The 68,890-nt window shown below is 44.7% G+C and overlaps 1 protein-coding gene and 1 long non-coding RNA gene across 3 annotated transcripts; both read right to left on the bottom strand.

The window, feature by feature from the left end:
- Positions 1–20,433: 20,433 nt before the first annotated feature.
- On the bottom strand, positions 20,434–54,842 carry LOC135973600 (uncharacterized). 2 transcript variants are annotated; one of them, XR_010590509.1, is made up of 3 exons: positions 54,589–54,842; positions 24,593–24,831; positions 20,434–22,076 (listed from the first exon to the last, which is right to left on the bottom strand). It is a non-coding gene; the product is annotated as an uncharacterized LOC135973600 (long non-coding RNA). The 2 variants fall into 2 exon arrangements; XR_010590508.1 differs by having other exon boundaries at positions 20,435–22,076; positions 24,707–24,831.
- Positions 54,843–63,575: 8,733 nt separating this feature from the next.
- LOC135973454 (uncharacterized) lies at positions 63,576–65,760 on the bottom strand. The gene is made up of 2 exons (XM_065556649.1): positions 64,820–65,760; positions 63,576–64,218 (listed from the first exon to the last, which is right to left on the bottom strand). The coding sequence occupies exons 1-2, from the start codon at positions 65,358–65,360 to the stop codon at positions 63,716–63,718; spliced, it is 1,044 nt and encodes a 347-aa protein (XP_065412721.1). The 5' UTR covers positions 65,361–65,760; the 3' UTR covers positions 63,576–63,715.
- Between the last annotated feature and the right edge of the window lie 3,130 nt (positions 65,761–68,890).

The following is a 68,890-nucleotide window of genomic DNA, read 5'->3' on the forward strand; positions in this document are numbered from 1 at the left end:
GTCACCTCTTTACCATCTTTTTGTTCAGCTAAATAGATACAGCTCTGTCCTCCCACTGTAAGGCATTTTCCCTATTTGAAGAATTTGGGTGGCTAATTTCTGCACCCTTTCTGATTTTCAATGTTTTTTAAAATGTGAACACTGGACCTGTACACAGTATTCATCTTGACAATGTCATATACAGAGTATGAATCATCTCCCTACTCTTACTCAGTACTCCCCTGTTTCTACATCCGAGGGTTGCATCAGCCACTGCATCACGCTTGGGAGCTTATGTGTAGTTGCTTTCCACAATAGAGTCCCTATTCTGTAGGTAGGCCTGCATTCCTTTTCTCCCCTAGATGCATAACTTTTGCAGAGGGCTGTACTAAACACATACTTTGTTTGAATGGGCCCAGGTTACCAAGCAATGCAAATCGCTCTATAGGACTGCTCTGCCCTTATCATTATTTATCACTCTGCCAATCGCTTGGTCATCTGCAAATTAATCAGCAGTGCTTTTATAATTACTTCGAATCACTGATGAAAACATTGAATAGCATCGGGCCTAGGACCGACCACAGTGGAATTGCACTAGAAACAACCCATTCAACCATGATTCCCCTTGGACAACTACTTTTTGAGATCTGTCAGTTAGCCAATTCTTTAATCCGTTTAATGGGTACTTTATTGATATTGGATAGTGCACAACATCATGCAGTACTAAGACTTGGTCCACCCTGAAATGTTCTCGGCATAGTACGTGAGTCAAGGGAGTGAAAAAACCACCACCTCTGGCTGACGTAGTTTTGCCAACTTAACCCACAGTGTAGACAGTTATGTCAACTGAAGAGGGCTTCCATCAAAATAGCTAACCTCATTTGGAGAGGCAGTGTTCCTACACCAACAAAAGAACTCCTTATGTCAGCGTAGGCTACACTTAGGGGCTATGCCAGCAGGGACATGCCAGCACCATTTCGCTCGTATAGACTACGTAGCATGGCTATATCCTAAGTCAAACACCTCACAAAAAGCCATAACCACATTGGTCAGGGGTGTGGTTTTTTTCACACTCCTTACCAATGTTCCTATGAGAATATCACTTTCAAGTGTAGACCAAGCCTGAGTATATTGAATCTTGGCAGTTACCTTACAGGGAATTGAGTCACAGAGAGGCTAGGTGACTTGCTCAAAACCATACAGGAAGTCTGTGGCAGAGCAGGGAATTAAACCAGTGTCTCCCCAGTCCTAGGCTCATGCCCTAGCCCTGGGTTAGGCACTTCATGCCCGGGCCAGGAGGTGCCAGTAATATTGAAGCAGCAGCATGTTCAGACCCTCGGAAGGATGCTCACACTGTAGCAGCTCCCTGTGGCTAGTTTGGGAATTATCTGAAAAGTCTCTAAAGGGAGATGGGAGCCTTCAACCTTTTCTCCTCATCTGCAAGGAGGCGAGGTCTTGAGAATGAGGAAGATAAGGACTTGTCTTCACACACAATTAGACCACAGGAATCTGGAATGTGAATCTGCCCCACCATAGCTTGCCACAGTCTAACTGTCCCATGTGCAACCTGCTGATGCGCGAAAGTGTTGCGCGAAAGTGTTAGAGTGCTTTGAGCTAGTCCTCTTTGAAACGGGGCTAACTCAAAGCACCTTAATGAACTGCTAACGCACATTGGTAGGGATGCACACAGACAGACTCTGGCACTTAGATCACTGGATAGATTCACATCCCAGTTTGCCTTGGCCTAATTCAGGGGTCTCAAAGTCCTGGCCCGTGGGTCACTGGGCTCCAGCAATTTTGGGGCCGGATCTCTCCCTTGGCCCCACCTAGTGCCCCCCCCCCCCCCGGGTGATTTAAAATGGCCTGGGGCCACACCCACCACCGGCAGTGCAGCAGAGCTGAGCAGCTTTGTGCGTGGCTGCTGGCCCCTCCCTGCGGCCCCGGGGCGGGGCTGTGCCTCCACGTGCTGCCCCCGCCCCGAGCGCCCCTACGGCCAATGGGAAACTGCATGGGTGGTGCCTGGGAGCGGTGCCTGGGGGCAGCAGCGTGCGGAGGCCACTGGCCAAGCCTTGGAGCCCCAGGTAAGTGCAGGTTTCAGAGTAGCAGCCGTGTTAGTCTGTATCCGCAAAAAGAAGAACAGAAGTACTTGTGGCACCTTAGAGACTAACAAATTTATTAGAGCATAAGCTCTAATGCATCCGAAGAAGTGGGCTGTAGTCCACAAAAGCTTATGCTCTAATAAATTTGTTAGTCTCTAAGGTGCCACAAGTACTCCTGTTCTTCTTTTTCCAGGTAAGTGCCGCATCCCTCCATCCCCTCCAAGAGCCTGCACCCCCAACCCTCCCCACATACCCCCTCCTGCCCCCAAATGCCCTCCCAGAGCCTGCATCGCCTCGCCACACCCCCAGCCCCCAAACTTCCTCCCAGATCCTGCACCTCCTCCCCTTCCCACACACACCCTCCCACCCCCCAATTCCCTCCCAGAGCCTGCAACCCCACCCCTTCCTCCTGCACCTGCACCCCCTGCCCCAGCCCAGAGCCTGCACCCAGCACCCAAACTCCATCCCAGAGCCTACACCCCAGACCCCTCCCCCACCCAACCTCCTTCTAAGAGCCTGCACCCCAAACTCCCTCCCAGAGCCCAACCTCTCACCCCTTCTGCACCCAGACTCCCTCCCAGAGACTGCACCCTGCACCCCAATCCCCTACCCCAGACCTCCTCCCCCACCCAAACTCCCTCCCAGAGCCTTAGGCAGGTCGGGGGTGGAGTTTGGGGGGGGGCAGGTTCTAGGCAGCATGAGTGACATTTTTGGCCCACTGGAGGATTTGAGGACTGGCACTGGCCCTTAGGTAAATTGAGTTTGAGACCCCTGGCCTAACTGTTTGTGCAGACAAGCCCTATGTGGGAAAAGTGAAGGTGAACTCCTTGAAGTGCTGAGTGGTGAGAAAACCTCTCCACCCTGCAACCCACCGCCCAGGCCACACACATTTTTTTTGTTGTTTTTTGTTTGTTTGTTTTTTGTAAAATTAGTCACCCACAGCAACTTGAACAGAAAACATGTCCCAGCATGGGCTCTTTTGACCTTGGCATGCTCTTATATTCTTCTTTCATAGACCTCTGCCTACCATTTTCATAGGCCTCTTTCTCTGCTTGCCTGTAGCATTTCTTCCCTTGATAGGCCTCTTTCTCTTTGCCTACGTAGGCCCCTCTCTCTCTCACTCTGATAAAATATCCCACAGAGCTACTTTTTTTCCTCTTTATCCTTTTTCACAATACGTGTTGTCAGCAAGCGTGACAATGTATTTACTAGTTCTACATGCTGTATATCAAAAGTCACTGCAAATCCATGTCATCAATCATTTCTCCATTATTGCAAAAATAATCCAGTTGTGTGGTTCAGCAATTTCAAGACTTAGAAGGACACCATCAAGACATTTTTATTGCTTTTAATTTTAATTTTAGTTTGTTTTATACTCATCGTGTTTTAATACCCTCACGGTAGCTTGAAAAGAAAATGCCTTTCCCTATTGACTTTGTTCTTTCCCTTTGGCCAACATTGATTTTTCCCTGAGTTTTGAATGATTCCTGAAATTAACGTGACTGCTCTGTTCAACACCAACAATTTCTAGCTGTTTGCGTTAGCCCCCTCCTTGTGCCAAACAATCTCGTAATTTGTGATTCAGCATCGTAAGCAATTAACTAAGCACTCTTCACAGAGCTACTAACTGAGTCAGGGCCGGGAGCCCAAAGGACATTTTAATGAGCCCCATAAAAAAGGCTAGCAAGTGTTGGCTTTTGTTTAAAAATTGTTATTTCAGCTATGTTGATATTTGGAATCAGGAGGATTTCCTCTCATTAAACCATTAATAATGGAGAGTTCAAATAAGCTAATATTTTTTCTAAGGACTGGTCTTCAAGGGGCACTCAGAAAAGTTAAAGCAAATCAGCTAAAGGTGTGAAGTCAACATTTAAAAGTAAAGCACATTAAACCCCTATGTGGGTGCTCTTGTTTAGGAGTAAAGTGACCTTAGTTCAACCATAACAAGAAGTATTATGGGCTAGTCTACCGGTACACTATAAAAGCTTTGTTGATACAGCCGTAAGCAGTTTAGCTATACCCCAGAGCCCCCGTAGTGGAGATGCAGCTTATACTAAAAGGAGTTCTTTTGACAATATATTTAACGCACCTCCCGAATGACAGACTCTTTTCCTGGTATAGCTATATCAGTCAGGGATGTGGGTCTTTCACACCCTAGCCAGCACAGCTATGCCAATAAAACTTTTCAGCATAGACCTGGCCTAAATTAGGGCATGTTTAAACTACAGCCACTACATATGACGCTGCAGCTGTGCCACATAGCACCATGGTGTAGATGCCTCCTACATCAATGGAAAGAGTTTTTCTGTAGATGTAGCTAATCCAGCTTTCTGAGGCAGTAGCTAGGCTGACAGAAGAATTCTTCCCTTGACCTAGCCACACCTACACGGGGTTTAGGTTGGCAAAATTCTTCACAGTCCTGAGCAATGTAGGTAGGTACATCTAATTTTTAAGTATAGACCAGACCTTATCTGTTTACACTGCAATATAAGCCCAGGGTTAGTAGAACTTGAGTTAGCAGCCCTTGGGTTTGTTAACCTAGGGCTTAAGTATCTACACTCATTTGTAATGCACGTTAAGAATTGTTGAACCTGAGTCCCATCCTGGAGTTCGAGCATCTATACTGCATTATGCAGGCCCGAGTCCAACCTCCCATATCCCAGACTGCCTAGCGCCCTCCCCAAAATGTAGCTGCTCTAGCCCTTTGCTCATGGTGCAGTGGGGGGAAACTTGATTGTCCAGAGGACAAAGAAAGTCAATCCATGGGATTCTGAGGTACTTTTGGTGGACTCCTAGAGCAAGAGTCCAATGGGGCTGCATCTACACTACAAAGCAATAGAGCATGAACCCTGGGGTCCCGGCTTGACTCAGGTTTGGACCCTCCATCCCTATGAGGTCCCGGGTCTGAGTCTTAGGCTAGCATGATTTGTGTGTAGATGGAAGGAGACTCAAGCTTGAGCCTGAGTTCAAACCCTGGACTTGCATTGCAGTGTAGACATACTCACACGGAACTTTGGCCATTTTTACTCCTGAGTGAGAGCATCCACACAGGGTTTAACAAGCTTTAACTTATGTGCGTGGACATAGCACCTTAACTGATTCACATTAGCTTTCCTAAAGGTCCACAAAGGGTTTCCTATTATAGGATTTAGGGTTCTTCCTTTGGTCCCCCCAGCTCTGAGAGGTGCTGATTCGTGCTGACACATTGTGCCAAGTGCAATTCCTTAACTTCCCCCCTTGGATATGATGGATAGAGAAGTCCTACAGAAGGAACAGCCAAGTCTGGGGGAGAAGACTTGGGCAAGAATCCATGTTTGTTAGCATCTTTGTTAAAAAGCTGAACCTTAGAAACAAGGAGAGTTTTATCTTTTCCAGTGTGTGCAGACCATAGTCGTGATCTTGCAATGAGCTCCATGCAGAAAGACTCCTAGCTCCATCCAGGGAGGGATAGCTCAGGTGTTTGAGCATTGGCCTGCTAAACCCCAGCATTGTGAGTTCAATCCTTGAGGGGGCTATTTAAGGAACGGGGGTAAATATCTGTCAGGGGGGTTAGACTAGATTATCTCCTGAGATCCCTTCCAGCCCTGATATTCTATGATCTACAGTCCCATTGATTGGGGCCTTTATTTGAAGTAGGGAGCAGTTCACAGCCTGATTCTCCACTGCCTCATCACCTGTGTAGTCATTTACATTTACACCTGATCTGGCAAGATGCAAGGAAATGGAGAATAAGGCCAACAATATTTATTTGTCCATTTCATGGGACAAAAATGCTTCTCCTGGTAGAAGTAAAATATTTCTAGACTGCAAGCGTGTTCATCAGACAGCTCAAAATCCTTTCAGGAGATATTAGATAGCGCCGTCTGAGATGTTTATACAGCACTTAAGAAGTCTTGAGAAGGGAGATTCAGTCTAATGCTTTTTATAAGACAAATAGAAAAAAAGCTTACGGTTGCTGGAGGAAATAAAAATGTCAGCATTACTGGTCTTTTCTGCTGCTAACAGAAACATTCCTTGCATACACTGCACTTTACATCTCAGCGGGATTTTACAGTTTCCCATCCCCTGGGACAGGTGGGATTTTGGATCCTTTTGACATTTGTATTTGTGATTTTTATTTTTATTTCTCAGCTGATCTTTGACCTACACTGATGTAATTTCCCTGAACACATCAGCTAGGCTAATGAGCGCTTCACATGAACTGAAGCCGACTACTGTCTCACTGACATTTATCTTTATAGAACCATGGAAGGCAGCAGAGGTGCTAGGAAAATGGGGGAGGTGGGAGGGACACAACACAGAAAAAGAAGGAAGTTAAACCAATCCTGGACTCCCTGCCTGCAAACACTCACATGTGTACTTCACTTTATACATGCAAATAGTTCCAGTGACTTCAGTGGTTCTAATGCAGTGGTTTTCAACCTGTGGTCCACCAAATCACCACCCTACAGTTACACAGCTATATAATGCACCACAGGCTGCCCTTTTATATCGCTGAAGATAAACAGTGGGGAGGAGGGGAAGAAGTTATTTCATCAGGAGCTGGAATGACTTTCTTCTAGAGTGGAAGATCTCTAGACTCCCCTCCTCGGGCTCATTTTGAAAAGCTTGCTAACTCCTCCCATCTTGTATTTAACCTGGGACAAGATGCTACTCGGAAAGCTGCCGATATTGATGCTTGGAGATTCAGTTGTTTCTCTTGAAGTGTTAGTTGATGTGGCAAAGATGGCATTTGTTTTCACAACGTAGCCTGAATTTTGAACACTCGCATTTTGGCACTGGCTGGGATGAGGGAAGTGTTTGACTGAAACGGTCTAAATTCAGAAGGGACTGGTTTCTTCTGAAGCTTGGATCCAGTTCCAAAGCTCTACCCAACGATGCTACCTCTCGAACTACCAGAAAGCCCAATTTTCAGGCTCCCGCAGCCTTGCATGGTGGTAAAGCACGCAGTATATTAACATATATTTTAAAGTTAACTTATTGCTTGTGAAAGGTGCCAGGCTAATAACCAGTTCACACCCTCACCCCTGCCAGGGTAAGTTAAAAACAGTGTACCCAGAGGCCATCACCCCAAGGGACCATTCCAGCCATAAGGAACAGTCTGAGCACACCCACTAACTGCAGATTGTGAAGTTAGTATGGCACCATCTCTGTGCCACTCAGAAATTGCCCTGGCCTATGCAGGATGAAGTCCCAGGTCTCCAGGTCCACCAGGTTATGGCAAGGTAAAGGGGCCATAGAGGAATGCAGAAACCGGCTGAACAGGACTATAGGTCACTTTTGAACTATGGCCTTTGATTTCAAGCTAGATATTTAAATCAGGCTCTTCACCCCAGCATCTGATTTGTGTTATGCAGAACGCTATCGAGCCTATAAGTCTGTTAATTACAAATCATAGATGAAAATAGTGCCAAAGACTTAGCTGCTATTTTATGTGAAGCTATTAAAGGGATAAAAAAGATCCTGGCACATAGTCCTCGCTCAGAGAGACATCACAAATAACCTATCATTATACACAGAGTAACAGAAAGGACACCCTCCTCCCCTGTGAATTTCAGCTGTTATTGTATTACTTTTTATCACTACAGATTTCCAAGGCAGAAATTAAGATGCAATATATAAAGACCCACACATACCACTTAACTGACTCTCAAAATAGAGCAGAAGCCTTAAGAAACTCAAGACCCCTTCTTACGAAAATGCAGTCACAATTTAAAATAAGTAGTTTTTACTGTCTGCAACAGGCCTGGACATTGGAATCAGAATCACAAGAGAACAGCTTTCATGGGCTTGTTGGAAAGTGCAGCATAGCATTATGGCACCCAAACATGTTGATGGAAAATTCATCCTTCACCTTGGAACTCCCAGGTGAGACACAGGACTGCCAGTTAGACAAAGCAAGGGGTAGCCAAGTGTGCTGAAATATGGAACATGCAAAAAGACTCTTTCCAAGCCCCACATGCCCGAACCACCAAGAACTTCTGTTCAGCGTTCTAGAACTCTATTCCCAGGTCATGTCTTCTCTCCTCCTATTTCTGCCTTTATGGATGTGTATAAGGTATGGGAGTGGGGAATGTATCTGGTGTATGTAAAGTACTTGTACAGCCCTCGTTACCACATTATCGGAGGGCCTCGCAATCTTTAATGCATTTCTCCTCACAACAGCCCTGTGAGGTGAGGTAGTGCTATTATTCCCATTTTACAGATGGGGAACTGAGGCACTGAGAGACTAAATGACTTGCTTAAGGTCACACAGTAAATCTGTGGCAAAGCAGAGACTTGAACCAAGGCATCCCAAGTCCCAGATTAATGCCCTAACCTCTAGACCATCCTTCCTCTCTCAGGTTAGACAGCCTCTTTCATGTGAAGAATCCTACATTCACAGGCATTTAAACACATTCAACCCAGGGGAGGGAAGTGATGTTATAAAACAAAACTAGCCTATCAGAATGTCTTCTGCTGTCACTTTTTTGGCCCAGGATCTATCTTCCCCTCCCAGCTTCAGGAAAGGCCAAGGAGGTTGCAGTTAAGTTCTGTGCCTTTCAGACAAGAGGAAGCCTAATTGTAGCCTTCTGGAGGCTGAATTTCTATTGAATGACATAATGAAGCATAACCAATTGCTTTTGGGTGCCAGGACATGGAGGACAATTTGCTAAGAAGCAGAGGGTATGGCGCAATCTCTCTGGCATTTTGATTTCACTGAATACAGCAACCAGGACATGAAAACAAACCCTGGGCAGAAGGGTCTCAAAGAAGACAGTAAAATGAATTTGTAAAAGCACTCCAAGCTCAGGTAACTAGGGATACAGGTCTAACATTACCCAATGAATTAATCTATAACAAGATCATTGCTAGAGCTTTGATTGTTGTAGGTCCTTAATTATGAAAAACAAAATATCAAACCCTTTTAGAGTTAACGTACAACCCATAAAACAGTGATCCAGCCATAAAAGAAAAGTCTCTCTCTACTGTCAGCAATACCTGGGATTCAGCAAAATAAAATATTGCTCAGGAGAAACGTGTACAACTCTTCGCTTTGAATAAATGGATTCTTAAAACATTTACTAAATCATTGCACAATAACCTGTTCTATAGCACAGTAAACCTCATTCTCTTTTACTAGGAAACATTAGAAAAATAGCTTTATTTTGCAATGTATTTTTGGAATCTGTTATGAGCTGAAATTATGGAGCTCAGTCAGAAGCAGTTGCTTTGGGATTCATATGCTCTGCCCATGCTCAGCTAACTGGAATATGAAAGGTTAGAAAACAAGAAATACGATCCTTCAGTTCTTTATTGAACTAGCTTCTTCCATATCTCTTGAAGTATTTCTTTCTTCTAAAGCCACTTATATAATGTAAAATACCCAAGCTCTAAGCACCAAGCCTCAAGTTACACACCTCATTGCTCTTTGTACAGTACACTGGTTCTCCATCAGATGTCAGAAGTTTGGGTAGCAAACTAAACATTTTGTACAGACACCTGACCTCCCACAAAACCAGTTGTTTTCTCATCGGTGAAGGAAACTACAACTCCTTCCTCCCACATTGTACACTCTGAGATGTCAGTATTCAGTGGCTCTGTCACTCAGGATCACATGCCCAGTCAACTGCAGGATGAGCCAAATTCTTGGGAGCAAAAGGGTAAACAGCATCGCTTTTTTGCCTCCAGGAGCTTGTAATGAAATAATCCCCTACCCATTCCACTGAGCCACTTGTAATTGCAAGAATGCTTTTTACCTACAGCACTTGTGCCAAACAGCCTGAGATCACACGCCTTAGCAGAAAGCAAAGAGAGTAAAGAGAGAATTCATACGCTTCTGGACTGGATGCTAAGCAACATCTTGTTCAACATAGTGCAGTAAGGAGAGGTTCTGATGGTTCTTCCTCAGTGTTCATCAGCCTTCATTTTCAGTCCTGCTCCACTCTAACCTTCGCAGACATGCCCACACAGAGAACTATTTGATGGAGCACGATCTCAGGCAGAAGGCATGCACAGACTGGTGTAGTCTGGAGCAGACTTGATTCAACAGAGAGGGAAAGCAAACAGGGAGCTTTAGTCTCAGCTGTGAGGAGTCAAACAACATGGCCATCATCATTACAGACAGACTCATAAAATGGAATCCCACTTACAGAATGTCAGAAGGAAATACTGACAGGTTCTCACTGCAAATCCCAAATTAGCTCCTTATTTGGTCTTTGAGTGCCTGAGATACCAACCATAGGAATGTGTGTGACCACACTCTGCTGTAGGTGAAGCGCAAAAGATAAATACATCTATTTTCCCTAAACGAATGGTTCTTACTACAGGGGGGTCCCAAACTTAAAACCCCAAATCATGACAACCCTGGGCATTGGAGCGTGTTCAGATTTTAAATCCACAGCCAGTCCCTGATTTCACAGCTGAGGCCCAACTGTATAATGGCCTGAACTAAACCTCCCAAATTAGAACCCCATATCCCAACACCCGACTCTGGGGAATTTCTGATACGGATCCTTAACTCTGAGGTGCTTGGCCATCTCTTGCTATGATGTAGATGTCCACGGACTCAAAAGTGGATTAAGACCACAGAGCACTTTATACTATCAACTCCCCAAACTGCTCAAGGTCAGAGGTGAGACTGCACTAGGTCTAGACATACCTGAGCTAGCTTTGATCTAGCAAGCTCAAACAACAATAGCAGTGAAGTTGCAGCACCATGGGAGGCAGTTCAAGTACATACCCGGGGTCCCAGGTGGGGCTATACAGCCTGTTCAGACCGGCTTCCGCAAGTCTCACCTATAATGTAGAATATCGGTTATCCTAATAAATTGTATGAGGAAAATGCATAGGAACTGGAACTAGGGGTGCTGCCGCTGGCTTGAAGTGGTTATCATCATATACAGGGTTTACAGTTTGGTTCAATGGCTCTCAGCACCCCCACTATACAAATTGTTCTGGCACCTCTGGGAGAATGCTTATAAAATCAGTCATTCGTATAAAATATAAATGGGGGTTCATCACTTGACTTTCCATAGCACATGCAGCCCAGCACCATTATCGGCAGTGAGACAGCCATCAGATGGTAACACTCTTACTGTTAATCTGTGCTGGATTTCAACTGGCAGTTTAGAGGCTAAAAGCTTATAGCCCATTACCAATGCCCTGAGCCACCCAGGTCCTTGAAGCTTGCTTTTAAATCTTTGTTGCTTAGTTCCCATCATGTTTTTGAGTTACGCTTGACCTATTATCCCACTTTCCAAAACACTTGTTTACTCCCCACAAGTTTTCAAATTATCCTCTAAATCCTAATATCTCCTAATACTGATCCTCAGACACCAGCTTCCTAATTAAAGTGTGCCTGGATAGCCCTTTTTCCCCACGGTAAGAGCACACTGGTTAACCAAAGCAAAATTCAGTAGGTCAGGTTTCTCAAAATATCTGAAAGGATTTGATGCTGCCCAGAATGGGAAGATCTGCTTTGCCAATGGGTCAAAATATGTTCAATTAAAGGAAACTCTCACCCTATGCAAATATTTTGTTAGCTTCCATTAAGATCCAGTACATCCTGATTTATTTTACCTTTCAGAGCTTGTTTGGGTTCTATACTTTCAAGGCTTCAGTCATAGTAATTAAGGAAGATCTGCCATGTGTCAGTCTAATCCTAAATTAAACAATGTCAACATAAATAGGCAAGTATCTGAAATGGCATTAAAGCTACAAATATACCCAAACTGTGATTGTCTCTTGTTTTCCCCCCTTCCAATGAAACTAGTACTGTAGTTCTTCTAGCTTATTCAAAGAGGGGGGAAAAGGGAATTCCCTTTTCTAGTCTCAAATTTACCTAGTCTGAACACAGTGAAAAGCAAAGGAGTGCAGAATGTCAAACCTGTGCAGAGATCTCTAGGAAATCTCTTCTAAAGGAGACTCCACACAGTGCCTGTCAAGTCGCACAGTTTCCCAGCCCATAACTGCTTCCGCAAGAAATTCTCAGTCACGCAACATCATCATCATTTCACCCTGGCTGAGTTCCCTTCTTGTCCTTATCTATGACTGCTGAACCAACCTCACCTTTTCCGCATCTGTCTAGATCAAATGCCAGCAAGCCAGCAGGGACTGTCAGCTCCTACATGAAAGGGACACGACTCTCTAGAGACAGCAAAGAGGTGCTTTTAGAAATATAAAAAAAACCTACTTTTCCAGTGCAAAAAATATAGCACTATGAGGAAACCAGTAATATTAATTAACAAGCAGAACACAAGGAGTAACTGTCTGTACAGAAGAACAAAACATCTATTAAGTATTTTTGCCTCCACAGTTCAGGACTGAAAAGTAACTTTAAGCTGCTGGCAGTGCCGCACTGACATAGCATAGGCCCCAAAACCTTCTGTTTTGACATATTTCTCCCTATTAAAGAAAAGCAAGTAAAATGGCAAGTGATGCAGGCTCCCTGTGGGCTCAAAAAAATCAAGCACCAAATTTGCAGGAGAGCTGAGAGAACCAGGTAATGGGCTTGTTTCCCCATACATGGGCAGGCAGCCACTGTGCTAGCCCTGGCACTCAGCCCTGAGCCAAAGTCGGGCTGAGGCAAAGGGTTCTGCCAGGGAGCAACAGCTTTAAACTCCATCCAGGGTTCCTAGTAGCTGTAACAGTGCAGCCCTTCTTCAGTTTCCCTCCCTCTGGATGGGTTTAGCTCCTCAGCTAAACCATAGCTCCATACCTCATAGGGCAATGAAGGTCCCAAATGAATGGAAGCCCCTAATGAGCAATCGTCTTCCCAGTCTTTCACTCTATGCATTTCCCTCTCCTTCAAGGAGCAGCGCCTCCTCAGACAGTATCACTCCCTGGGGTCACAGCTATCCCTTGAGGACCTGTCAGTCTTCTCCCCTCTCCAGGGGATGAAAGCAACCCTGTCTGCCCCTCTTTGGAGTACCCCATGAACCAGCCTCCCCCGACCCCCCGACCCCTACAACCAGTCTCTTCCTCAGCTATCTGCCTGCATGCTCTGTACCCTGGGGTTCCTCATCCCCCCTCTTTTGCCTCTTCTCAGCCTCTTTCCCCAAGTTTCTCTCAAGGCAGCAGGGAGCTGGGGAGCCAGAGCTGGAGTCCAATTTACAGGCAGGGAATGGAGAGAAATGAAGTTGTAGGCTGGGCCACAGAGAAAAACACAGCAGACAGGAAGCCTGGGAGGTGACCCACTGAAGCAGGCCACACCCCACCCCTCCCTCTTCCCTCAGAAGGAGGCTCTGTGCCAGGCCATTTGGACAACATCCCAGAAGTCCAACCATTTGGACAGCACAGTCAAAAAGCCCATCTTCAAAAGTCATCACTTTCAAATATAATCACTGATGGATTTTACATCAATGGCTATTTTCAACTACAAGCCAGGGCTGCGGGGAGCAGACATATGGTAATGAGAAATGTTTCATGACGACAGACTCAATTAACATTGTAGCGGAGCGTAAGGGATGTTTGCTCTGGAATTTGGTCTGACCATGCTGCAGAGTTCACAGGGCTTTGGGTGCAAAGTGACTAGTGCCACAGGATACTTGCTGCAGACTTACCTGCTGCTACAGGGTGTCTTCAACAGCTTGGGCCACTTGCAGGCCTCCAGTGATTGTAATCCAGACTGCAAATCTGCCCCCACAGTATCTTTTAAAGGGACCTTTCCCTCCTTGAGTTTTTTTGTACCTTGCTCCTGAGAAAATCCACGTATCTAATTTTTCCCCCACCTGATCCCAGTAGCGATCATACTGGCATCTCCTACAAAAGTCTTTTCCTTTCACAAAACTGCCCAGTCTTGCGTGTTGTCCAAATACATAAACCAAGGAAAGGCTCTTTGTTTGTATTTACATATTCCAGGTATTAATGGTCAGTTAAGAGCATGCTAGTGAATCAGTAAAGTACACACACAAAAAATTATGTTTGACCAACACGTCAGTATCAGTCAGAAAGCAGTAGTGAAAATTATCTTTGTGATCCAACGATTATGGCCTTATTACTCCTGTATGACCAACATATATTCTTTCGCTTCACCTTCTTTGTCCTCCGCATATTAAAACAGTGTTTTATGCAGCCTGTTATGCTGCGTAGCTTTCCACAAGAACCATTATGACAGCAATGCTCTTTTCTTACCTGTGTTATTCTTTTACAAAGCTGTCATTTGATAGAGAGGTCAGACAACAAGAAGGGTTGAATACGATAATAACGCACATTTGGGGCTATTGCATGCAATGATTTGAGATACGATCCCTTGTTATGCTTAACAATCACGTCTATCATTTCATTCTTTAAAAAAAAAAAACACAATCCAAGTCAAGTGCAAGAATGTAAATATCAAGCTCTAGTTTTACTGTAGAGCTTTTACTGGATAAAACCAAATTTCACAATTAAGAAACTGACACGAGCAGTGGAGACTCTATTCCAGTGGTTTTCAAACTTTTTAGACTAGACTACATACCCCTTTCAAAAAAAAAAAATGTCTACTTCCTACCTCCATCTGAGACAAGGTCATAATATACCTATGATTCGATTGCCAAGTCTTACTAAATAAACGTGTTGTCTACCATTACAGGATGTTTCCGGCATACCCCCTGACAAGAGCTTGCGTACCCCAGTTTGAAAACCACTGCTCTATGCGATTCTGTGGAAACTTTTATTATACAAGGAGTCTCCTTAAAGGATTCTACTCTTATGGTACATGGATCCATAACTAGCTGTGAGGAGATGATCTCAAGAAAGGGAAAATTTAGGCTGAATATCAGGAAAAGTTTCTTCACAATGACAGATATTAGACCCTGGAACAGCTTCTGGAAGGAAGTAATAGAAGAACCTTCACTTGGGAGTTTTAAATGTAGACTGGACCAAAAAAAAAATCCCTAGAAGTGTCAAAAGAACAATGCTGCATTGGCAGGTGGATGTCCCGCATGATCCAGTAAATCTTAGCTAAGGCTGGATTCTCTGATCTGCTAAATTCACTTTCTGGCACTCACTCAAGTAGGGCAAAGTGGATTTAAAGTGGCCAGAAATGGCCAGGAGAGCATTACCTTTGTGCAGGGCATCTTTCTGTTGACAACAAAGCTTTGGAGGGGGAAAGCCAGCCCAGGCCCTGCATGGTGACAGGGGGAGGAAGAGGCATGTCAAGGCTTGCTGGGGAGAGCCATGTCAGAGCAGAGCTATACTATGCCCAATACACCACTAGTATGCACCCCTGAGTGATTTTACATCAGCAGAGGAAGTTAGAGCTGCTCTTAAATCTAGCCCTGTGATTCTACAACTCCACTGGTTTAGCTTTTAGAATGTAATCTCTTAGTGAAATACTTGACATTGGGTCCAACATGTGCCTGATCATCTTTTTAGGAGATGATATTTCAGAGATACTTAGGAATTAGTGATTACTGCTGTTTAAATTACAGATAATGGCAGCTTGATCTTGGTCTTACTATATAGGCAGCATTAGTTCCTTAGGCCTGGTCTACACTATGACTTTAATTCGGATTTAGCAGCGTTAAATCGAATTAACCCTGCACCCATCCACACAACGAAGCCATTTATTTCAAAATAAAGGGCTCTTTAAATCGATTTCTGTACTCCACCCCGATGAGCAGAGTAGTGCCAAAATCGATATTGTCATTTCGAATTAGGGTTAGTGTGGCTGCAATTTGAGGATATTGGCCTTCGGGAGCTGTCCCACAGTGCATCATTGTGACCGCTCTGGACAGCAATCTGAACTCAGATGCACTGGCCAGGTAGACAGGAAAAGCCCCATGAACATTTGAATTTCATTTCCTGTTTGCCCAGCGTGGAGAGCACAGGTGACCACAGATAGCTCAGCTGATCAGCACAGGTAACCATGCAGGCCGATAATCGAAAAAGAGCACCAGCATGGACCGTACGGGAGGTACTGGATCTGATCGCTATATGGGGAGAGGATTCAGTGCTAGCAGAACTTCGTTCTAAAAGACGAAATGCCAAAACTTTTGAAAAAAATCTCCAAGGACATGATGGAGAGAGGCCACAATAGGGACTCAGATCAGTGCCGCGTGAAAGTCAAGGAGCTCAGACAAGCCTATCAAAAAACAAAGGAGGCAAATGGTCGCTCCGGGTCAGAGCCATGGACATGCCGCTTCTACGCCGAGCTGCATGCAATTCTAGGGGGGGCCGCCACCACTACCCCACCTCTGACTGTGGATTCCGAGGTGGGGATAATCTCATCAGCTACACCTGAGGATTCTGCGGACGGGGAAGAGGAGAAGGAGGAGGACAACGAGCTTGCGGAGAGCACCCAGCACTCCGTTCTCCCCAACAGCCAGGATCTTTTTCTCAGCCTGACTGAAGTACCCTCCCAACCCTATATCCAAGACCATGACCCCATGGAAAGGACCTCAGGTGAGTTTACCTTTTAAAATATAAAACTTGCTTTTAAAACAAGCGTTTTTTAATGATTACTTTGCCCTGAGGACTTGGGATGCATTCGCGGCCAGTACAGCTACTGGAAAAGTCTGTTAATGTGTCTGGGGATGGAGCGGAAATCCTCCAGGGACATCTCCATGAAGCTCTCCTGGAGGTACTCCAAAAGCCTTGCCACAAGGTTTCTGGGCAGTGCAGCCTTATTCCGTCCTCCATGGTAGGACACTTGACCACGCCATGCTTGCAGCAAGTAATCTGGTATTATTGCATTACAAAGCCTGGCAGCGTATGGTCCCGGTGTTTGCTGGCATTCAAATATACCCAAATTGTGATTGTCTCTTGTTTTCGCCCCTTCCAATGAAACTAGTACTGTAGTTCTTCGGGGGGGGGGGGAATTGGTCCTGAGCTTTTCGCGTTTGGCTAGCAGGGATCTTCGCTGATACCAGCCACGTGGTGGGGGGAGGGATAAAGTGATCATCCCAGAGAATTGGATGGGGGGGGTTAGTTTGTTTGCTGCTGCTGAAGGTTAACAGGAAAACCGCAGCAGTCAACGGGCTTTGCTTGGTATGTGGGAAAGGAGGGCGCAGAAGCCAAAAGACAATGGCTTACCATGGCCGCATGCAAGCTGAATTCTGTTGCCCGGACCTGCGTCTGTGATCTCTAACACCAAAGCCACAGGCACTCAATATTAAGATGGAAAATGCGACCTTGTACTGAAATCACATGTGCTATGTAATGTGAATAGTGTTGTTCACTATGAAAGAGTATAAGCATTGTTCTGTAAAATGTATCATTTAAAAAACTTCTCTCCTTTTTTTCAACCCTCCCTCCAGCAGCTGCAAATTTTTCAAGCCTCCCTCCCGAAGGCTATCTCAGATAAGGCAGCGGAGGAAGAGGACGCAAGACGAGATGTTCACGGAAATAATGGAATGCACCCGCAATGAAAGAGCTCATTTGAATGAGTGGAAGGACACGGTATCTAAATTTAGGAAAGATGCCAGTGAACGTGAGTCATGAGGGATGCTCGAGATGAGAGGTGGCAGGCTGCAACGCTGGGGCTGCTGCGTGAGCAAACAGACATGCTCCGGCGTCTGGTGGAGCTTCAGGAACAGCAGCAGGATAACAGACTGCCGCTGCAGCCGCTGTATAACCTCCCTCCCCCCCCCTCACCATGTTCCATATCCTCCTCACCCAGACGGGGGAGGGGGGAGGCTCCGTGCACCCTCCCACTCCACCCCAGTGGACAGCCCAACCAAAAGGCTGTCATTATATTGAATTTTTTCCTGGCCTTTTACTTCCCTCCTATCCTCCTCCCAAACCTCACCCAGATTACCTTGTCGGTTCTCTCCCTATGTTTATAATCAATTAATAAAGAATACATGATTTTTAAACAATAGTGATTTTATTTCCTTTGAAAGCAAGCTGGGGGAAGGGGGAGGGTGGGTTCCTTACACAGAATGAGTCAATAAAGGGGGCGGGTTTTCATGAAGGAGAAACAAACAGAAATTTCACACTGTAGCCTGGCCAGTCATGAAACTGGTTTTCAAAGCTTCTCTGATGCACAGCGCTTCCTGGTGTGCTCTTCTAATCGCCCTGGTGTCTAGCTGCGCGTAATCAGCAGCCAGGCGATTTGCCTCAGCCTCCCACCCCGCCATAAAGGTCTCCCCCTTACTTTCACAGAGATTGTGGAGCACACAGCAAGCAGAAATAACAATGGGGATATTGGTTTGGCTGAGGTCTGAGCGAGTCAATAACAATCGCCAGCGACCTTTTAAACGGCCAAATGCACATTCTACCACCATTCTGCACTTGCTCAGCCTGTAGTTGAACAGCTCCTGACTCCTGTCCAGGCTGCCTGTGTATGGCTCCATGAGCCATGGCATTAAGGGGTAGGCTGGGTCCCCAAGAATAACTATTGGCATTTCAACATCCCCAACGGTCATTTTCTGGTCCGGGAAGTAAGTCCCTTGCTGCAGCCGTTTAAACAGATTAGTGTTCCTGAAGACGCGAGCGTCATGAACCCTTCCCGGCCAGCCCACGTTGATGTTGGTGAAACGTTCCTTGTGATCCACAAGTGCTTGCAGCACCATTGAAAAGTACCCCTTGCGGTTTATGTACTGGGTACCCTGGTGCTCCGGTGCCAAGATAGGGATATGGGTTCCATCTATCGCCCCACCACAGTTAGGGAATCCCATTGCGGCAAAGCCATCCACTATGACCTGCACATTTCCCAGAGTCACTACCTTTCGTGGCAGCACCTGAGTGACTGCTTTGGCTACTTGCATCACAGCAGCCCCCACAGTAGATTTGCCCCCTCCAAATTGATTCCCGACTGACCGGTAGCTGTCTGGCGTTGCAAGCTTCCACAGGGCTATCGCCACTCGCTTCTCAACTGTGAGGGCTGCGCTCATCTTGGTATTCTGGCGCTTCAGGGCAGGGGAAAGCAAGTCAAAGTTCCATGAAAGTGCCCTTACGCATGCGAAAGTTTCGCAGCCACTGGGAATCGTCCCACACCTGCAACACTATGCGGTCCCACCAGTCTGTGCTTGTTTCCCGGACCCAGAATTGGCGTTCCACAGCTATAACCTGCCCCATTAACAGCATGATCTCCAAAGCACCGGGTCCCACGGTTTGATGGAATTCCATGTCCATATCCTCATCACTCTCGCTGCCGCACTGCCGTAGCCTACTCCTCGCCGCCTGGTTTTGCAGGTTCTGGTTCAGCATAAACTGCATGATAACGAGCGAGGTGTTTACAATGTTCATGACTGCTGTCTTGAGCTGAGCGGGCTCCATGCTTGCCGTGGTATGTCTGCACTATTCACCCAGGAAAAAGGCGCGAAACGGTTGTCTGCCGTTGCTTCCCTGGAGAGGGGGGAGGATATACCCAGAACCACCCGCGACAATGTTTTTGGCCCCATCAAGCATTGGGATCTCAACCCAGAATTCCAATAGGTGGAGGAGACTGCGGGAACTATGGGATAGCTATGGGATAGCTACCCACAGTGCAGTGCTCCAGAAATCGACGCTAGCCCCGGTACATGGATGCACACCACCGAATTAATGTGCTTAGTGTGGCCACATACATTCGACTTTATACAATCTGTTTCCAAAATTCGAATTATATAAATTCGGATTAATCCCGTAGTGTAGACATACCCTTAGAGTAGGGGAGGGAGAGATTTCTTTCTAGGGAAACTGCATGCAATCCCTGAAGGGGAAATTTTAACCCATATGCGAATATTTTTCCTTTTCTCTTTTCTTTTCCCTCCCCCACCCCTTAAACTGTTTTGCTGGCTATTTTTAGTTCCCAATTTGCAGTTTGATTCATTGTTACATTAATTTTCCATTCCTTTGTGTTCATCTTCATCAGCTGCAGTGTTAATAATTGTACCAAAAATAAGCAGATGTTCTGTATGGTACACCTGTGTCCAATTAAAATCTGTCAGAAGTTATGCATTTGCAAGTGGTAATATGGGGAGAAAACTATGGGGAGAAAACAGAGTGGCATGCAGTGTTAATTTTTCTTGTCCTGAAATACAGCATTGCCTGAAAGCAAATAGTCCTAGGAAAAATCTGTCATGTACGTTGAGAGGAAAGATTTGCTGTCCCAAAGAACAATTTGTGTTCAAGTACACATTTCTGCCAGGAATACTCAACCATTCTTTAATAATTTTTTTAAAAGTCATGCAGCTACACCAGCTTTTATCCCCAATTATGAAAAATATGTTAGCTCTAATTTTGGATTGTAATAAAAGCGCTGCCTGGGGCGGCTCAAATTTTTCTATTTCTGTGAGGGACATGTCCTTGAACCAATTCAAGGTAGCCAATACATCTGCTTATGAAAGTCTGCACAGGTAAATACCTAGAGAACGTGCCTGCCAATGTCCTTGCTGTGTACTGCAAAGTGATATTCTAATGAGAAATCTATTTTTGCAACCTTTCATGAACAAGTAGCATAATGCATTTTTATTGCATATTTTGCCTTAGACAACGAGTTCAACAAATATTTAAGTAAGGTTTTACATATTCAAGTGTTTCTTTCATGCAGCTTATTACATGTTATTGATACATCAGAAGTTCACGGCCAGCATTATTACAGTCCATTCCTGGGGAAGCTGTTTTAATATCTATTTGCACTAAATGATTTCTAAAGCAGAGATATGTCCAAGACAAGACTGCAACTCAGAACAGGGCTGAGCTTTGGAGGTTACCTCTGGGCTGAACTTCCCAGCTCGCACTTATCTACAGGGGTGGCAGGTTTGTATAATTTTTTGGTGGTGCCCAGAACGGGTCCAAGGTCCCCCAAACACACACACACACTTGCCTTGTAAGCCGATACATATTTTTTAAAATAATGTAAAAATGGACTAGAAACAGTAAGCATTTAACAGTCCCTATATTGCATAATGTGGGGAGTGGGGTGGGGGATGAGGGCTCTGGGGTGTGGGCGGAGCTCAGGACTAAGGCAGAGGGTTAGGGTGTGGGGGTGAGGGCTGCGGGGTGGAGCCACAGAGGAGAGGTTCATGGTGCAGGAGGGGGCTCAGGGGAGGGGCAGAAGATTGGGGTCTGGGGGTGAGGAGTTCACGGTGCAGGAGGAGGCTCAGGGTGGGGATGAGGTGTTTGGGGTGAAGGCAGGCTGCCCTGGGGCTGGGGCCAGAGAAGATGATTCCACAGTCCCCCAAGCCCTCTCCCCACTGGCATCAGCAGCGAGCTCTGGAGTAGGGGGTCCCCTCCCCCCTGGCAACACACACACCTGGCACCGGCACTGCATGTGCTCTTAGGGGCCAGGCCCCTCTCAGGTCCAGGAAACCCCCTCACCTCCCCTGTGGTGGGTGCCAGGGGGCAGGAGGCTGCCATCACATGTGGCCTCCTCCCCTGCTGCCCCTCACCGTAGCCTCACGGGGGATGGGGCTGCCCCTTGCCCAGCGTGGGGCAGGAGTGGTGGCTGCGTACAGGGTTGGGAGGGTGCAGATCACACGGACACTCCAAGTCCCAGCAGCTGCTCAGGTGAGGTCCAGACTCCATCTCCCGGAAGCCCCTCGGCGTCACCTCCCAGTGGGTGCCAGGGGAGGGGAGGGCCTCCAATCATGTGTGCGCCTCCTCCCCCCGTCCCTCCGCAGGTGCAGCAGCCACCTCAGCCTGCTGCCGGCGCTGCTCTTGTGTTGTATGCAGCACCGGCGAGGATACACAGCATGGAGGATCCATCTCCCTTTCTCTGGGCTATATATTGGTAGTTGATGTCAACTATGACTAGGGTGACCAGACGTCCCGATAAAATCGGGACAGTCCTGATAAAATTGGACCATCCCGATATTTAGGTGTTTGTCCCGTGTCCTGACTGATCTTGTATATCCATGCGTCCCGATATTTTTTTCCTCTCATCTGGTCACCCTAACTGTAACAGATTTTTGGAGAGCTTGTGAACCTCCAGATCAAGGTCCAGTTCAGCCCTAATGTATCTGTGTGCACAGTTTCCCTGACTTTAACAGATTGTATGAGGGTTGAATAGGTATCCGAAGTCTGTGAGGTCTTCAAATCACCACCATTGACTGACCGCATTTTATTCTGCCTTCTACCATTTCTTTAATTCTCAATTCCATCCAAGTTCTATAACAAGCAGAAAGTAAGGAAAAGCCTTTGGTTTAAATACCTCTTATTTTAAGCTCCCAAATCATGTATCTTATCTTGGGCTTGGGAGATACTGTAAATAACCAGCACCTGGTCACGTTGCAATATGCTTCTGCAATTTGAGACAGTTACTATTTTAACCATCAATCTGCCATCCTCAGTGAACATTATCTTACGTACAAATAAGGAGAACTTCTTATCAAAGGCTAAAAGACAGGAAAGAAGGTTCCAGATGAACCAATCTGGTTATAGGCTGCCCTCAGAACAATTCACTGTTCACATATATGGAAAGAAGCTCCTATCTCTACAAGAAAAGGCTGTAGCTACTTTCCCCAGAAAGCCCAATTTTGACACCCATACTGAAACAACTTCTTCAAAATTAAGATAATCTGCCTGAAAATCCACAAGCAGGGTCCTGTCAGGGTAGATTTTTTTTTCTTAAGTATGAGGCAAACTGAACAAGGCATTCGTAAAATAGGAGCATTCAAAAAAAAGAAAAAAACAATTCCCTTCTTGGGAAGTTTTCTACTGTTTTCTGTTCTGTCATATTTGAAAAGGGTTGGGCCTGGAAACTCCAAACTGCTTTTATTCTGACAGGTTTAACCAAGACAGGTGTGGGATAGTTTGGTGGCAAAGTACTACACATAATCATTGCAGTTTATGTGAAAATTAAAATCACCAGTGCTGCCTGGTTAAGGACTTCAGTGTGAGTGTGTTGCATGGGAGCATGAAATGTCTGGAAACTGCTGCATCTCACCCCAGTGAAGACTCTCGAGAGCTGGTCAGAAAGCTGGTTCATTGATTTTTTTTTTTTGGGGGGGGGGGGGGGGAGGAGGAGGTCAGAAATCAGTTTTTTGTTTTTATGAAAAGTCAAATTTTCTGCAGGAAAACAGTTTTTTATGAAAAGTCAACATTTTCTGTGGAAAGCAGAGACTTTTCTCTCTCTCACACGTGCACACAAAACCATTTTGTCAGAAAGACAGTTTCAACAGAAATCTCTTGACTGGCCCTAACATTCTTCTCTCTTTTTGACAGAAACTGGCTACAGTCTCCTCATGCTATGCGTTCGTAAGACTTTGTAAACTCTCTCACTGTTTGGCAGCCTCTGAATATGGGGTGATTTTAAGTACCTTATCAGGTACAATATACAGGTGGCAGAACGGGGCTGACTAAGAACAGAGATTGCACCATAACTTTGAATTTTGTTTCTCCTGTGAAAGAGACAGAAGAACAAATTGCAGTACAGTTCACATGAATGAAACTTCATAATTGCAAAATGAAATCTCTCTCTGTGCAGGAGAGAAAAAGAGCTTTGCCTATTAATATGTATAAGCCTGGTGTTTCAGAATCTCATTAAAACATGTCTGATACCTCACAAGTTGTGTAGAAAATAAAAATAATGGCATATTTTCCATTGCTTTTGAAAAATGCCAACTTCCTCTTAAACAAACACCACTCCACATCCGTTACCCTGCGCACACCGAATGCTCCGCTCTGCGGTAGCCATTATCTGTCACCGTGTGTAGCAGCGCATGACATAGTAAAGTTTATGCTTGGAAAAAGTCAAAAGTCTGCCTAACATCTGGCTGTTTTCCAAGCGAATAGAAATGGCCCTAAGCTAAGGTTGTAGAGCAGACTCATTAATCTCTACGTGGTCTCGGTGCCACTAGAGGGGACAGAACACCACACTCAGGAGATGTGTAGGTTACACTACCACACACAGACTGGAATGAAGGGGCATTTTGCACACTCCTCAGTGAGATAATATGGCCCAATGTGTCAAGTATGTAAATCAACATACAACTGAAAATGGAGGAGCTCACGTCAGATTAAAATAGCCATATCGTGAGATCTTTCCTATTGTCTGACTGACAGTTCCAAGTATAAATCCAGAGGCAATCTTACATATCCAAGTACACACCAAGAATCTGATCCTGTGCTGCAGAAATTCCCACTGAAGCCTTTGGGAGTTCTGGGTGTACGAGGAATGTGGGGATAGAGCCTTCTCCCAGCTCCAAATGTGCCCCTGAAACAACGGTCTTGTGACTTACACCTGAGTGCTGTGTCTGTAAATATGTTACAAGCATCCTGGTGTCCCCGTTAAAAGCAAATGAGAAACAATGGCCCACACTCCTAGATGAGAGCCAGGTATTATTGAATTATCAAGTTCCCTCATAACAAGATGCTCCTCATAATGGAAACCAGCCACATTCTCACATGTGGACTATAGTAATGTTATGCTTCCCTAGGTTAAGAGCACTACAGGTATTCAAAACTACCAACCCCAAGCAGTCAAAATCACAAGTCAGCCTCCCAAAAAATCATGAAACTAGCTTAAAAATCATGAGGTTAAAACAAAATAATGCATTTGTGGTTCTTTTTATTTGCTTTCTGGTTTCTGAGATTTTAGGCTGCACTCAAGTCAAATTTTCAAGATTCTCTGCAACCACAAGTGCTAGAATGTCCTTTTATTTAATGGAAACTGAGATTCTCACCTAATCCAATGCCCCAGGAACGGAGGATTTAAATAAAATACCAAGTAGCACGAGACTCATGATGAAGTTGCAGAAGCTGGCAACCCTGGATACTCCCAGTATAAGAGGACTTACTTTACAGCAAGCAGTTCCCAAGCTGTATTGGTTCATGTACCATCTTCTTAAATTGTTGTGAAGTGAATTGATGGACCATCAAGCTTGCATACCGCCAGTTATACATGCTGCACAGATGGGAACCCCTGTATTAGAGTAAGGAAAACAACAATAAGAAAGAACAAAAATAAAGTATCCATGAGACAGCACAGTGTGGGCATCTAGTACAAACAGACCAGTAACACTGCTAACAAATTGGCTGTTGAATTCTGCTCACAGGGAAGAGTTCTCAGAAATATAAAAGATCTGGTACATAGAAAACACCCAATCATCATCACCACATCATATTTTCATAACCACATATGCCACAGAAAGGACACATGATAGGGTTCTTGAAAAATAAAAACTGAGTTGGTTGAAGGTTGATGAAATATGGTGGGGTACAACGGACCATGGCATTGTTGATTCATTCACACATTGGTCAGAGAAAATGTTCAGAAAAATCCATAGATGCACATATGTTAATTTTAAATAGAGATGGGCCCAAAGCAGAACCTCAAATCTGAACTTCACTGCTGAGGACCCCGCTGTAACTTTATGGCAGAATTATGTTTATTTTCTCTTTAGATTTTTTTTTTTGTGGGAGGGAGGGGAATAGGGTTATATCTGGCTGCACCTGTCAAGACAGCACTAGCAGAAGAGGGATATTATCTAGTTTACAATCCTGAAGTCATCCACACACAAATCCCCCTGTGATAAGACACATGTTTTTAACAGGAGATTAAATACAGTCCTGATGACGTTCCGGTGAGAATAAAATGGCAGTTTGGTTCTACGTAGATGGTTCTGTGCTTAAAAATTGTAATACCCAGCCAATGTTAGTCAGCTTGCATTATTTGCCAGGGCTATCACTATAATATGTAATAATACTTATCTCCCTTGCTGGGCTGTTGTGAGGATTAATTAGTTAATGTTTGTATAGCACTTCGAACACGAAAGCGCAATGCAAGTGGTAAGTATAATCATGGCTGTGCCAAATTTAGTGATTTGGAATCTCTATGGAGAGGTTTCCTTTCAAGTGTAGAGTAACTGTCCCACCAGTAGTCCTCAGAGTATGTTTTATGTCTTAATTGTTAGTGCTTTACACACTGTCATTTTAGTTGTATATGCGGATTGATTGTGGTTAATAAAAGATATTTATATGTTTAGTGTTTCACCTATTGCTAGTTTTATAAGAGAATCTATCTCCTTAGACATGTCACCCACACTTCCGCTGCTGGATGTACTGAAAACATATACAGGAATTCATCAAATCACTATTTCACTGCTAGGCTTGGATTGCAGCAGGAGAACCTGGGTCTGTAATTCACTGCTAGTGCAGTTCCAGGAGGGAAGCAACAGTACAAGCTACTGTGTAGCTGAAGATCAGTCCAAAATAATAAAAAAAACAGAAACCCACCACCCATTACAAAGGGTATGTCTACACTGCAATTAGACACCCGTGGCTGGACAATGCCAGCTGACTTGGGCTCATGGGGCAGGGCTGTTTATGTGCAGTGTAGACGTTCAGGTTGGGGCTGCAGCCCCTGTTCTGGGACCCCTCCCACCTCGCAGGGTCCTAGAGCCCAGGCTCCAGCCCAAATGTCTTGTAACACCGATAGACTCTGGTCGTCGGCAGGCGGGATCGAACCTGTGACCTCTGGAGCTAAATGCATGAGCCTCTACTGCATGAGCTAAAAACCATATGGCTATTAGCCAAGCTGTAGAGCAGACTCATTAATCTCTTTTTAAGTGGTCTCGGTGCCATTAGATGGGACAGAACACCACACCCGGGAGGAATGTGGGTTACGTCCACACCACAATTAAACAGCCCCGCAGCATGAGTCGAAGTCAGCTGGCATGGGCCAGCCCCAGGTGCCTAACTGCAGTGTAGACACATAAAACTTTGGGTAACCCTGCAAACTTCCTCAGATCCTCATCCAAACCTCCTTAATCAAGAGTCCTCCACATCAAGTGTCTTCATCTTATACACCAAGTATGATGTTTTTGCAGGATCAGGGCCATAATTTGTGCAGAGATGTAGTTTACTTATTACACTTATGAATGCAAATTAGACATGAACAGCACTGGCCCTTTTGCCAGCAGACCTGGGTTTACAAGGTTTTGAAAATCAGGCCGTCAATACTGCTGCCTCAGCACAGATTAACTATCACAATAATTGCTGAAGAGGAGTTTAGGACTTCATTCAATCAGGAATAATGTTGAAACGGGGTGAAGAGGAAAAACAAACACGTTCTTCCTCTCCTTTGGGCTCTTTGTGCTTACACACTTCCCTGGTGGCTTCACACATAGGTCCTATATCTACTGAGTACAGTAGAGCAAAGGGCAAGAAATTCCATTCTGCGTACCTCTTCATGCACAGGGCCTGGCTAATATTTCTGCCGAACAGATCCTCTGATAATCAACCAAACAGGTCAAAAGTTGCCAAAATACAACACTATAAAACACACAAAAGGGCCAAGGAATAATAGTGTATTTTCTGGAGCTTAGCATCCGGGTTCCTGAATTGCCAACTGGGGATCTTGGAACATAGCTGTGGGTTTGCTTCACGCAGTGAGAAGCTGCCAAAGGATTTTACCAGAGTGCTGGAAACCAGCAGAAAGCTTTCAACCCTCCACTATCCTGGAACGTTAACCTGATTAGATTTAACTGGATACTAGGGCATTTTTGCCCAAAATATGCTATATTATGTTGATTAAAAATAAAGAAAAACTGTATATTTTAAGAGCTACATATGTTGGAGATGATCCTTCCAAGGTAAGTGTTAAGCCCTGATCCTTCAGACACTTAAATATGTACTTTCTTTAAACAGGAGAGTAATGCTGTTGAGTTCAATGCTGGCACCAGATTGGTGGAGCATAATGCAGCTACTTTTAGGATGGCTGGTGGCAGTCAATCAGCACACTGTGGCAGGGGAGAAGAAATTGTAGCTAAAGCCCCCCTGGCTAAAAACCCTCCTACTACAAAAATGTAGAGGGGCCTGGAAGACCGTGGGGGTCTAAAAGACTCATCCAAAAGACCAGCTTGGCTTGCAGAGTATTGCCACAAGTTTCACTGCACCAACATAAAAACACTAGCATGTACGAGTGCTGCATTATTTCCATTTGGAATGAGCATATCAAATTTAAAACTGATATTGAGAAAAATCACAGGAAAATTAAAACAATTTAAGAATTAAAAAAAATTAAAATGGATAATTTAACTGAAAATAAACTTGTTTAGCAGGAACCTTCCAAACTGGGTTTAATTAAGATTGCTCAAGTCAATCCTATGTTAAAATGGAGAAATATTTCCCCTTTTGTTAATTTCACAGAAACTGAACTGCAACAATGATGTTTCAATGACATGCCAGCTCCTCTCTGCCCTTTTCAAGCTGCTGCAGGCAGTGATTAATGTCACTGGAAGAGTTCAGTCAGTTTCCTTAACAAGTGAAGTTCCAGGAATCTTAGCTAACTTGAGAGCAGCCATTTCAGACAATGCAGCAGACACACGATATCTAAACCAAAGGTCAAAGATATTCAGGGGTCAAGACATGCAGCTGGAAATATTCCAAGGACCACATTATATTTCTATATTTACATTCATTAAAGAGTAAATTGTTATTAATACTGTCACAAAACTGTCCTTGGTAGAATGCCCTCTTTAGGCTACAAAGGGAGTGCATGCATGTGCGTCCATCACTCCTCCCCCACACCAGTGGGTGCTGTGGGGTCTCTTACTATCAGGCCAGCATTCACACTCCAGCCAGGGCCTCTTGGCTTTCTCATCCCTTCTCCATGTTCCCGGTTATGCCACCACACAGCCCATAGTCAGCAAAAAGGGTTGAACAAAAGCAAGGTAAAGAAAAGGCTGTAAGCAGCTCCTCCCAGGATGTGGGCCTATTTTACTTCAGAGGGACTCTGGGAGTATCTCTGCCCACTTCGGAGTCCACGGGGGTTCAAGTCTCAGTTCTTTTCTCCTTTCGACTCAGGGGTTATGCGCCCTCCTTCTGCAAAGGCAGGGGCTGTCGGCTGTCAATGCTCTCATCATGACTGGAGAAGCTCAGTGGCCTGTTCCCTTATCAGGGTTGCCCCTATCTGAGTGGCATTCCCTCTTTTGAACTCCTCCTTCAGTCCTGGCATGATTTCCAGATGTGGCAGGTCAGGGCCACTACAGTCCAGAGCAGCTCCTTAACCCCTTCCACGCTAGTGCAAGGTTTCTATACCCCATCACATACTTTAATAACTAGTAACCACAAACATCTACATTAAATGATTTCAATGCACTTCAAATATTAACTCTCACAAGCAACCCCATTCAGTAAATATTTTAATCCCAGTGTTATACAGAGGAAAACTGAGACACAGAGAGCTTAAAGTAGGAAAATGGGCAGCATTTTAAAAGTGTTAGCTAAGACACAAGCACATTTTTAAGCACCACTCAGCACCTAGTGTAGAGAAAGATGTTGTTCAAAAATGTGTTAGCTAGAGCTGTACAAATAATTGATTTTTCGGTTCACTGGCAGTTCCAAAAAAGAAATTCATTTCAAGTCGACCCAAAAGCAATTTTTCAAAGTTTTCAGCAAACCAGTAAGCTCAAAATATAGAATTGGGGTCAAACATTTCATTTCATTTCATTGCGATGTTGAGCTTTTTTTAAAACAGCATATGAAGGTTGTACAATGCATGCCACCAAGACACCTGGCTTCCCCCAGAGCTAGCAGCCTCCTATGCTGACCAGCGATACTCTACCCCCCCCACCCCCCAAAAAAGTGTAATTGATATTTCCAAGCCAAAGACTTAATGGGCACCAGCATCTTGTTCTTCTTGAAAATTGCCTGAAAAGAGAAATCCCGGCTGAAGGTTTGCTTCAATAGCCCATGCCAGTCTGTCACTTGGGATGATCGTAGGCAAGACGACACAGGTGCTCTCACCCAGTTCAAGAGCCTCACCTCCTCAGGCGCTCTCTGTTCATGGCACATCTTCTAGTGAGTCAATGCTGCTCCCCAGAGAAATGCTGCAAAGCCTGGGCACGAGTGCAAATCCCCCTTTGCGCCATCCCATAACTAGCTAATTACAGTCTCTTGCAAAAGGGTCCTTTGTGTAAGCTGTAACTCTGCTCAACATCTTTTCCCCTCCTGTGGCAAAATGGTCTGCCTTCATGAGGGCTCTAACTGCAGATAAATATAAAGTGAATCGCATATAGATCTCACAGCATAGTAGTCTTTATGGCATATGAACTGTAACAAGAAAGGAAGGGTTGGATGAACTGTCTGTTCCAGTTAGTCACTTGGAATAGCTAGCACATTACAAAATCTATCCTTATCTCCATGGAGACAGTCAGGCCTAGTATCTTACTAAGCACTTAAACAGCAAGATGGCACAGAAGGAAAAAGTGGCTGGAAACAAAGGAGATAACTATAAAAAAGTGAAAGTTACTAGAGATGTTTTAGGTTGGTTACTTCATTTGACATTTAAGGGTCCAATCTCTAGTTTGCCACTAGTAGAGCCTGCTTGTTTGCACTTGCAATGATTTGTGGGTACATTTGGTGTCACTTATATACCTAGGATGCGGATATGTAGATACAAGGAGAAACAGAGCCATCTGGGAGTTCTCCAGGAGCAAGGTACTAGTTGGTGGGAGTGAGAATGGCATGTATGTATCCTTTTGTTTATTTGAGAATCACAATTTGGCTGATTCTTATGCCAGTGCACGGAAAAGAGAAAATATAAGGAACCTCCCTGTCCATATATAGAGGATGTAAGGGCCAGCCACAACTGGAGTCCTTCTTTGCCCCTGTGCCAGAACGGAAGATGGAGAAAGGTGAGCAGGAAACCCTAGAAGATCAGATCAGGTACATCATAGGCAGGAGGTTGCAGCATCCTTTTTTTGGGTCATTCCCACCCAATCAGTTCCACACTACTTCCTGCTCAGGAAAGTGGCTAAGTGCTAGCAACTGGCTCTTCAGTGCAAAGCTCATGAGGGCAGGACATTCTCCTCTTTGCTCTGGCCAGTGCTCACAGTGTACCTGAAACCTGCCCTGTCACCAACTGGAGGAGAAATATGGCAGATGAAATATCACTGATGCCTTTTCACAGCCAAGTCCATTAAGGGCCTAGCTTCTTAAAAATGTTCATCTTTATTACAGCTAAAATTATTAGGTCTAACTTGTAACAGAATCTGGATTCTATGGCTGGGAATAAATATGATCAGACCCATTTCTTATAGAGGGGAAAAAAGTCAAGTTCAGCTTAGGGTTACCATATTTCAGCAAGCAAAAAAGAGGATGAGAGGAGCCCCGCCCTAGCCCCGCCCCTGCCCCTCCCACTTCCCGCCCCCCCAGAACCCCCAACCCTCCCCCCGTTCCTTGTCCCCTGACTGCCCCCTCCTGGGACCCCTGCCCCTAACTGCCCCCCAGGACTCCACTCCCTATCTAAGCCTCCCTGCCTCTTGTCCCCTGACTGCCCCAACCCTTATCCACACCCCCACCCCCAGACAGACCCCTGGGACTCCCACACCCCATCCAACCACTCCCCACCCCCTGACAGCCCCCCCCCAGAACTCCCAACCCATCTAAACCCCTCTGCTCCCTGTCCCCTGACTGCTCCGATCCCTCTCCGCACTCCTGCCCCCTGACAGCCCCCCCCAGAACTCCCAACCCATCTAAACCCCTCTGCTCCCTGTCCCCTGACTGCTCCGATCCCTCTCCCCACTCCTGCCCCCTGACAGCTCCCCCCCAGAACTCCCAGCCCCCCACCCCCCCGCTCCTTGTCCCCTGACTGCCCCCTCCTGGGACCCCTGCTCCTAACTGCCCTCCAGAACCCCACCCCCTACCTAAGACTCCCTGTTCCTTGTCCCCTAACTGCCCCCTCCTAAGACCCCCCCCCCAACTGCCCCCCAGGACCCTACCCCCTACCTGTACCCTGACTGCCCAAAACTTTCTCCACTCCCCCCAAAAAGCCCCCCCCTGAACTCCCAACCCCCCCCCCCCGTTTCTTGACTGCCCCCTCCAGAACCTCCCTGCCCCTTCTCCTGCCCCTTGGCCCCCTTACCCTGCTGCTCAGAACAGGGTGTTGGGCTCTGTGCGAGCCGAGCCGGACACGTGGCTGCGCTCCCCAGCACAACAAAACCCGGTCCCTGGCCCTGCACAGTGCTGCTGGACCGGGCTGCAGGGGAGAGCTGCCGGCTCAGAATGCAGGGCGGATCCGGCTCCTCTACAGCTGCTCCAGAGTCCAGCCCGGGACTTTCCTGCAGCCCTCCCAGCTGCTCGCTCTGCTCTGCCGGGGGAGGGGGGAAATCCCGGACATTGTGAGTGCTTTACAAATTCCCCCCGGACGCTATTTTTAGAACAAAAAGGAGGACATGTCCGGGTAAATCCGGACGAATGGTAACCCTAGTTCAGCTATATAAAAAGGTGTAACAAAGAAAAACCACCATCTTAGAGAAAGGATAGCAAGATAGAGCACCCTCAAAGCTGCTCTAAGTGGCAGCTGGCTGCAAAGACCACCAAGGGATCATTCCAGCAGCTGGAGGTCACCAGGGCACAGCGGCACTCCAGTCATGCCCACTTTCCCTGATCATGCCCCTGACATTGCTGCAGTGGGAGGGTAGGCCTCGGCAGAGGTGGTATATATTCAGCTATGCTGCCCTTATAGCACTCACGGATAATCTTATGCTTGAGGAACCCCAGGCAGACAGCTCAACCAGCTTTGCAGCTGCTTCGCTCCATCAAGCCAATGTAAAGCATCCGCAGGAGGGGCCAGGCTCTGACCCAGTGAGTTCTGGGCGCAGCCCAAAAATCAGAATCTGGCCTCTGAGTACACACAAAAAATGTAAGCAGCTCTTTGGTTAAGGACAAATATTAACACAAGCTGTGCAGAAAATCAAAGCACCAAAAGCTTTTGTCTTCTAAAATGTGTGAAAATGTATGCAAATGCATTTAAATGAGAAGATGTATTCAAAGCAGAACTAACACTTGCTAATCCCTCTGAAGACTAGCTGAAGTTATTTAGTGTGAAAAAGAATAACCCGTCATCAGTTTTCTCACTGCATTATTTTTATCATCCGGGGGGGGGGGGGGGGGGCGAGAGGGGGGAAATGTCAGAATTATGTAATGACAATAGATGTTGCGATTCAAAAAGTTAAAGCTTTATAAACCATTAAAGTACAATTGTCAACATGACAAAAATACACAAAGTAAATATCCTTAAAAAAAAAAAACTTTAATCTTGTTTTTACTATTCATTTGCAACAAGCCTAATTCAGAAGTCTAAATCACTGGATTCTGATTCTAGTACATTCTCGAGCAGCATTTTTCTTACTTTGCCTACCTGTAAATTTCAATTATTATTGATGGAAATATACGGTGATGGTTTGTGCATGTATAGTGAAAGCAATGTTTACCTATATTTACTGATATTTTATATATATATATATATATATATATATTATATTATATATAAATAAAATCCTTCCAAGTTTACTTTTACTTGCTATATATCTTAGGCAAGAATAGACACATTTGTGCTACTTCAATAACACATTTTATGGTTATCTTATGGGAACCAGCATGTTAACCCTCAAGTAATCAGTAAAATCTGTTATTGTTTTCATCTCTCACTTAGTCCTAATTCTTTAAAATGATGGGGAGATTCCTTGGGAATACTTCAAAAGCTCCATACAAAGTGTTTCCAGGATCTTCATATAATCCTTCATTAATACAGTGTGATTACCAAAAACACCTTTGACTTTGCATATGTTTGAAATGGAAGATTGTCGGGTATCTTTAAATACATTAAACACCAGGTAATCTTTTTGCACAAGGTGAAAGAAATCTACTACCTAGGCATAGCTCAGACAAAAAGTTATGCAAAGTCAAGTCAGCACTACTCTGCATCAAACAGCTATGTAGTCTGAAAATTGATCTAGCAACAGAAGTTAGCTTAGGGCTATTTTTGAGACCTGTCCTCACCAAATGGCAAGTCAAAGAAGGATGGCGATTCTATTACATTTCCCTTGTTTCATCTTTATTTGCAATAACCCTAATCCTATCCAAACAGAGCACAAACACCATGAATGCCAAATTCTTGTTAGACATATTAATGCTACTTAACAGTGGCCACATTCGGATCTGTATTGGGGTGGCAGAGCTCTTTGTTATCCCACCCTGTTAGCAGGTATTCAGAACCTTTTAAAAAGAGCTGTGGAAGTTATACTTTCTCATTGCAGCAGAAGTGGCTCATATCAGTGGTGCCCTTTCCTCTGAGGAGGAGGAACTAGGGAAAAGGAAGACCTGAAGGGAAATCTTAGAGAAAGTCAAGTTTAGGGAGGAAACTTAGGGTTTAGTCATGATCTATCCTGTGGAATCACTATCAGTCTTTAACAGGAGGCATTTAATAAGCAAACAGCTACCACTACAAACAAACTGGCTTCCTCCATACTGCTTGAATTCCAGCTATGCCTCCATTGTTGATCAGAAACTACACCCTGTCTGGAACTCTACACAGCACAGAGAGATATCAAATGGCTAAATAATGTAACTGCAAGAACACAGATGCATGAAATGTTGTGTTATTGGTTTTGAGCTACCAGTAATGCCAAACACCAAGGGAGGAGTTGAGTTTTAACATTAACTCAGAATCTGTGCAGTCTTTTGCAGTCAGGGGAGGGATTCATGCATTAATAGAGGCCAATCCTGCAACATTTACTCATGTAAGCAGCCCCGTGGGTTTCAGAGAGACTACTTGTATGACCAAGGTCTCCTTACATCAACAAGAGTTGCAGAATTGGGCCCTTAGCTACTTCACTGTAGGTGAGTAAACTCAAGATATAATCCATTTAGACACCTGCAGGGCAGCGGTAACTGGAAAGGACCGGTTTAAATGGGCAGCTGTCGGACACCCTCAGTGTGAAATCTTTTCTCAGTGTCAGCACTTAAGCACTGGCACCATGTGTCTTGGGACATTTCAATGTGTCAGTTACCACATAAAGTACCTGGATAGTGAAATAAACCGGAGTTCACAGGTGCTTCCAGCTCCCAATGGGACAGGTTAGAAACAAGGTGGGTGAGGAAATATATTTTATTGGACCAACTTCTGCTGCTGAGAGACACATGCTTTTCTTCAGGTCTGGGGAGCTAGAGTGAGACAGGTTGAATTTCAATAGCTGACTGGAAAAAACTCAAGATGTATATAACAAGAAAGAATTGCTTGCAGGCTCTCTGCTATTGTCACTCCTGGACTCTCTCTTATACAGTTTGGTACAATCTGAATCACCAGGGTGCAGTGATCCTGACTGTATATTGCACTCCTACCACATCAGATGCCCTTCAGCCAAGGATCTCAGAGCACTTGGCAAACACTTCTACTCTCAACCCCCAGGAGGTATGCAGGGATCTCTTCCCTCATCACTGCCATGGAACACAGCCATGTTTAACATACAAAGCTGGTGCTGAGAAGCAGGCAGCACCCTGCCCTCCCACCCCCCAACTCCAAAAAAAATGTTGTCCTACAAGCTAACATTGCCCAGTGAACAGTATCTATAGGTCTCCATACACAATGGGCCTAATTTAGACTGGGTGTAAATGAATGCATTTTCACAGGTGTTTATGGAGTTGTACCTCCTTACACCAGCTCTGTGCTTCAGTTAAACCAGTAGCCCTCAAACTTTTGTACTGGTGACCCCTTTCACATAGTAAGCCTCTCAGTGTGACAGCCGCCCCCCCCCCTTATAAATTAAAGCCAATTTTTAATATATTTAACCCCATTATAAATGCTGGCTGCAAAGTAGGGTTTGGAGCGGAGGCTGACAGCTCACAACCCCCCCATGTAATAACCTTGTGACCTCCTAAGGGGTCTGACCCCCAGTTTGAGAACCCCTGAGTTAAACTAAGAGGGCCAGTGAAGATTTCCTTTACTTAGTCCTTACAAAGTTTGCTTATCACTCCCAATGGACTGTACATTGGTTAGCTCCCGCCCCCAATTCACTGGGGTAGGAATTTACTGCCTTTTACATTTGTTGTGCTCTCCTAAACTTGCTAATGTCCTATCTCTGCCCTGCTGGAGGCTCTCGGGGGCGTGGTTTGAATGCACCATAAGAAGCACTAGCTAGATATTGAGAAAGATCATAATAATTATGCTACTCTATAAGAGCTATTACAGTAAAAGCTGTGTTATCTGGCACTTTACCAACCAAAAAGCTCTAGAAACTGGCATTTCGAGGGGCCGGATTCGGGCCATGCTCACCTCGGGTGGCTCCCTGCAAGAAGTGACATGTCACTGCTGCTCCTAGGTGGAGGAACAGCCACGGGGGCTCCATGCGCCGCCCCCGCCCCACCCCAAGCACTGGCTCAACAGCTCCCATTGGCCAGGGATGGCAGCCAATGGGATCTGCGGGGGCGATGCCTGTGGGCAGAGGCAGCGCGCAGAGCCATCTAGCCGCGCCTCCACCTAGGAGCAGCAGGGACATGTCGCTGCTTGTAGGAAGCCACCTGCAATGGAACATATGGCCATGCTCATTTCCAACACAGAGGCGCAGCTCAGAGAAGGAAGTCCCAGCAAGGATCTTGATCTGAGCAGCCAGCAGTTGAACAGACCAGCTCTGATCAAGAGGACGGATTGCATGCTAGGACCTGTAGTCTGCACTGCTGTGTTAAAAGTGCGGGCAAACGCCAGCTTCCTGGCTCCATGGGGCAAGTCTGAGCACCCTTAGCCGGGCCAGCTCCAGGCACCAGCCCAGCAAGCAGGTGCTTGGGGCGGCCAACAGAGAGGGGCAGCACTTCCGGCTCTTCGGCGGCAGGTCCCTCACTCCGTCTGGGAGAGAAGGACCAGCCGCCGAATTCCCGCCGAAGACTGAAGTGGTGGCAGTAGAGGTGCTGCAGATTGCGATTGCAGCTTTTTTTTTTTTTTTTTTTTGGCAGCAAAAACCCTGGAGCCAGCCCTGACCCCTAGTTTAGGCTGACTAAGACAAGGCAAGCTGTGAACAAAAGAGGTGACTCTTGAACTGCACAGTGTATTAATATGAAAAACTTCTACGTTTCAGGAGCATTCCAAAGTCATTTAGTTCTCATATTCTGAGGTAACTTTATTTTAGGATTTTAAATGCTGGGGAATATCCATCCTCCATCCCTCCAAAGTCTAGGGTTTTAACATCCTTTTATCAAGACAAAAGAGATGCTCTGCCCAATGCAACCCCCAACCATTTATAAAAACTGTTACGATACCCATAAATCTGCACCTGCCACTTAGACACTCAATGATGAGTCAAAAATTCTGCTCTACACCCACTGCCAGAGTGAGAGTGTATTATTTAGTCTAAGAGTATAGTTTGAAGTCTCGCACAAGTATTATATAATCAGTTTCTGGGAACTGTAGTTAAGGAGGGAGAGCATTCTGTCATGCTAGGAAAGTGGTATGAACAAAATATCTGACTAAGCCTGGGTGGGCGGGCGCCTTGGAAAAAAGAATTAAGTGAATCTGCATCAGTATTAACAATGTATACGTGTAATATAAAGCATTGCATATGTCCTACTTGTTCATTGAGGATGTTTTCAAATTTAAATCTATATTAAGCCTCTAACTGGGTGAATTTAGGAACCCAACTCTCATTATGATGGGGGGCAAGCTCTAGTAACCATGGTTACTGAACCTGAAATTTTCTTCAGAGACACAGTAGGTGACTGCCTCTCACCTGAGCACAAGATCAGAGATATCCTAGGTAATGGAGAAAACTGTCTCCCTGTAGCCCCAGCAGGGTGAGATTTCTCCTTGGGTGGAGGACAACCAGAAAGACTGCTTGAGCAGAGGCCTAATCAGGCCAAGAGGCCCAATCCCAAGAGGTGCTGAGCCATTGCAGCCACCATACTGTATAACAATAGTTCTCAAACTTTTGTATCCGTGACCCCTTTCACACAGCAAACCTGAGTGCAACCCCCCTTATAAATTAAAAACACTTTTTTAAATATTTAACAGAAATACTGGAGGCAAAATGGAGTTTGGGGGTGGATACTGACAGCTTGCGACCCCTGACGCAATAACCTCGTGACCCCTGAGAGGTCACAATGCCCAGTTTGAGAACCCCTTAATATCTCTAGGATTTTAAATATTTTGGCATCAACATATATTTTAACAATATAGTTACTTCAACAATGATTTTGAAAAGCAAAAAAGCTTCCAAAGCTTACAACACAACCAGGTTAAGGCTAAAACAGCAATGCAGCAGGAACTGGATATGTATTTTCCTGAAGTGAACAGGACAGAGTGGTCCTAGGCTTGGATATGAGCTAGAAACCCCCCCACAGGGAAACCTTTTCTTCTTATTCTTTCATTTGATGTGAAAGATTCCTCCAATGAGATGCTCCAGTCACAGCACTCAGTCAACATTAAATTTAAAATGAATCCTCCTGTGAAGGAACCATGGTATAGTCAAAGCTCAACACCTTGCATACAAACAGCAGCCGCATAGGGCAAACCTGCTGTAGTTAAATCATTGATCATTAGCGACATGAAGAGAACATTCCCTGTGTAGTATTATTGAAGGTTCTATATTGTCCTGTAGGAACATGTATCTTCCCTTCAGGGCCTAATCCTGCTACTCACCAAGGACTGCTGCCTGAGTTTACATTGCAGGATCAAGCCCTGCAGATTGTTACATGATGGTTAAAATCTCAATGACAGTAACCAATTGATGACAAGTCTAATTTAATTATCATATTTAATTACAAAATTTAAGTTGATCAGGACTGAGGCTGTTACAGAAGGTAATTCACATTTTCCCCAATACATTCATTTGGCTGAGAAAGTGGGGAGAGAATGGTAGCAAGCCAATAATTAATACTCAGTGAATGAGAAATAAAAAGTGAATGTTCCCCCCCAACAGGTTGTCATGTTTTGGATCAGTTCAGAATATTGATTTTGTGTCTGGCTAAGGTAACGTCAATTGAACTGTTGTTGCAGAATAAAGGCAATTGTCTGATTTTAGTTTTCCATCTAGTGATGGCACCATTGGCACTACTAGTAGATTGGTGCAGCTTTGAATTATGTGGAAGCACTTTGCAGATTGTGGTAATAAAGATAGACTTGGTGATATAGCACAGTAGTGGGCCTTTTCAATCCCCTTGAAGTTGTCTAGACCCTAAATACAATCATGTCATAACTAGGTTGTCCCCAATCTAGTTACAATCAAACCCTGATCCTGCATCACTACAGACCCAATTGCAAGGGTCTATCATGCAAAGTTATGTTGGCTTCAATAAGACCATGATCAGCTATAAGGGTACAGCTCTGAATATTAATACAAGATCAGGTTGATCAGTGCCCATCTGTAGTGGAGACTAGAGCTCAACTATTTCATAACCAGCCTGACCAAGGATCTAATGGTTTTCTGCAAAGAGATTGGTCTAAACATGGGCGGGGGGAGGGGGGGGGGAAGAGAAGGGGAAGTATGTGATGATGTAATTCAAGACAGTATCATAATGCATATGCACAAGGAGGCTGAATTCATGTTGCACAGACAACCTGAATTCTGGCACTTCCAACTTCTGAGTGCTTGACTTTGCAACATCAATCATATTTAAGTTTCTAGGTGTAATTTCCTACATTTAAAAAAAAATTCCCTTCTGTGGCATCATATTGACTCCCACATGGGTGATCAGCAGGGTTTGAACCTTTAGATCTTCCAGAGTCATCTCTGCCACTTGAGCTAATGAAGTAACTAGGACTGTTGTATGAGGTTGTCTCCTCCATATGGCCCAGCCCTAGAGGGGGAATCAGAGATTTTGCAAGTGGTTTCACAGATATTTGCTGACAGAGGAGAGGTGAGATTCAGGAATCTTGGGTTCCATTCCAGACTCTGGAAGTCAGTGTTCTCTAGTGAGCACAGATTCTTCCACCTATTTCCACCAAGTGTTACCCCTTCTGTCTTGTCTCCTCCAATCTGTCACACTCTTGTCTCTTCCCCACACCTGACTCTTCATCCCCGTCCCATTCTCCTCACCTTGCTAGACCGGGTTCTACATCTCAGGCTTCTCCTCCAAGTCTCTTTACCCAGCGAATCAGCCCCCTCCCCCCACCCCTAACAGTTCCTTCCAGCTCCCAGCCTCCTTAGTCTGCTAGCCCCAGTCTCCCTCTCACCTGCAACTCCCAGTCCCCTTCCTTCCCACCCCCAGTTCCAGCCGCCCCACCAGGTTCCTTATCCCAGTCTACTCCCCCCTGCCCATCCTGGCCCCCATGCTGCTTTTGCCCCCCTGCATTTAAATCAACCCTCCAGACTACCTGTCCCCAGGAGGGGGATCCACTTCAGGCTTCCGGGGATCCACTTCAGGCTTCCTGGTCTCCGTTCAAGTGCCTGGATCTAGCCTGGCATGGCTTATAGCAGCCCATAGCAACAATTGCAGGGAAAAGCCCTGCTCAGCGCAAGGGGAATTTAGCTACTAAAATCCAAGTCTCTATGCAGCACATGCAAACTGCAATCTTTCTAAGGCTCATAACTTGGCCAAACTTGGGTGGAATTTGATGGAGATGATAGAAGGCAGGTCCCTAGCCCCCTCCCCTCCCCTCCCCATTTCAAGTTCAAAGCATGGGGGGCAGTAGAGCGCATGGGGGGCAGTAGAGCTTTTCCAGATAAAAGATGGGCAGACTAATATGGGCAAAACAATGTGTTTTTCCCCTAACCTTGTTTTCAGAAATGGCTGAACCATTTTGGCTGAAGTTTTCCAAAACAGTTCATCCTGAGACAGAAACCTGGCATGAAAATTTTCATCCTGAACAGTTAGAGGGTGGCAAAATCATAAGCAACAGATAGAGTCTAATAGGGGGGAAAATATTGAGCAGCCTTAATAGGTGGCTCTACCAGCCCTGCCTATAATGATTCAGGGAATTAGCACACAAAGAAAATATTCCATTTATCTCTCCCTGCATCATATTTTCTCAACTAGCACTCATCTTTTGCCATTGCACCTGGAAGAGATTTTATTCACTTACTTACAAAAAAATAACAACAGAATAATGGTCTAAAAATGAATACTGTACAAACATTGTGAACTTCACTTTTAGCAATCTATGCAGTCAGCATACTGAGGGCTATAAATACTTCCGTTACTACAGTACAATGCAAAAAAAGCATTTAAAGGGTTTAACTAGACTGAGATCCAATTGTGTAGGTCAGAGCCTGTTATAATAGAAGACATCTATGTAAAAATCCATAAACACAAGCATAAATTAACCATGTTCCAGATTGTTGATGCATGCCGCATGTCGAATATGAAAAACAATATACACTTTAAATCATTTTTGTCTAAGACCTTCACATAAGAATGTGAACTGTACATTTAATTAGTTGATTCCAAATTTGATAAGAATACTATTTAACCAAAATTCATCTTCAAAAAAGATATTTAGGGTTATCAAAGAGAAAACTGGAGCCTAATTAAATTGCTTATTTCCCCCAAATCAGAGGTTATTTAAAGAGACATATTATACAACTAAAATGCTACAGAACTATACATGTTGTGCAAAAATTACTATGCTTGATAGTTATATTTTTGGGCCTGACCCAAAACCTCTTGAAGCCCATCAAGAACATATTACTATTTATGCTTTAAACTGAACAAATCCTGGCTAAAAACAAATAATCTCTGGCATGAATTCCAAAATATTAAGACATAAATGTAGGGCTACTTTACATTGCACAGAAGAGAAGTGGTTTTGAAAAAGCTATCCTTTTCAGATGAAAAGCCAAGAGTTAGAGCTTCAAATCCAATGTGTATATTTACAAGTGTATACAACCAACCTATTGTGGCGGGATGAAAACTCAGAGAAAAAGGACTGCTTTAATAAAAACCAAGGAGGATTTTAAATCAAACAAACATTCTGTTTTTCTGAAGGGGAGTGTTCTTGTCAGGATGCTGAATCCTTGTTTCAGAAACATCTTCTCCCATTGCTGTGGAAAGCAAGAATCAAATGGTGACTTAAATTAATGCAGGAGCCCAGTCAGTAAAACCGTGCTAGTTAAACACTGACATCTACAGTCATGTCTTGGGAAAAAGAATCTCTCTGGAATGCAGACCAATGCACCCAGCTCTCCTTTGGACAGCAAGAATGTTACTGGCACTCAGAAGTTGACGTACCCAATTCAAATTTTGTAAACACCATGGAAGTTTCAGTGTGACATTTGGATTATGCAGTTATATTTGCTAGAACTATTATTCCGTATTAACTGCAGAAGGAGATCCATAATTCAAGATAATAGTACTGCTACCTCAGTTACATTTTGATTTATGTGAAAGTACGTTTGTTTCATTAGGAAATAAGTCACAAACACACAGAACTCCAAATGAGATAAGTGCATGGACTGATCTTTAAACACCAATGGAACTTCTATTCCTACAGCTGAAATTTGCTCTCTGATAGAGCTATTCGAAGAAGATACCTTGCAGATCATGTTGCTCCCCATGGATAGCAGGGGTTATTATTATACTGGTAATGGAGACCAGTAATTGCATTGAGGAAAAAAGTTCAAACTTAATAACTCAGATGGTAATACAGCCACATCTTGCCAACAAGCTATGCTGAATGACAGCTACAATTTCATTCAATTTTATTGTAGCATTTAAAAAAAAAAAAAAAAAAAGATTTACAGTCTCAAAGTTAGATATGTGATCAATGCGGTGTGGTTTGGGGTTTTGCTCAGATTCCTTTTTACAGCCAAAACCGCTTCTCTCTCGGCTTCCAAAGAGCCATCTCATTCTACTGCCCTGAGTCAACTCATTCTCCATCTCATTATATAGTGTTCCCTAATAGTTGAGTTACCCCTAGGTAGGCAGCACATATGCTGTTTTGAATCAGATCTATTGTGTTCTTTACCAACAGCTCTGAAATTGACTGAGTTCCCCCATGTGTCAGTTTTGCCTGACCTTTCAGATGCCACCAAACTCTACTGGCTTCCAGGGCTACACCCACACCCAAGTCTACCCATTCTGTCCCTCTCTGGGCCTCCAGAGAGGTTTATCATTTTTTTATTGCTCTACAGCTATGTCTCTTCACCACTACCAGGTCCTCTGCCATTTCACCACCCTTCATTTTGCCATTTCAATGCACTACTTAAGATGATCCATGTACCATAGACATTCACCCTTGTTAACTTACAATTCTTGAAAGGGCACCAGAGCTCAGCCATGTCTTACATATCAGCAATTGCCTACTCACTTTTTTGGGGGGGGAGGGAAGAAGGGGTTGTGTGTGTGTACATGTATACACACACACTTCATCCACCCACTATAAGTGATTTATTTGGGGAATTCTCAGTCACACTTCTTCCCACAACCAGCCTTAAAGGGACAGCATGATCAAGACCATTTAAAAATCTCAAGAGATTTGCTTCCCTAAAGAGATCTGGAACTCACATTGCTGCAGTCTCTTCAATGTTCCCCAGAGGGGATTCCTAGCATGTATAGCAGGAAAGAACCCAGTGAAGCTCTGGTCATGCTAGAGAGACAGACTCTGTCAGTGACGGTTATAGTCTTGGAAGGGAATTAAAATGGCCGCAGGCGTAAGTGGATTCATTTCATATCAGACAGCAAAACCATCATTCTGCTTTGCAGAACCTTGAAGCAATGTCAAAACTTCAAAGACAAGCATGAAGGCCACCTAAAGGAGAAAAATGGAGAAATAGGATGAAGACAGCTAGTCGTCGGAGGCCTGATGCTAGGATGTGCTTAGAGCTTTCGATTTCCATTGAAGTCAAGGGGCTCAGAAACTTTGTGAATGTTCACTTTATTAGAGAAAGACCACAGTATTAGAAATGCAGTTCTCAAACCCTAGTTTTAGCACTTTTTCTTGCTTGGTAATAGTTTGGGGGGGGAGGGGGAGAAAGAGGGTTATTTTACCTTAATTCTCTCTGAATTGGTAGATTGGATTTCCTGGCTAATGCTGGCAAGAGTATTTTCTGACTGCTTCTCTTCTCATATACAATGCTAGCTGCTCTGTAATGGTGCTTGATTGCAGTTGTGTGATCATTGATTAGCTAGAAATCTTCCAGCAATTTGGACTTTTCTTACTAGATAAAGTAACCTCAAAGTCAGACACAATTAGGTTAGCTAGTATCAAAACTTTTTTAATTTCAGACTTCTCCTAGCTGCCTTAATCTTTCAACCTGTGGCAGTAATATAGGTTGTCTAGATACTCCTATTTTTATTAACTTAGGTTCTGTAAAGCATACTGGCTGTAAAGCTCGATTTGCAAGCAAATGTAAGTGATTGGGAAGCACTTTTGATGCTGTTAACTGCTATGGCCTTACCAGATTCCATCTGAGATAACTGTATCCTGTCTTCCTATATTTCCTTTATAGTTTCAGTGAGATTCTGTTATACTGTAGTCTGCTTAGGTTCTTATACTATAGTGATGGGCACAGTATATGACCTGGAAAGCCAAGCACATACTTAGATTCCCTGAGGGAATCGGGCTGAAGATTCAAATAACCCTGTCTGTAAAGTCTAGTCACTGGTGAAATCCTGGAGCACAGGAGGAGGTTAAATTTAACATTTAAGATTATATAGTCTAGTTTCAAGCACATCAGCTGGCTGACTTTTCACTAGTAGTTAAGCACAGCTTCTTACAAAAAAAGTAACCAAACATTTCATGTTGTGTATTCAGTCAAATATTTTAAAAAGCTATTGTTCTTCAGAATATTATGCTGGGTTCAGGTCTCTTTTTACAATATAAACGTTAAGCCAAAGCAGATCTTAGAGACAAGTCACAATGAGGGGGTTTGTTTTGATCAGATGCCTTGTATCTGGTCACAATGAAAGCTGTTTTTCAGAGCTTCTCTCACATAGTCCAGCAATAAGGCCTGTAGGAAATGAATGAAAATGACATGTACACAGAAGAGGGGAGAGGAAGACCATGTTGATTGCAAGTCCCTGGATTTTTTTTACATAATCATTTACTAACAAGAGAAGTGAGACATTGAGTGCTAGTGGTTGGATACATGCACCATTTGTTCAAAGATTGTATCCTTACTGAATCCATTCCAATGGACTTGCAGACTTGCTTCACAATTTCATAATACTGCATAACTGGACTGCAGGGAAACAAATGAAATTAATTTTAAGAGATGCAATTACAAATCTTTAATCAAAATACTCTTTCACTTGTAGGAAAGAGACCTTTTAATACATCCCTTCCTGGTTCATTAGCATGACTTCAGGTGTTGCATTGAACAGTTATTCCCATTAAAGGGAGTAAAAACTAATTCATAGATTCTAGGACTGGAAGGGACCTCGAGAGGTCATCGAGTCCAGTCCCCTGCCCACATGGCAGGACCAAATACTGTCTAGACCATCCCTGATAGACATTTATCTAACCTACTCTTAAATATCTCCAGAGATGGAGATTCCACAACCTCGCTAGGCAATTTATTCCAGTGTTTAACCACCCTGACAGTTAGGAACTTTTTCCTAATGTCCAACCTAGACCTCCCTTGCTGCAGTTTAAACCCATTGCTTCTGGTTCTATCCTTAGAGGCTAAGGTGAACAAGTTTTCTCCCTCCTCCTTATGACACCCTTTTAAATACCTGAAAACTGCTATCATGTCCCCTCTCAGTCTTCTCTTTTCCAAACTAAACAAACCCAATTCTTTCAGCCTTCCTTCATAGGTCATGTTCTCAAGACCTTTAATCATTCTTGTTGCTCTTCTCTGGACCCGCTCCAATTTCTCCACATCTTTTTTGAAATGCGGTGCCCAGAACTGGACACCATACTCCAGCTGAGGCCTAACCAGAGCAGAGTAGAGCGGAAGAATGACTTCTCGTGTCTTGCTTACAACACACCTGTTAATACATCCCAGAATCATGTTTGCTTTTTTTGCAACAGCATCACACTGTTGACTCATATTTAGCTTGTGGTCCACTATAACCCCTAGATCCCTTTCTGCCGTACTCCTTCCTAGACAGTCTCTTCCCATTCTGTATGTGTGAAACTGATTTTTTCTTCCTAAGTGGAGCATTTTGCATTTGTCTTTGTTAAACTTCATCCTGTTTACCTCAGACCAATTCTCCAATTTGTCCAGATCATTTTGAATTATGACCCTGTCCTCCAAAGCAGTTGCAATCCCTCCCAGTTTGGTATCATCCGCAAACTTAATAAGCGTACTTTCTATGCCAATATCTAAGTCGTTGATGAAGATATTGAATAGAGCTGGTCCCAAAACAGACCCCTGCGGTACCCCACTCGTTTTGCCTTTCCAGCAGGATTGGGAACCATTACTAACAACTCTCTGAGTACGGTTATCCAGCCAGTTATGCACCCACCTTATAGTAGCCCCATCTAAATTATATTTGCCTAGTTTATCGATAAGAATATCATGCGAGACCGTATCAAATGCCTTACTAAAGTCTAGGTATACCACATCCACAGCTTCACCCTTATCCACAAGGCTCGTTATCCTATCAAAGAAAGCTATCAGATTGGTTTGACATGATTTGTTCTTCACAAATCCATGCTGGCTGTTCCCTATCACCTTACCACCTTCCAAGTATTTGCAGATGATTTCCTTAATTACTTGCTCCATTATCTTCCCTGGCACAGAAGTTAAACTAACTGGTCTGTAGTTTCCTGGGTTGTTTTTATTTCCCTTTTTATAGATGGGCACTATATTTGCCCTCTTCCAGTCTTCTGGAATCTAAAGGAGAGGGGTTCAAACTATTTGTCAAAAAGTAATTGATGGAAATTATTTTGTTGAAAAATAAACTTTTGTAGGAAGTTTTCATTTAAAAAAAAAAACACCCACAAACAAACCACTTTGCTGTTATGCCAAGAAACTAGAATCAAAATTTCTTGGTAACAGATTTCTGATTTTGATTTTCAGAACCAAAACAAAAATGTGTATCCAAAACTTAAACTGTGTGAGTGTTTTGGTTTTTTGTTTGTTTTTTTTGAGGAGGAAAAACCAAAATTGGAAAAATTGAAAATATTTTACAGGAAATTTCAACAAAAATTAAAGTTTTTCAAAATTTCTCCACAAACAATTGATCATTTTTTATCCAGCATGTCCTCCTAGGCTAAAACTAGGAATGGGTTTTATGTTACACTGGTAGCCAAAAGAGCTAGAGTTAGGAAAGAATTCTCTGACCTCCTAGTCATCTCCCTGCAAGACAGCATGGTTACCTGTTGGGCATTTACTAGGGTATCATCCCATTTTGTTTCAAATGTTCCAAGAAATGGAGTTTCTACCACTTCCTGTGGAGGTCTCTCTCCTGTGTCTGATGGAATTCTTAGTTCTATTCAGGAAAAGTTTCCCTCAATGTCACAGCTTTCCTGCTTGTTAGCCTCCTTTCACTACTAATCTTCCTTCCTTGGCTTCAAAAATCCCTTCTGTCACTAGTGTCTACACTCCAGCACGATCGTTGCAGCTGTGCCACTGTAGCACAGACATACCTGCAGATGCAGCTGACATTGACAGAAGGAGTATTTCCTGTCAGTATAGTAACACCCCCTTCTCCAACATCATTAGCTATGCTGACAGAAACACTCTGTCCACATAGCTAGGTCTACACCGGGGTTTTTCCAGCAAGCTGTGTCAGCTCAGGGGTATGGTTTTGCACACCCCTGACCCACATAGCTATGCAACAAAACGTTGCAGTGGAGATTTGGCTTTAGAACTTGCTTTTTAAAGAACAGATGCTAGTAGGTTCAGGAGACACGAAGGGACACGCTCTCGGGAAGAGGGGTACCTTTGGTCTGCTGGATCAAAACATGTCAAGGGGAGCTTGTGGCAGGAGTCAGACGGCTCCATGAGGAAGGGGAGAAAGCTGAGGTAGGGGAGGAAATTGTGCACAGTATCTCTTGTGATTTGTCAATGAGTAAAGGAGGGATTGATTTAGATATTCTTCTACAAAGCCATTGTTACTTGCTTCAACTGTCAGATGTCCATGAAGAGTTCAACTATAAACCACAGTGCCCAGGAGGGAGGGGCGTGTGCTTAATCTACTAGGGGAAACCGTTCAGCACTGGACTCAGGACCTAGGGCAGCTGGGCCACAGGGTCCCATTCCCTAGAGAGGTACCAGAGAGTCTGTACCCAGGAAGCATGCCTGAGAAGCCAGAGACAGCAGCTGAAGCCTGCCCAGACAGACCCAGGAGAGCGGATAAGCACATAGGTCCCAACATAGCTGCCTGGCAAACATCCAGGAGGGGGAGCTCAGCCAGGCCAGTGACAGAAGTAGCTAAACCTAAAACAGTATCAATGTAAACACATCACTATAGTTTGCCAGTGGAGAGATAATCCATTTATTAAAACCTGATAGGATATTTCAACTCCCACTGTTCTCCTAATAGCATTTATTAAGTATGGAGTGCTATGGACATGATAGAAAATCCAATTTGGCCTGCACACTGTAGGTTACCTTCTTTTATTTGTAAACAGAATTTATATTTATTCTGTTCTACTGAAACGCCAGCAGAAAAGACCAGAGAAATGAGGATATTAGTGGAATTCTAAAAAGGACTGTTTCCTTTAAATCCAGTAAGGAGAGCTGGTAAATGGACCAGCCCAATAAAATGTCAAAGTGCTAATTAAGCATGCCTAACAGGCAAAACGGTGCTAATTTAATCAAATAATAACTTGGCTGAATACATGATCTCCATCTTCAGCATTGTGATCTATGAAGATTACCTAGTGCTACACATATTTTGGAGGCACATTTAATCTCTAAAATCTTGCTTCCATATGTTCACATCCAGAGCCTACAAAATAATTGGTCTTTCTATAACAGCACCACAGAGAAAGCCTATTAAAGCCATTTTTAATGTATTCACGTTGCTCATTAATAACTTCTCAATATCAATTGTTTACTTTAAATGGCCTGCATTTAGGCTAAACTGATGCCATGATAACCGCATACTACATCTGCTTCCTTTACACATATTTAGGAGACTACAGCATGCCAATTTCTCAACAGGCCTCATGTCTGTTTTATTATATGTAGTCAAAAGGCAGATTTTGAGGCCCTATTCTACATTCCTTGAATTACCATTGATATCAGTGACAATTTGATCATGGAATACAGGATCCGGCCACCAACACCCGTTTCCTTCAAGAAAGAAACTGCTCTTCCCAGCTCCCTACCTAGGGTGACCAGATGTCCCGATTTTATAGGGACAATCCTGATATTTGAGACTCTCTTATTACATATTACTCCCCACCCACGTCCTGATTTTTCACACTTGCTGTCTGGTCACCCTATCCCTACTGCCTTGGGTTCTGCCTTTCCCAATCTACTCCAACCTCACCAGATTCTCTGCTGTAGTTGATGATTTCCAGGCTCGCCTCATTTCCTGATCATCTGGATCAGGATTCACCACTATCTTTACCACTTTTTTCTTTACACTGGCAGGCACTTTATGGAAATCCTGTATTCAGCATACAACTCATGTATCCCCCATACTTAGTCTTAAAAGTGTGTCGCATAACACTGTATTTTAGGTTTCAGAGTAGCAGCCATGTTAGTCTGTATCCGTAAAAAGAACAGGAGTACTTGTGGCACCTTAGAGACTAACAAATTTATTAGAGCATAAGCTTTCGTGGACTACAGCCCACTTCTTTGGATGTATACAGAGTCATGCATCCGAAGAAGTGGGCTGTAGTCCACGAAAGCTTATGCTGTAATAAATTTGTTAGTCTCTAAGGTGCCACAAGTACTCCTGTTCTTTTTACTGTATTTTAGGTGATTAACAGCATACAGCAACACAACAGTTCGAAGTGATGACATCGTTGACTTTGCCTGATCTAGAATTTGTTCAGAAGACAAGGCTTCACAGCCCTATTCTTACAAAACATCTTAGTCACTAGATATTTCAAGTCCCATCTGAAGGATGCCACCTCCATCAGCATAGTGCTACGTAACACCAGGCTAGGACATTGGTTCACGAATGACTGCGAGGAAACACATGCCTACAGAATTCTTGATACCTCCTGCTACACCACCTTCTTTGAGGCCTCCCGTCCAGGTACTGACCCATTCTTAGCTTTCCAAAGGTAATCAGATCACAACACAGGGTGATTAGAGTTGCCAACTTTCTAATTGCACAACACCCTTGCCCCGCCCCCTAGACCCCCTGTCCCACCCCAGCCCCCACTCACTCCATCCCCCCTCCCTCCATTGCTCACTACCCCACCCTCATTCACTTTCACCAGGAGGTCCAGGAGGGGGTGAAGGCTCCAGCTGGAGGTGGGGATGAAGTGTTTGGGTGTAGGAGAGGGCTCCAGGCTGGGGGGGTTCAGAGTGTGGGAGGGGGCTCCGGGCTGGGGCTGAGGGGGTTCAGAGTGTGGGAGGGGGCTCCAGGCTGGGGCCGAGGGGTCCTGAGTGCAGGAGAGAGAGTTTCCAAACTGGGGCCTGGGCGCAGGAGCAGCTGCCAGGAAGCAGTGACATGTCCCTCTGGCTCCTAGGTGGAAATGTAGCCGCATGGCTCCATGCACTACCCCACCTGCAGGTGCCACCCCCGCAGCTCCCATTGGCCACAGTTCCTGGCCAATGGGAGCTGGCGCTTAGGGCAGTGGCAGTGTACAGAGCTCCCTGTGGCCGCCCCTATGCTTACAAGCTGGAGGGATAGGTCACTGCACAGAGCCAGGAAGGGAGCCTGCCAGCCTTGCACCAATCAGACTTTTAAATGCCCAATCAGTGGTGCTGACCAGATACTTTTTTACAGGTGTTTCCAGTCAAAAACCAGACACCTGGCAACCCTAAAGATGATGTGGCTACAGTCCTTAATAAAAAGAGTATCTAATATTCTCTGCCAACCTAGCAATCATGCCTTGGCAGTCTACTAAAAATCTACTAAAAACCATGTGCCCTTCAGATGCTGAATCATAAGGAATATATTCCCTAGTTCATATATCAATTCATTTTATGATAGGTCTGTTGTCCACACTTCCCCATCTAACCACCTTCACTTCAACATTAAATTAAGTAAATTACCATGCTCGGAGGTGGGGAGGGGAGAAATCATGAGATAAAAGCCACTGATGAATAAGAAATCCAGCTTCAGAGCTCATGAAACATTTATATCACAGATGACACATTCATTCCAACTGTTACTCCTGTCAAGCAAGTGAGCTGTCAAATTCCATACGCTATCAAAATCCCAGAGAGGTTCCACCCCTCAGCACAGGTAAAGCAATACCTTAATAAACCACAAGTGTCAAGGTTCCCTGGCTACCACATTGCAAAGTTCAAACCTCACTTCTGCAGCCAAACCAAGGCCTTTTATTCCTTTGTGTTTTTCATTAAACAGGTTACAACATAAGCAAATATTTTTATATGCAGAGCAGTCCCCATTCCCTTTATTGGGCACACAACACGTCCATTATCTTAGCATCACAGGACAAATGGATGATGGTTGTCCATGACTTATTTTTCAAAAGTGCAGGCCTCAAAGAATTAGGGCTACTTCACCTGAAGGGAAATAATGCAATTATTATGAATTACCCTCCATAACATCATGCTGGTGAATTTGATTCCCCTCCTATTTTCCCCCCATTGCCTCCTAAAATAGATCCAGAAGGGTTTGGAGTTTAGGCCTCAAGCAATTCTCTGCAAACTAAATTTACAGACACAAGGTTAGGCAAGCTGTCCATCTAACCCCTAGAACCTATTCCCTGCTGAAGCTGGTATGCGATCACGTAAACTGTGTTGACATGCATGGGCATTGAGCAGCTGGTATACAAGCAGTCTTGCAGGAGAACAGGAACGGAGGGCAAGATCTCAAGGGGCCATGTTTCCCTGCATACCCAATGCTTACTGACCACTTCCAGCATCAAAACTGGGATAACTATGAGAATAAAATATAGCTTCAAAGGGACACTTATGGTGAACTTTTATTCATGGATCAGGGTTAGTGTTCTGTGGAAGTGAAGATATTAAAGTGTTCCCATAAAACATGTAATAAAATCTCCACCCTCTTCTTGCAAAATGGGCAAAGGAATTATTCCTGAAGGACAGCCAGATTTCTGCTAAAGAGATACAGCAAGCAAGGTGAGGAAGCCTTTCCTCTGGAGTTCTGCATAATATGCAAAGTAATCTTGCACCTGGTTTGAGTCCAAGCTCACATATTGCATATGGACCTAGAGGAAAAGGACAGAGGGTACAGAACACAGGCAGTAAGGAGGAGACAGAGTAGGATATCATGAGAGACTGAAATGGGATGCAGACTTGGGATACTGGAGGAGAAACAGAAGGGTAAGATATTACGTGACGACAGCAGAGTAGCAGGACCTATTGGGAGGTGATCGGGATTGGCACAGGATCACAGGACCTAGTATGGAGACTTGCACACAACTGGTTGGTTCAGCCATAAATCAAATGCTGAGCTTCACCCAGCACTGGCCTTTCCATGCATTTTTGCAGCCTTGGGGCTAGTTTTCTATAAAAGTTTTGAAAGGACCCAAGGAATTCATGGTTTTAAAAATATGGTGAAATATACCAAAATGCAAATAAATCCCAGGGTACCTGAGGCCATGAGTCTTTCCCCTCATCACATTCCCCTCAACCCCAAGCTCCTGCTATACCTGGACAAGAGTCCCTTTCAAAATGCCAGCAGTTATGGAGACCCTTCAACCCAGCTACCAGTGGCCTCCTTATCTCTACTTGACCAGACACTACACCCCCTTCTCTGACTTATTTACACTATCTTGCAAGCAGAACCTAGAGCCACTGCACCTCCACACATCACTACGCCACTGGCTAGGACGCTAGCCGATGAGCAGCTGATCTGAAGAGGAATTTTTTAAAAGAAAAAACACATTTTGAAGAGATAGGAGAAGACTTTCATATAAATGTAGAATCCAGGGGATTCAGCTTTAGGAGCTAACACACACTGTACATCTGTAATCTTGATCAAGCACACCAGTCAGCTTCATCAAATTCTCAAAGGATTTAATTGGTCTGCACAGCAAACTCACAAGATGACCTATAGGCAAAAGTTATAATTGCCCTGATTACATAGCTATACAAGAGGCTTTCAATGAAATAGCATGCAGCACTTTTCCTTTATAACAGACATTGAAGAACACTGTAGGCAATCCATTTTTAAAGCTCACTTTGAAAACTGTATCATCAGAAGTAAAGAATAATAAAGACAGGAGAGAGGAAAAAGTGATCAGTATCTTCAAATAAAAAAGCTGGGCATGTTTAGTCGCAAGAAAAGAAGACTGAAGGTGGACTGGATAACGGTCTTCAAATATGTAAGGGGCTGTTATAAAGAGGATGATCAATTGTTCCCCATGTCCACCAAAGCTAGGACAAGAAGTAATGAGCTTAATCTGCAGCCAGGGAGATTTAGGTTAGATATTAGGAAAAAACTTTCTAACTAGAAGGGTAGTTAAGCTCTAGAATAGGCTTCCAAGGGAGGCTGTGGCATCCCCACCATTGGAGTTTTTAAGAACTGATTAGATAAACACCTGTCAGGGATGGTCTAGGTTTACTTGATCGCGCCTCAGCATAGTGGGCTGATTTGGTGACCTCTCAAGGTCCCTTCCAGCCCTACATTTCTAGGATATACGTGGTCTGCTTTAATGTCTCTATTATGGGTTGTTTATGAAGCTTAGGTTTAAAAATAGTTTGTCATTAAAATTGTAAGACTAGCAATAAATGGTGTTATTTCTTGATGCCAAAATTTAGCAGTAATGAATTTTTATTTTTATGCTTTTGAGAGAAAGGGAGAGAGACCAGTTTCTTTCAGTCTAGGCACTTTACCAAGCAAGGTCTGCAATGAACACACTGCCTTCTGTCATAGTTGAATTTCCTTTAGTACCAGCAGTTTAATGCAGGGGTTACAGTCTTGGCTTCACTTGCCTTTTATCCTGTCCCTCAATACTTAGAGAGCAACAAAGCCAACAACCAACGTGAAGCTGGATATTACATAAAGGGGCTTTCCACGAACTTGTCACACCACCTCTCTTGCACAGTTGTGCCTACTTCTCACCTGGATGTGCTGAGGTGGCACAAGCACCAGTGAAGCTCCCTCCATTTGCCCCCAGAGGATGTAGAACATACTCCTGCCTTGTTGATCCCCTGGTCCATGGGGAAATTTGGGAGCTGCTGTACCTTCTGCCTCAAGCTCTATACTGCCCCTTAGTGTACGACTGTGGCTAACAGCACAATTTAGCCTTAATTTTTTTTTAAACCACACCCACACAGCACCAGTAAGCAAAATCTTAAAGCTTTCCAAGCTGCAATATTTGCCTTTACCAAAACATTCAGCTATTTACTGGATTTTCTACACTTGAAGTGGGGGGAGACTAATAAATATTCTTTTCATACTACTTATTGACTCTATACCATTCTACATTTATCATTCATCTTGCTTTCAGCATTGTGTAGGTTCTTGTTTCTTTTGGACGCTTAGGCTTTTTTTGTGGGGGGGGGGAGAAGTCCTCTTTAGGTTGTTTTCTGAACATCCCATCTGCTCTACTTATCACTCTTCCTGGAGTCATAAACATACCATTCTTTCACCTAAGTGAGCTGACTGAAAAAAGTTCAGTACACCACACAAATGCAACTTGAGATCTCTTGAAAGATTTAAAATATGTAGATAAAGCCAGCTACACCAGGCCGGAGGACAGAAAAAGATTGCATAATATAGAAATCATTACAGGCCCAGGTCAGTAGCCCACTTGGGCACATAGTCACATCCCATCACAGCCAGGAAGGATGCACCAGCAGTTAGAGCACTAGCCTAGGTTCTGGGCAAGTCCCTGCTGTGCCAGACTTGGTTGACAACCTTGGACGATCACTTAGTCTCTCTGCACTTTCCCCATCTTTAAAAACAGGGATAATGGCACTTACTGCTCTACCTCACAGGGGTGTTGAGACATTACCTTAAAAGACTGTGAGGTACTCGCACACCATGGCAATAGGGGCCATATAAGTACTTAAGATAGACCCGCCCAAATCAATAGTGTCACAAACTGGAATGCAGGTCATCATGCCTAGTAGTCTGAGCAGACGCCACTGTCAGGAAGCCAGTAATCAGATCCAGGAAGCCAGCAGGAACGTAAGGGCAGGGCTGGAAACACAGCAGATCCAGGGGCAATCACAGCTACAGCCAGCAGAAGCATTAAACAGCCAGAGCTCATTTGTTGCTGCTGGGCATAAGAGCAGACTGTCTGACTTCCTCGGCCAATCAGGTGGAATGGGCAATCAGTCCCTCCTGCTGTGGCTCAGCTACGATCATACGCTGCCCGGAGCCTGGGCAGGCCCAGCTGCAAGTTCTTCTTCCTGACGAATGGGACTTAATGTGCTTTGCTGAAGTTGGGCCTGGCAGGGCACAGTAAAATGTTCCTTAAATGCTGATGTGCTCTTACAACTCACAATTTTGTTGTATTATTTATTAAGTGCCAGTAGTATGCTTGCTGCTGGAAGAGGGAAGATCAAGTCTCTGCCCCAAGGATTCTAAGTTACTGGTTTAAAAAAAACCTGAAGAATACTAAAAATATTGACCAGAGTCTCAGATGCTGCAAATCGGTTTAGACCTGGGCCAGCAGGTTTGTTGCCTCAAGGGCGGGGAGGAGAGAGTTAAAAGCAAGAGAGTGCAATGTCTACGTCCAACTCTTCAACATGAAGTTCAGACTAGCTTCAGGGAGAGGGGGAACAGATGTGAAAGCGACAAAGAGCAATAATAGGTTTTTAATAAAATTGTTGTTTTAAATCTTTGGCTTTTAACATCTACTTTGCAAGCCTCAGAAGTAACCCAAAGCCATTGTTGTGGCAGTTTCCTCATTTTTATATATTATAAAGAATCTCAGAAAGAGTGCTTCCTCTATAAATACATGTAGTGAATGGCGTCTGGCTTGGAGGTCAATACTGTAGCTGTAAAATAATGCCTGAGGGAATGAAAAATGTCCTGAGGTTGTGATATAACACTGCTAGCCAAAGGCTGAGTGCATTATTTCATCATCAGAGTAACTTTTTTGTCCCAAGGACAATATTTTACCCAGCTATTCCTTTTGGGGGGGAAAACAGGCACACACAACAATTGGTATAAATCCTACTTGTTGAGGGGAACGCTACTCATTTCATTATTTGAAAGTATCGTGCTTCTGAGCACATGCAATTTGGCAAATGACTGCCCAATTTTCCAGGAAACAACAGGAAGCTATTTCAGTTCATGTCAGGATGTTTTTGCCAATCCAGCGGCCAGAGCAACAAACCAAATGCAAAAGTGAATTCTCTGTTAATTCTGGTATGTACAGCTATAACACTGACCCCCAGAGCTCCTGCTGGGTGTGTTTAATCAATGCATTCTACTGGTGGGACTCACAACTGATTAAGTGTGTGACGCACGTAGTCCCTGTTGTAATAAATCTGTGTGCTGCAAACAGACAAATTATTATGTAACACACACAGGATGCCGGGACTAGAATCCTGGTCTTTCAGCTCTAAAAACACAGCTCGCTACCCCCTAAGCTGAGAGAGAACTCCATCAGCTAGCAACAGCAGTAGATTGCATATCCTATCTGTGGGCTAGCCACTAGCAGGCAATGTCACTCTCAGACCCAAAGCTGGGGTGCGATGGGGCTAACAGAAATTCTCCCTGAGCACCAGCAGCAGGGGCCTGTGATTTTGGAGGAGAGTGATGTGAGTTCCAGCCCTACTGTCACCATAAAGTGGCATGTTGTACAGCTGTGACACCACATGTTCAAGGTGGCTCCTAGGTGGATCAGCATAGTCATGCTGACTGGAAGCTAAAGGAGACCAGCCTGGGGCCTCAAGGCAGTGCGCCAGTGGTGCTATGACTCCAGTTGGTCCCAGAGAACCATGAAGACTTTGGAGGATCCATGGAGGCTGGGGGCTGAATCCACTGTTCCTTCCATGGGAGGGGTAAATCCTCCCTCCCTACCTCTATAAGCTGTGAGACTCTCACAGAGTTTTCCTCTCTTAGGCTTCCTCACTTGGAGGGGGTTCCCTGGACTTAAGAATTTATCTGCTACATTTACAAACATCACTTCTTATGGTGCTAATAGTTTCCCGTGTTTCATTCCCCTTTGCCATTAGGGAAGCCTGTATTTGAAGCAAAGGGCATGCACTGGTTTTGGAGCAGCATTCGAGCAATGGGTTTCTATGAACGAATGGCTTACATACTGGTTGACACAGTCACAAGATTAGCATGGCAGCAACACAGTGGATTCCTGCAGCGTGTAATTTTGCTGGCGTTGAGTGGGAACACTCAAGAATTTATATTCATGGGGATTGATTGTAAGATAATTCAGGACACGTTCAGCCCTGGCACAAGCTAGTGAACTCTCCTTGGCTTGGTCCTCAAGTCTGCAGCGACGAGTTTCAGGCAACGCAGTCTGTTGTGCAATTAGTCTCTGGGAGCTAGTTATCAGCTCTATGTAATACAGTATACTATTGTAATATCAGCTGGCTCCTCTATTAGTGCTAGCAAAGTGAAACCTCTCCACAGGCTTCAGAATGTGCTTTGTAGTCACCTTTATCTAAATAAGACTATTTTTGAGCCATCTTTACAACATGGTAACAGAGGCCTTGGAACAGAATCTCTGAGAGCAGAAACTTGCAAGTATATAACCTCACGTAGAGTCTGATCCAGCTCCCATCGGGCCCAGTTGTGTGACCTTTATTCCCCTTGGTGAGTACTTACGCTTACTTGACATCAGTGGGACTCTTTACATAAGGAAGTGCTCACCTATGAGTAAGAGTTGTACAATCGGGCCCACTGAAGTCAGTTAGAGTCTTTCCATTGACTTCAATGGGTGTTGGATAAAATCATTAGTCTGGAGTGACAACTCACGAGGGTATTGTATAGAGCAGACTGTATTGACCCCAGTAGAAGATGCAGTAGGTATCCTAAAGCCCCAGCTCCTGGCTTCATGAGAATTTCAGCTTTTCTTCTTAATGGAGATTTCTAGTCCACATGATTGTGGAAGAACAGTTGGAAAATCTGGCCCAATGTAACCTAAAGGCTCAGACAACAAGAGGCAAAGAAAAAGAGAATCCAAAATTTATTTTGTAAATATCAGGATTTTTAAGCAAAATTCATGATTTTGCAGGCATGTCATGAGTTTTGAATGCTCAGGGGTTGTCAGTACTGATGCTGGAGGAGCCTGAACAGCAGCTGAAGTTGCTGAAAGAAACTAAGGAAGTCAGCTATATTAAAAACAGGGAAATATAATTAGTGCAAAAACTTCAGGGTTAGTAATGAGTGCGATCAATAACATTTGTAACTGTGTGCTAAGATATAGGTAACTGGATCTTTGAGCTGGATATAGGCCAACTACTGCTAGGGTCAGGAAACAATTCTCTGTAACAAATGATACTGTCTGAGTGCATGACTGGCTAGTTGCCATCTAGGGCTAGGTGTAGGATGGACAAAGTCATCTCTTTCTAATTAATCAGCGATCGGTCGTTTCCAAAAGCACTATACTAGACTACGGATGGTCTAATACAGTACGGTAAATCCTGCATTTCCCTATATGCTATACATTATCTTTCTATTTTCATTCAGTGTGTATACATGGGGATGGGGGAAACAAATGTGGTTCTAAATCTTTCCAAAAGGAAAGTAGAGTAATCCTGACAACTGCTATCAAGTGAATTCAACTTCAATCCTTGGTCGAACAGAAAAAATTCCATAAGCAACAAACATGGAGTATAATAGAATATTACTGTGACCAATAAACAACAAATGATGCCAGGCAAAACTGATTGCTTCGTTAGATCAAATGAGAAAAGTCATTGCGGAAGAGAATGCAGGAGGAGATGTAATATATTTAGAATTTAGTAAAACATTTAATACAGTGCCTCACAAAAATCACTGAAATGTTTGATTCAAATTGGTTTAGACAGGAACATTGTCACATGGCTTGAAAATTAATTGAAGGTCCCAAATAAAGGGGGAATCATAGAATGTCAGGGACCTCAGGAGGTCATCTAGTTCAACCCCCTGCTCAAAGCAGGACCAATCCCCAGACAGATTTTTACCCCAGATCCTTAAATGGCCCTCTTAAGGATTGAGCTTACAAACCTGAGTTTAACAGACTAATGCTCAAACCACTGAGCTATCCCTCCTCCCCACCTACCTAATGGTGGACTGCAGTATTTTGAATGAGGGAGGAGGTTATAAGTGAGGCTACAGAGATCAGCATTAGGCCTAGTTTTATGTTATATTTTCATCTGGCAGCTGGAAGAGGAAACAATCAGCACGTTGCTTAAATTTGCACATAGTAAATTGGGAACTATAAACAGACATAACTACATCTAACTAAGAAGGGTCCAATGGGTGGAAATATGGGCAGGAAATAAAGGGACTTTCACTTGCAAGGCCATACATCTGGGAAAAATAATCTGAGCCTCAAACATTCGGGGCAGGGAAGGCAATACCTGGGGAAGAGTAACCCCAAAAGATACCCAGGGTAACAGTTGTCAAAATAATAGCAGAGCCACCATTAAAGGTTTCCGTTTTTCAAGAAGTGCCACTTTTCTTGGAGCAAAGATCACAGGAATATTACATTTCATAAACACATTTATAAAATCTCATTTGGTAGATGCAGGCATTAAGGCACTAGAAATGTCTCAGTAAAGAAGTGAAAGTAGGAAAAATGTCCATGCATTTGTTGAAGCTTTACTTTGTTAATTAGCATAATGATTTTCTGTAGGTGGCTGGGGCAATGTAGCGCAGTAAGATGCTGACGAACAAGAGAGCTGGCAAGACACTGAGATGGTGTAATTCACAGGATCGAGGTCTGGGTTCCAAGGCCTGGGACTTGAGTTTTATGCTCTTTGAATGCTCTCCAGCTTAAGTACTCAACTCCTCCCTTCCCACTTGTACACAAGTTCTCCATTATACTTTCCATAGTCTAGGTGCTGCGCCTGTCACATAGCCTGTAACATCCCTAGGGCTAGTTTGCCCTGTGTCATTTCCAGCAGAAATATACAAGTGGGTTTTTCTCCAGTATCAGTGTCTCCCTGTTTTCTATATCTAGCAAATTTTTACAAAATAGGGAATCAATCTCCATTTCCAACCTCATACCAGTATTTTCTTACTCTTCCCAAACATATTCCATTTTGTATTGTTAATCCCCCACCCCCGTTGTGTTAAGCCAAACTGCAAGTCACAGGCCTGGTCTATGCTGAAAAGTTATATCAGCCTAGCTATCTTGGTCAGAAGTGTGAAAAAGCCACACCTCTGACCCTTTAGCTATGCCAAAACAAAAAAAACCCAGCACAGATGCAGCTATGCCAACGGAAGAGGGCTTCCATTGACATAGCTAACTTCATTTGGGGATCCTGTGTTCCTACACCAACAGAAAAACTCCTTTTCTCAGTGTGGCTGTGTCTCCAGTAAAGCCATGCCCACATAGCTATGCCAGTAACAGTCTCTGTTGTTTCAGAGTAGCAGCCGTGTTAGTCTGTATCCGCAAAAAGAAGAACAGGAGTACTTGTGGCACCTTAGGGTACGTCTACACTACGAAATTAGTTCGAATTTATAGAAGCCGGTTTTATTGAAATCGGTTGTATACAGCCGATTGTGTGTGTCCACACAATAAAATGCTCTAGGTGCTCTAGTCGGCGGACCGCGTCCACAGTACAAGGCTAGCATCGACTTCCAGAGCATTGCACTATGGGTAGCTATCCCACAGCTATCCCACAGTTCCCGCAGTCTCCGCCGCCCCTTTGAATTCTGGGTTGAGATCCCAATGCCCGGATGATGCAAAACAGTGTCGCGGGTGGTTCTGGGTACATGTCGTCAGGCCCCTCCCTCCCCCGTCACAGCAACGGCAGACAATAGATTCGCGCCTCTTTACCTGGGTTACCTGGGTTACCTGTGCAGACAACATGGAGCCCGCTCAGCTCAGCTCACCGTCACCATATGTCCTCTGGGTGCCGGCAGACGTGGGACTGCATTGCTACACAGCAGCAGCTGCTAACTGCCTTTTGGCGGTAGACGGTGCAGTAGACTGGTAGCCTTCATCGGCGATCTGGGTGCTGGCAGCCGTGGGGCTTGCCTTTTGGCAGTAAATGGTGTATTACGACTATTAGCCGTCCTATTACAAGTCGGGTCATCGCACGTTAGCAGAGTCTTCCCCGAGCAGCCGATTGTGCAATAGGCCTGAAGACCATCGTCATACGCCGCCCCGTATTTGCTGCCAAGCACCCAGAAAGATGCCGAGGGCTATCAGTCACGCTGCACCGTCGTCTTAAGATGTAAAAAATAGATTTGCTCTGTATTCATTTGCTTCCCCCTCCCTCCGTCAAATCAACGGCCTGCTAAGCCCAGGGTTTTCAGTTTAATCTTTGGGGGGAACATTCTGTGTGACAGTTGTTTGTGTTTCTCCCTGATGCACAGCCACCGTTCTTGATTTTAATTCCCTGTGCCTGTACGCCATGTCGTCACTCAGCCCGCCCTCCCTCCTTCCCCTAGTCCGTCAGATACTACGTTTGCGCCACAGCTCAGAGAGCCGAGAAGCGGTTCGCGCCTTTTCTTTGAATTCTGGGTTGAGATTCCAATGCCCGGATGATGCAAAACAGTGTCGCGGGCGGTTCTGGGTACATGTCGTCAGGCCCCTCCCCCCTCGTCACAGCAACGCAGACAATAGATTCGCGCCTTTTTACCTGGGTTACCTGTGCAGACAACATACCACGGCAAGCATGGAGCCCGCTCAGCTCAGCTGAGCTCACCGTCACCATATGTCCTCTGGGTGCTGGCAGACGTGGGACTGCATTGCTACACAGCAGCAGCTGCTAACTGCCTTTTGGCGGTAGACGGTGTAGCATGAGTGATAGCCATGGGGCTGGCAGCCGTAGGGCTGCATTGCACCAGCCCCTTGCCAGGCGATGGTATATTATGACTGGTACCTGTCGTCATCGTATTGGTGTGGCTGTCAATCATGGCCACCTGGGCAGACATGCTACTGTTTCGATGATGATGGCTACCAGTCGTAATATACTATTTTCTGCCAATTGCCCAGTATTGTCTGCTAAGCACCCAGAAGAGGCCGAGGGCGATGCTGGGTGCTGGCGGACGTGGGGCTGGCAGACGTGGGGCTGCATTGCTACACAGCAGCAGCCCCTTGCCTTTTGGCAGATGATGGTATTTTATGATTGGTATCCGTCATCGTCATACTGGTATGGGTATGGCTGTCACTCATGCTGCACCGTCGGCTGCCACCTTAAGATGTAAAAAATAGATTTGTTCTGTATTCATATGCTTCCCCTTCCTCCGTGAAATCAATGGCCTGCTAAGCCCAGGGTTTTCATTTTAATCTTTGGGGGACCATTCTGTGTGACAGTTGTTTGTGTTTCTCCCTGTTCCTGTACCTGTACGCCATGTCGTCACTCGGCCCTCCCTCCCTCCCGCCCTCCCTCCTTCTCCTGGTCCATCAGATACTACTTTCGCGCCTTTTTTCTGACCAGGCGCCATAGCTAGCACTGGGATCATGGAGCCCGCTCAGATCACCGCGGCAATTATGAGCACTATGAACACCACGCGCATTGTCCTGGAGTATATGCAGAGCCAGGACATGCCAAGGCGAAACCCGGACCAGGCGAGGAGGCGATTGCAGCGCGGCGACGAGAGTGATGAGGAAATTGACATGGACATAGACCTCTCACAAGGCACAGGCACCAGCAATGTGGAAATCATGGTGTCACTGGGGCAGGTTGATGCCGTGGAACGCCGATTCTGGGCCCGGGAAACAAGCACAGACTGGTGGGACCGCATCGTGCTGCAGGTATGGGACGATTCCCAGTGGCTGCGAAACTTTCGCATGCGTAAGGGCACTTTCATGAAACTTTGTGACTTGCTGTCCCCTGCCCTGAAACGCCAGGATACCAAGATGAGAGCAGCCCTCACAGTTGAGAAGCGAGTGGCGATAGCCCTGTGGAAGCTTGCAACGCCAGACAGCTACCGGTCAGTCGGGAATCAATTTGGAGTGGGCAAATCTACAGTGGGGGCTGCTGTGATCCAATTTGCCAGGGCAATGAAAGACCTGGTGATAGCAAGGGTAGTGACTCTGGGCAATGTGCAGTCAATAGTGGATGGTTTTGCTGAAATGGGATTCCCAAACTGTGGCGGGGCCATAGACGGAACCCATATCCCTATCTTGTCACCGGAGCACCAAGCCACCGACTACGTAAACCGCAAGGGGTACTTTTCAATGCTGCTGCAAGCCCTGGTGGATCACAAGGGACGTTTCACCAACATCAACGTGGGATGGCCGGGAAAGGTACATGATGCTCGCGTCTTCAGGAACTCTGCTCTGTTTCGAAAGCTGGAGGAAGGGACTTTCTTCCCGGACCAGAAAGTGACCATTGGGGATGTTGAAATGCCTATCGTGATCCTTGGGGACCCAGCCTACCCCTTAATGCCATGGCTCATGAAGCCGTACACAGGCAGCCTGGACAGGAGTCAGGACCTGTTCAACTACAGGCTGAGCAAGTGCCGAATGGTGGTGGAATGTGCATTTGGACGTTTAAAAGCGCGCTGGCGCAGCTTACTGACTCGCTCAGACCTCAGCGAAAAGAATATCCCCATTGTTATTGCTACTTGCTGTGCGCTCCACAATATCTGTGAGAGTAAGGGGGAGACCTTTATGGCGGGGTGGGAGGTTGAGGCAACTCGCCTGGCCGCTGATTACGCGCAGCCAGACACCAGGGCGGTTAGAGGAGCACAGCAGGGCGCGGTGTGCATCAGAGAAGCTTTGAAAACGAGTTTTGTGACTGGCCAGGCTACTGTGTGAAACTTCTGTTTGTTTCTCCTTGATGAACCCTCCAAACCCCCCCCCCCAACCTGGTTCACTCTACTTCCCTGTAAACCAACCACCCCACCCCACCCTCCCCTCCCGCTTGCAGAGGCAATAAAGTCATTTTTTTTAACATTCATGCATTCTTTATTAGTTCCTTACAGAGGTAGGGGGATAATTGCCAAGATAGCCTGGGATGGGTGGGGGAGGAGGGATGGAAAAGGACACACTGCATTTTAAAACTTTAACTCTTATTGAAGGCCAGCCTTCTGATGCTTGGGCGATCATCTGGGGTGGAGTGACTGGGTGGACGGAGGCCCCCCCACCGTGTTCTTGGGCGTCTGGGTGAGGAGGCTATGGAACTTGGGGAGGAGGGCTGTTGGTTACACAGGGGCTGTAGCGGCGGTCTCTGCTCCTGCTGCCTTTCCTGCAACTCAACCATACGCTCGAGCATATCAGTTTGATGCTCCAGCAGACGGAGCATTGCCTCTTGCCGTCTGTCTGCAAGCTGACGCCACCTATCGTCTTCAGCCCGCCACTTGCTCTGTTCTTCCCGCGATTCAGCCCGCCACCTCTCCTCTCGTTCATATTGGGCTTTTCTCATCTCCATCATTGACTGCCTCCACGCATTCTGCTGTGCTCTATCAGCCTGGGCGGACATCTGCAGCTCCGTGAACATCTCGTCCCTCGTCCTACGTTTTCTCTTTCTAATGTTCACGAGCCTCTGCGAAGGAGAAACATTTGCAGCTGGCGGAGGAGAAGGGAGAGGTGGTTAAAAAAGACACATTTTAGAGAACAATGGGTACACTCTTTCATTACAAGGTCGCATATTTCGGCTTGCAGGCAGCCATCGTAGGCCACAGTGTTTTGGCTTTTTTAACCTTCTTAACATGCGGGAAAGGTTGCAAACAGCAGCGCATTTCCCATATCAAGGATGAATTGGGTTGTCCATTTAAAATGGGGTTTCAATGTAAAAGGAGGGGGCTGCGGTTTCCCGGTTAACATGCGGCACAAACAAAAGTAAACCCCCCCCACACACACACACACACACACACGATTCTCTGGGATGATCACTTCACCCCTCCCCCCACCGCGTGGTTAACAGCGGGGAACATTTCTGGTCAGAAGAGCAGGAACAGGCGCCTCTGAATGTCCCCTTAATAAAATCACCCCATTTCAACCAGGAGAGCTTTCTGGAGATGTCCCTGGAGGATTTCCGCTCCATCCCCATACACGTTAACAGACTTTTCCAGTAGATGTACTGGCCGCGATTGCCAGGGCAAAGTAATCATTAAACACGCTTGCTTTTTTTTGTAATGTTTACAAATAGTTACAAAGTTACACTCACCAGAGGTCTCCTGTGTGCCCTGAGGGTCTTGGGTGAGTTCGGGGGTTACTGGTTCCAGGTCCAGGGTCACAAACATATCCTGGCTGTTGGGGAAACCGGTTTCTCCGCTTCCTTGCTGCTGTGAGCTACCTACAGTACCTCCATCGTCATCTTCCTCGTTCCCCGAACCGTCTTCCCTGTGTGTTTCTCCAGTGAGAGAGTCATAGCACACGGTTGGGGTAGTGGTGGCTGCACCCCCTAGGATCGCATGCAGCTCCGCGTAGTAGCGGCAAGTTTGCGGCTCTGCCCCGGACCTTCCGTTTGCTTCTCTGGCTTTGTGGTAAGCTTGCCGTAGCTCCTTAATTTTCACGCGGCACTGCTGTGTGTCCCTGTTATGGCCTCGGTCCTTCATGGCCTTGGAGATCTTTTCTAATACTTTTCCATTTCTTTTACTGCTACGGAGTTCAGCTATCACTGCTTCATCTCCCCATATGGCGAGCAGATCTCGTACCTCCCGTTCGGTCCATGCTGGAGCTCTTTTGTGATCCTGGGAGGACTCCATCACGGTTACCTGTGCTGATGAGCTCTGCGGGGTCACCTGTGCTCTCCACGCTGGGCAAACAGGAAATGAAATTCAAACCTTCGCGGGTCTTTTCCTGTCTACCTGGTCAGTGCATCTGAGTTGAGAGTGCTGTCCAGAGCGGTCACAATGAAGCACTGTGGGATAGCTCCCGGAGGCCAATAACGCCGAATTCCGTCCACACTACCCCAATTCCGACCCGCAAAGACCGGTTTTATCACTAATCCCCTCGTCAGAGGTGGTGTAAAGAAACCGGTTTAAAGGACCCTTTAAGTCGAAAGAAAGGGCTTCGTTGTGTGGACGTGTCCAGGCTTAATTCGGTTTAACGCTGCTAAAGTCGACCTAAACCCGTAGTGTAGACCAGGCCTTAGAGACTAACAAATTTATTAGAGCATAAGTTTTCGTGGGCTACAGCCCACTTCTTCGGATGCATATAGAATGGAACATATATTGAGGAGATATATATACACACACATACAGAGAGCATAAACAGGTGGGAGTTGTCTTACCAACTCTGAGAGGCCAATTAATTAAGAGAAAAAAAACTTTTGAAGTGATAATCAAGATAGCCCAGTACAGACAGTTTGATAAGAAGTGTGAGCATACTTACACATAGTGTTGTGTAGACATACCACTAGAAATTAAAGACCTGGTTTCCTGTTCCCTTCTCTAACCATAAGAAAACATTCCCTCATCACTACATAAAGTTACAAGCTTTATTTGTGTCCAATAGCTCTGACAATGTCCAACACGCTTACAAATACAAAAGAAAGCACAGACCCCGCCCCACCCCAAATTGTTTACACATTAGAAAGACTAAAACAGACAAAATAGGGAGGAAAAGAACGCAACATTCTAGTAGAGTGGCCAAATGGCCACATCCTGAGAATACAATTTTTTTTATTACTACATTACTAATACATAGACCATCCCTAAATACCTGAAAACTTCACCATGGTCAGTCCAGTAGTTTCTTGTCAGGCTTATGGTAGTAAGAGGAAGGGATCTGCATGTGGCAAGGGTAGCAGTAGGGCTGGTTGAATGTTTTCTGACTGAACAGTTATCAGAAAACATAGATTCGACTAAGTCAAAATGTTTCACGGGAACATACTGATTTCATCTACATTTTTGCAGGAAGTAATCTAAACTTTTCATTTTTACTTTTGTTACAATATAATATAAAGTCTAAATGTTTCTATGCAGTATTCTATACTTTTGAATATTTTGTATCACAAAAAATTTCCTAGATTTCAACTTTTCATCCCGCTTCAGGGCAAAATCAAATTTTGAAATCTCGGCATGGATGGAAATTTTATTTTTCAAACAGCTGTAGGTAGCAGTCTTGGAGATTAGCTCAATATATCAGATGTGCCAATACAAGCAATGGTGAGGAGATGCTTCTGCAAGAAACAGACAATGAAGATGATGGGGCCGAATGGAGGGATGAGCAGGGCAATGTGAAAAGAGATGAGGGCAGATAATGCTGATGTTTGTGCTAATTTACTGTCTGTCTCATGCCTCTCCATTACCCCAGCTATCTGGTACCATAGACACAAGAGTCACTGCAATAAAGTATAGCCTCAGGGAGGGATAGCTCAGTGGTTTGAGCATTGGCCTGCTAAACCCAGAATTATGAGTTCAATCTTTGAGGGGGCCACTTGGGGATCTGGGGCAAAATCAGTACTTGGTCCTCCTAGTGAAGGCAGGGGGCTGGACTTGATGACCTTTCAAGGTCCCTTCCAGCTCTAGGAGATGGGATATCTCCATTAATTATTATAATGAAAGAGGGAGACTCTCACCCTCAGAGGCCCCACTCAGACTGGATCTGCAGCATTTTCTGCTCTCATTCGAGTGCCAGCCATCCACTGACCAGCATAATCTGAGTGCTGGTTGACAGCCTAAGAGAAAAAGCAGGCCTTCTACCCAATAATATGTAAAGCCATAACCAGCTCTGGGTGTGCACTGGAACATCTTGGAGGGTCTTGTATGGCAATATGTGGCCTTTACATTTCACTCCCTATTCCCATTCTGCTAAAAAAAACAAAAAAAACTTGGGGGGAAATTGGGGATAGAGCTGGAAAGAAAAACAAAATCCAGCTGTTCTACAGGCAACATGGCAGTATCTATTAGTGACCAACTACAGCCCCACACGTACTTTAAGTACATTGAAGCCAATAGGACTAGTCAGGTACACAAAATTAAACACATGCTTAATTGTTTGCAGGATTGGGGCCTGTGTTATTGTAAACTCCTACATACAGTATCACCAGCATAAGGGAAAAAAATCTGAACATGGGATAAACAACTTCCCCTCAGAATCACATCCTATGTTCAGACATCTTCTTTGCTGAAATGTCTATCTCCTGACAGAAACTAAATTAAATTTCTCCTCTGCTGAGAGCCTGCTGCGTACATGTAAATTTCAATGAAAGCACTTTCATAAAGAGCACAAAAACATTTCTGAGCAGCATCAGCCATTGTGCCATCATGATTGTTATGACAAGCTTCTGATCTTAGCAGCCTCTTCCAAAGCATCATGCAAACTATACTGGTTTTTCATAGGATTAGGTACAAGCCTTAAGTCAGATTTTTTTTATTTATTTGTTTATTAACGTATAGTAAAACTTGCAAGAAACGTTTTGAAGGTCGATGTGATTAATTACCTCTCCAAGTAAACACACATTTTTCCACTTTTGTGTCCTGAATCTCCTACAGATTGCCTATAAAAAGCCTGGACAGACAGACTAATTCTCAACCTGTCATTCTTTGAATATACTAGTTTTCTCAGCTGTGATAAATAGCTGCTTGTTGATGCACTGAATCTGCAGGAGTACAAAAACAAAAACAAAACAAAAAATCACACAAACCTCTTCCTATATTATCAGAAAAGAGAAAATGCAAAAGCCTTCATTTCAGCCACAGTGCAATGACTGTCAAATCTGCATAAATAAATCATAAATGATTAAATTATTGATGTGTATCATTTAGGAATCTTTTTGTTTAACCATAGATGTCTTCCTCTTTTAATTATTCTATGCTTTGGGGGAAGAAATATATAGCTTTATTTGTCTAGCACAGTTTTGCAGCCATTCAGTTATCTACAGAGATCTAAAAGTTGTTGACCCTGCCAGCAAATAGCAATTATGGGTTCACAGAGAACCTGCTGTCTTGAAGCTTTGCTATAAGGTAGCCTTCAGCTTATGAACATGATACCCGCTTTTGAAATACACGAATCTCTGTGCATCTAAAATAGACAGAAGTATTAAATATAGAAAACAGCTTGAGAAGTTCCATTATAAAGGCCAGTTAACATTCATATATTTAGCTGATGTTTACTTTGTTCATTACTTTCTCTTATTAAATAATCGTGGTAATGATAGTTCTTCTAAAGCAATATGCATTCAAAATATTCAGAAAGAATGGTTTTGTTGTATGTAATAGCTTGCTTCTCCTTAAATATCACTTTATGAGACGTGTGTACAATAAATCTCCCTGTCTGATAGTCACAAAAG

This window comes from Chrysemys picta, chromosome 9 (genome assembly GCF_011386835.1).
Source record: "Chrysemys picta bellii isolate R12L10 chromosome 9, ASM1138683v2, whole genome shotgun sequence".
Classification (NCBI taxonomy): domain Eukaryota; kingdom Metazoa; phylum Chordata; order Testudines; family Emydidae; genus Chrysemys; species Chrysemys picta.

Bases quoted from the DNA above. Each gene is read 5' to 3' on its own strand.
- LOC135973454 (XM_065556649.1), bottom strand. From the start codon at position 65,360: ATGGAGTCCTCCCAGGATCACAAAAGAGCTCCAGCATGGACCGAACGG. The intron at 64,219-64,819 runs GTGAGTGTAACT...CTCCTCCGCCAG, and splicing joins GGGCACACAGGAGACCTCTG to CTGCAAATGTTTCTCCTTCG.